This window comes from Miscanthus floridulus, unplaced genomic scaffold (assembly GCF_019320115.1).
Source record: "Miscanthus floridulus cultivar M001 unplaced genomic scaffold, ASM1932011v1 os_1181_2_3, whole genome shotgun sequence".
In the NCBI taxonomy this organism is placed as follows: Eukaryota; Viridiplantae; Streptophyta; class Magnoliopsida; order Poales; family Poaceae; genus Miscanthus; species Miscanthus floridulus.
Genome location: NW_027097569.1, coordinates 50508 through 122596, shown reverse-complemented (window position 1 = coordinate 122596; position 72089 = coordinate 50508). Strand labels below are relative to the sequence as shown.

General features: G+C 47.4%; 2 protein-coding genes and 3 pseudogenes across 2 annotated transcripts; 4 read left to right on the top strand and 1 right to left on the bottom strand.

The window, feature by feature from the left end:
• Positions 1 to 4642: 4642 nt before the first annotated feature.
• Positions 4643 to 6932, top strand: LOC136533771 (bisdemethoxycurcumin synthase-like; annotated as a pseudogene).
• Positions 6933 to 11958: 5026 nt separating this feature from the next.
• LOC136533772 (bisdemethoxycurcumin synthase-like) lies at positions 11959 to 13155 on the top strand. The gene has a single exon (XM_066526311.1). The coding sequence runs from the start codon at positions 11959 to 11961 to the stop codon at positions 13153 to 13155; it is 1197 nt and encodes a 398-aa protein (XP_066382408.1).
• A 447-nt stretch (positions 13156 to 13602) lies between these two features.
• LOC136533770 (uncharacterized) lies at positions 13603 to 24096 on the bottom strand. Its single transcript, XM_066526310.1, has 15 exons — positions 23640 to 24096; positions 22989 to 23177; positions 22452 to 22622; positions 22031 to 22225; positions 21568 to 21575; positions 21441 to 21462; positions 21188 to 21351; positions 20764 to 20773; positions 20461 to 20495; positions 14838 to 14931; positions 14607 to 14657; positions 14328 to 14390; positions 14167 to 14226; positions 14001 to 14063; positions 13603 to 13833 (listed from the first exon to the last, which is right to left on the bottom strand). The coding sequence occupies exons 1-15, from the start codon at positions 24054 to 24056 to the stop codon at positions 13747 to 13749; spliced, it is 1629 nt and encodes a 542-aa protein (XP_066382407.1). The 5' UTR covers positions 24057 to 24096; the 3' UTR covers positions 13603 to 13746.
• Positions 24097 to 42951: 18855 nt separating this feature from the next.
• LOC136533769 (bisdemethoxycurcumin synthase-like) lies at positions 42952 to 45845 on the top strand (annotated as a pseudogene).
• A 19897-nt stretch (positions 45846 to 65742) lies between these two features.
• LOC136533768 (bisdemethoxycurcumin synthase-like) lies at positions 65743 to 68032 on the top strand (annotated as a pseudogene).
• Positions 68033 to 72089: the final 4057 nt, after the last annotated feature.

Sequence of the window (72089 nt, the reverse complement as noted above, 5' to 3'; positions counted from 1 at the left end):
CGAGTTTGTAGAACTTTGGAGCAGCCTGGGCGCCGAAGATAGCGAACTGATTTGCTGCTATGGGGGCCCTAGGGAGGGAGGCGTCCACCCCCCTAGAGAGGACCTGCGGCACTATTGATGATGGCATGGGCGCGGCGGCTGCTTGGGTGATGGTGGTGGCGTTGGTGTAGACCGAAGGAGCGACCGAGCCCAGCGCCCATGATGGAATTGGGGACGGCAAGGCCGGCCAGCAAAGAAGGTTGAGCGGCACTCCAGGGCCCGAGACCGGCATCCCGTAAGGGAAACTTGAGGGTGGAAGCAGCGACTGGGAGCTCATAGAGGGAACCCCCGTGGACAGCGGCGGCGGTGAGAACGGTGGGGGGGAGGGCTGCTGGATGAGTCCCGCCCAAGCTACCTGCATGGACACGATGTTGCGGTTGATGTTGATGATCGCAGCCGCCAAGGACTCGAGCGTGAGCGGTGCAGCAGACATCATCGAGCCTTCCGAGACCTCGGAGGCCGCAGATTGGAGCGGCGCGGTGGAGGTAGATGGTGGTAGTGGGAAGGAGGAGGTCGGCTGAGATTGCGACATCGTTCCTGAGTAGTCTGATACCAGGCTGATAGGATTTTGGATCCTACCACATAGATCACGGAGTCTGTAGGGGTGAGAGGGAGGTGGAGCAGGCTTAGGGCCTTGCTACCGGTGGCTGGCCACCATGGTGGAGGATGGGCATGAGGAGCAGGGAGGAGGCGGCGGCTAGGGCTAATCTCCCAGCTCCCTAAGGAAGCCGAAAACAAATATATTGTTTCTGCTTAATTATCCAAATGTCTTACAAGCCATATATATAGCTCTCACAAATAAGGGATATATCTAATAAATAGGCTAAATAATAGATAATATGGGCTGTTAGCCCCCCTAATGCTGGTGCACAGGCTCAGCCACTAATGGGCCTCCGCCTGGTATATGTGACGCCGGTCATAACAATGTGATTCAGGATCTAGGTGACTCACCTCCTAAACCAATAATACAGTCAAGCTATATATGTACACATGTGAATGGTGATGGTGTGGCTGTGCACATACCTAGAAATATTGTTCTACATGAATTGGTTGCTGCTCTGGCTCAGCTGTAGTTGTTGTTGCCCTCTTGGTTTTCTTAACAGCTGGTTGTCCTGCCTTCTTTGTTGCACTTGTAGCTGAGTTATGACCAGGTTTTCTACAGTGTCTGCAGTGCATGATTACTCCATGTTTGGTTAGCCTTGGACCATTTACACCTTGCACTTCATGTGTTGCCCTACTTCTTGCCTTAGGGGGCCTTCCTACCTTCTTCTCATATTTAGGTGGCTGCACTTCTGGACCTCCAAAATTTTCCCAGGAAGACTTATTAGAGCATGAAAAAATGGTGCAACTATATGCATTTTTGAATGCTTCAATGGAGTAAGAGGCTGGTAGAGCCGAATCTTCTGGGATTCTTTTATTCCTGAGGCATGAAATTGCATGGCTGCATGGTATGCCTGTCAGGTCCCACCGTCAGCATTCACAATGCCTATCATTAAGATCAACAACATAATTCCATTCTCGGTCATGAACTTCAAAAATTCCATTCCCACTTGGTAATGCATAGCATGTGTTGGACATCTCTACATGCCTAGCTAACTTTTTCCTGATCTTTGGGCATATAACCATGTCTCCCCATTTGTCAGCCAGGTCTTTCTATTTATTGTAATGCCTGCTCATTAGTTGGGACTTGATCTTCTGTAGCATGCTCAAGATAGGTAGTTCTCTAGCTTCCAAGATATACTTGTTGAATACTTCACAAGTGTTGTTCAACAGGATACCACACTTCGGGTACTCACTGAAAAAAGCCCTGACCCATGTGTTTGGTGGCATCTTCTCTAACCAGGCATATGCATCCTTGTTCAGCACTTTCATTTTCTCCTTCTCTTGGTTCCACCTTGTTATTGTACTTGCTCTAGCACAAGCCCACAGTTGATTCTACAAGTTCTCCCCTTTGAAGTGGCCTTGGAAGTTTTAGTAGAGATGCCTAACATAGAACCTATGTTCTGAGTTAGGGAAAACTTGTTGAACCGCAGGGATAAGTCCTTTTTGTTTATCTATCATTATGGTCCAAGGAGTGGTGTTTTCTATGCCAAGACCCTATTTCAGTGTCTCTAGGAACCACTTCCATGATGCTAGGGACTCTACTTCTACCACTGCCATGGCTATAGGAAAGATACAATCATTTGGGTCTATGCCAACAGCAGTTAGTAGTTGTCCCCCAAATTTAGTCTTGATGTGGCAGCCATCTAGACATATCACAGGCCTGCAACCAATGAGGAAACCCCTCTTGCATGCATCCAAAGATACATATAGTGAACTGAAGTACCCATCAAGCAAGTTCATGACTATAATTCCATAGTTGATTGAACTGTTCCACTTTATCTCCCTAAATGACGTTCCATGCCAGCCTCCATGCCCTACACAGCTTCATCCTAGATGGGTTCAAGTTCAACTCCAACTGAACAGTCCTACCAAAATGGGTCAGGGTCATTTTCTCATCAGCTCTAAACTAGTCCAAGTACTTGTTAGCTAGCCATGCTACAGTACACTTCTTGAGTACCCATTTTTTCTAACAATGGTGATCCCCAACATAAGACTTGATCAAGAAACACTTCATCCTTGTGTCAAAAGAAGTAGACAAGTACCAAGGACAACCTGCATCATAATGTGCTTTGATTCTGGTCCTGTCATTCTTTGGCATCTTTATCTCCACCCTTTGTTTGATATTGTACTCTGTAATAGCCATTCTAAGCAATTCTACTAATGCAAACTTCATTCCAATTTTGAAAATAGGGTTTTGCATGTCCTTTGGCGTGAAGGTCCTCAAATTCCTCCCAACCTGACCCTCTTCATCAGAATCTGGTAACTCCAACTCACCCTCATCAGATGACGGATCATCCCATTCCCTATCTGTTGCCATGTTCTGTTTGCCAGATGGTGCATTTCTCTTCTTCCCTTTGCTGAGTACCATGCCCTTGGTTGCACCCTCATCAACCACCCTATCATCAACATTGTCATAAAATAGGTCATCATCGTCATCATCAACTTCATAGTCACTGTCTACAAATTCCCCATCTGTACTGCCATCCTTATCACTGCCTTCGCTGCCCACATCATCATCTCTTTCAGGTGCCACCTTCCTAAGACTTAACACTTTGGGTAGTGTACCAACTGGATTCAACACAATGTCTTCCCAGGCGTTGTCATCAAGTGAATTGTACTGATCAAAGTATAGCACAAAGTTTTTAACCTTATATGCAACTTGCTTCATGATGATTGTTTCTCTATCGGAGTCTACAATTCACAAACCAGTAGCCAAATCCATCACAAGCAACAACCAGTGAACGTTGACATTCTCAAGTCCATAATCTAGCATCAACTTGATCTCATCAATTCCAGAAAAACGCCAGTACTGCACTTTGATATGGTCAAACCAATCCACCTTGCCATCTAGATAAACCCGATTGCTACCAGCCCCACAGAAAAATCCCCCATGATGTACTTCCACAGAGAACTCATCATCATCAGGCCCTAAACATTCAACAAAAACCTAAAGTTTAGTGCTTTGCCCTAACAACCGAATTTGTACATCAAATCCATGTACTACGACACCAGAATCAACTATCACAAACTACATTGACCATAGGTAGGGCTTCGAGGCACTTACCATAATCAGGTGCTAGTTCCTCTTGCAGTCGACACCGACCGGCCATGGTGCCGCGCCGCGCCACACCGCACTAGATGCGGTAGGGCAAAACCCCCGGTGGACCTCACCCCCCCCCCCCCCCCTCAATGCGGCGGCGCAGGGACACGGTGGACCTCTGAGGTGGTGGCGAGCTTTGGGGAGGCAGGCGGCAGCTCAGCGCTTGAGCAGAGAGAGACAGGGGAGAGAGACGACGGGAGAGTGAATGAGGAGAGAGGCCAGGTTCGGCGGAGGGGTTTCAGCAAAATGGTCGTGCCCTTCATCCAGGGTGGTTTGTCCACGTCGGCTGCTGGGGCTCGCGTGGCACGTTTTGGACCGTTGGGAACTGCGAAATATAGATCCAGGACCCAGATGGTATCTTTTTTAGTTAGAGGACCTATCTGGGAATCGACCAATAGTTTAAGGACCTACGGTGTAATTTATTCATTAATTTATAATTAATTATCCTTTTGTATACTAGATATATGCCCGTGCGTTACACGGGACCATGATTTTTTGTCCACATCTATTGCGGCCAAGAGATATTTTTCATGAGCACCCATTAACCTATGTTGTTGCAGAACCAGAGCGACAAGCATTGCTCCTTACTGAAAACACGACACAACTCACCATGGTCCCGCTTATCAGCCACATAGTAGGATTTGTCTACGGGCAATGAAGCATTGATGATAGGCCGTTTCATTGTGGCCGTGTCCAGAACCAGGGCGCGAACCTTCCTAGAAAATTAGATATTTGGCACCGCTATTGTTTTCGCAAAAATAGCCACTCAGTACGTGTGTCACTCGTATTCCTGCCATTGCACCCTTTTTTTCCTTTTTTCTATTTTTTTCTATTTTCCTCTTTTTGCATACGGGGCTAGAGCTGGAAAGGTCGCGCCTCTTCGTCTGTACGCAATGGGCGATGCTTCCTCTTTCGTACGTGATGATGGTGCCTGACGCCCCGCCGCCGCCAGATGCGCGGTTGCCTATCGGCACGGCGCTACAGGTCGACGCGCTGCCGCCTCTCGACACGGCGTCGCCGCCCGACGCGATCGTCCTTGTGAGAACCATGAAGCCTGTGCGATGTACACGGCGAGTTCGAGCCCATTGCAGCTGGTCACACGGCACAAGCACCTCTCAGGCTCTGCTTCCATGTCTAGGATGACGTAGTCGACGCGGACTCTACAGACATGGGCGGAGGCGAGCAGACGATCTTAACGCAAACTTTGTAGACAGGGGCGGACTGGAGATTGAATTTGCAAGCGACAATAACTCTTTACCTTTTGGGACTATACGTGATTGCTTTGTTTTTTAATTAACTAACACTTAGCCCGTACGTGATTGCTTTGTTTTGGTGCCTGTACGTGATTGCTTTGGGCGAGTTGGCTACGCTCGTTTAAATAATTATATATAGCCTAATTTTACCTTAAATCATCATCAATTTCCGCAACGCGCGGGTAATAGGTGAAACCAGCTTAGCTGCAGCAAAATTGGACCACTAACCTCACATAGCAGTTGGGCGGAATACACGTCCTTGTTTGTGACTCGCCATACAGACCGGAAAAAATTGCATTATTGCTTGCAGTAGGAACGAGAACAACGTCCCAGCCAATCTTCTTTGCGAAAAAAACCTGGATGGAATGTCCTCTTTTTTTATTATTATTATTATTATATATTATATTACGGTAGCTAAATATAGCTGGTGTTGTTATCAACGCTGCACTTCTTCCACATCCACTGTAAATCTACGAAGTTTTGAACATTTACTAATTTACATGATCCCATTATGTAACTTTGACCATAACTTTTTATTTATGAACATTGTAATAGAAGTTTGTATTATTACTTCATCATTTATGGAATATACTGTTGACGACATATACAAACGGCACTATATTTCCGTATGATCAACCTAAATAACTTTAGTCCTTTGCATGCATATGCATGGTTGACCAGTTCAAGTCAGTCCCCGGCAGCATCGGCGACCACAGTTACGTACCTGCAGGGCACACTGGTATAGGAATTCGCCATGCCCCGGCCCGCTCGAGGAGACCATCACGTCACGTACGTACAGGATTACTGTATAAATAAGACCACGAAGACACGAACAACCCAAGAACAAACACATCCCGGAGCTGGCCGCGTCCGCGGCGGCCAAGGCCATCGCCGAGTGGGGCCGCCCAGCCACCGACATCACCCACCTCATCTTCAGCACCTACTCCGGCGCGCGCGCCCCGAGCGCCGACCGCCGCCTCGCATCGCTGCTGGGCCTCAGCCCCACGGTCTCCCGCACCATACTCAACCTCCACGGCTGCTACGGCGGGGGCAGGTCGCTCCAGCTCGCCAAAGAGCTCGCGGAGAACAACCGCGGCGCGCGCGTCCTCGTGGCGTGCTCCGAGATCACGCTCATCGCCTTCTATGGGCCGGAAGACGGCTGCCCCGACAACATCCTTGGCCAGGCTCTGTTCGGCGACGGCGCCGGTGCCGTCATCGTCGGCGCCGACCCCGTCAGCCCCTGGAGCGCCCGCTGTTCGAGATGGCTTTCGCCTCGCTGACCACCATACCGGAAACCGAGGATGCCATCTCCATGCAGATCAACAAGGGTGGCATGGAGTACCACATCTCTAACCAGGTTCCCCGGTTGCTGGGGTGCAACGTGGAACGCTGCTTGGTCGACGCGTTTGGTGCGCTTAGCATCCATAATGCCGATTGGAACGACCTCTTCTGGGCGACGATCCATCCTGGCGGCCGTGCCATCCTAGACCACATCGAGGGAGTGCTCGGCCAGGACGACGGGAAGCTTGCGGCCAGTCGCCACGTTCTCAGCGAGTTCGGCAACATGAGCGGCACAACGGTGATATTCGTGCTCGATGAGCTGCGCCGCCGTCGGGTTCGGGCGGCCAACCAGGAGGAAGGCCAAGCGCCGGAGTGGGGAGTCATGATGGCATTCGGACCAGGAATCACAATCGAGACCATGGTGCTGCATGCCCCCGCCACTCTGGAGGGAAATTAGAAATTCAAATTTAAATGCAGTACAACCCGATGCGCAAAGGTTAAGTAATTAGATCGATCAAATAAGTAAGACGGACCTACAGTAATGAACCTTAATAAGGCGCTGGAGTGCGAAATTAGTAGTCCCTTAATTATCAGCTTGATATATATTGTTTTTTTATTGAATTTGTTTAACAATAATGGGTCAGGTGTTGGATCTACCAATGTTCTGAACTTTATATTTGTGGGCATACTTTTTTTTTGCTTTGATTAAATAACGGTTTTACGCTTCGATGGTGAAAGTGGGTGGTGATGCTCATCTTCATCACCAGCGCCCTTGGTTTGTCCACGTCCTCGTTGCCCTTCCCCGTCTTCAGCGTCTCGAGCATGCGGAGCGGCCAGGCCCTTTTGTTTCCACGACGTTGTCAGTCCCACCGACACACAAATTCACTACACATGGCACCATAGGGCTGCCCCCGCCGACACGTAGATTCACTACACGTGGCACCCTAGGGCCTCGTCGCTCCGTCTCTCCATCGCCAAAAGTTTGCCACCTTGCGTATGCCTGAAGTCTGTTGAGCCTGCCGAGGGGGCTGTCCTTGTGCTAAGGGGGGCGCCCATGCCAGGGGGCGCCTTGCCAGGCGACCGCCATGCGACGAGGGTCTGTCGTGTCGAGGGGCGGTACAGTCGCACAAGTTGCGCTATGCCAGGAGGTGGAGTACCGTGCCAAGAAAGGTGGCGCCGCCAAGGGGGCATAGTGTGCTGGGAGCAAATGGGGAGGGAGGGAGATAGAGGAAGAGGATTAAGACAGATAGCCCAAGAGAGGGAGACAAAGAGGATAAGGTAAAGGAGAGGAAGAGCCTAAGAGGGACAAGCATTACAAAGAGTTGAGCCAAACCATAATGGAACTATATGAAGGAGTCTAACTTCTTGCCTAAACGGATTTTTTTTCTGACCACATTTGGAATCTTGTTGTCAAAGATGGACATGTTTCGCTATTTCCAAATGCACAAAGCAACAATAATATAAAGCTCCATGAAGAAAGGTTTCGACTTTTCGCTTGTTGCAGCATAACAAATGGAGAGATATACTTGTACTGCATTGGAAGAAGAGATGAAAACAAGTCTCTTCTAAGTCATCATTGCATAGGACACATTGATACTATGACTCCAGTGAAGGGTCCAGTGAGCGCAATCAAAGAAAGGTGCTGAATTGGATGTCTAAAACAAACTTTAAAAGTCTAGAGCTTAAATTAAACTACCACTAGAAAAACCATAAACTAGTCCATCAAGATGTGCACTTAAGATTTTTCTAATGTGTTCTAACTTACCCTTTAACTCACAAAGAGTTTTACAACCTGGAGTCAAACCTATTAACTTGCCTAAAGCTAATTTAGGAAGGTAAAGGCTACATAAGCAAAGTAGTGTTGAACCAATAAAAGCAGTAAGTAAAAAATCTAAGGGTAGAAAGGGCAAACTCCTGGAGATACGACGATATGTCACATGGTGTTGCTAAGTCGCTACCCTTACTCCACGTTGGAGCTTCATCGAGGTACGCTCCTAGCCACCAAGTTTCTCCCAGTCACGGTATTGGATTTGCCACACAAGGCCTCTACCAACCAAAGGCTAGTGCGTGAGTCACACAGTTTCACCACTGCTACCCGGCTCTTCCCACCACCTATGATGTTGTGTCCACTACAAAGATTCTCCACACGAGGAACAAGGTCTGCTCATCCACTGGACACTGACTAGAGACCGCTCCACACCAAGAACGGAGGGTGCCGCCTCGAAGGCCACCACGCCTTTACTAGAAGGTCACAAAGATCTCAAGCACTCCACACACCACCAAGATACAAGGGCAACACAACCCAATCACTCAAAGCTCTCAAGCTCTAAGGTTTAAACTCACAAGGATGCACTATATATAGTGTTTATCCTAGCCTTGGATGTGATCTTGAATGACTTGAGAGGGTGGATGAAGTCTAGAAATACTTGCTCTAACTTGTATCAGCCTTGGGCACTCCAACACACTGAAGCAAGTGAGGTAACCTCATGTCCTCATATATATAGCCTCATCCCCTCAACTAGTCATTGTAAAAAGTTGCCAGAAAACTGTGAGCATCGGATAATCCGCTGCCTTCACTACATTCATCTCCAAATCATGTGGTTCTACTAGCCATAGCAATTTTCCTACCATTGGATTGTCTGGCACTGTCTTTTCTTCTTCCGTTAGATCGTCCGGTGCATATAATCTTCTCTAGCCACCTCTTTGATGCACACCGAACAATACTCCATTGTACGTGCACTTCCTATCACTGGTTCGTCCGGTGCATGCCTTTGCATAGTGTCGCACAGTGGCCAACTCCCTGGACATTGTCGGATGATCCATTGGTCTCCTGCCTTCACACTAGAACGTTTGATAAGTGTTCCAGCCCATATTCCCGTGTGGAATACTCCCTAGCCCGCCTCTGTCTTCAGTTCTCCGACAGTATGTTCTTCCCCTGGCCAGATTGTCTGGTCCATTGATCAATATATTACCTCTGTATTGAGTCTGGCCAGATACATCCAACTTTCTGGTGCATCTTCTACCGGTGATAAGAGAAAGTATCCACTGAGTGCATCTTCTACTTTTAAGGGAGGAAAGTAGAAATAGGATAGAGGGGGGGGGGGAGGAGAAAAGAGATAAAAAAAAAGGACATCATAAACATTTCAACCCTTTTATCTATACCATGACAAGCTATTTTACTAAACGTTCTTCTATTAAAAAAAACTACTCTAACTGAGGAGCTAGAGCTAGATCAAACGTACCCCTTAGTCCTTTGGACGCATATGCATGGTTTAGTAGTTGAAGCCAGTCCCAAGCAGTGGTCCAAATAAAAAGGGAAATTTTGCTACCGGGCATGCCAAGTGACCACTCTTTGCTAGCGGGCATGCAAAATTTGACGATTTGCTGGTGGACACTCTGGTTCCTTACAAATTTGCTGGTGGACACCAAACCGAATAAAATATTCATTTCTGGGCTTTCGAGGAGAGAGAAGCATGGGAAATGTCGTTTCTGCCCCTGGCTGTTTCTTCTACCTTGGTCTCCTTCCTCTGGCCGCGACGCAGGGCCACCTTCAGCGAGAGCCGCCAGTGCCTGTGGCCGACGGACCACCTCCAGCAGCTCCGCCGTGGCCTCGCGGACGCACGCGAGCAGCCGCTCCGCCACGGCCTCGCCGGCGCGCGCGACCAGCCGGTCCGTCGCGGCCTCGCGGGCACGCGCGCGAGTAGCAGCTCCGCCGCGTCCTCGCGGGCGCACGAGCAACAGCTCCGCCGTGGCCTCGTGGGCAGGCACGCGAGCAGCAGCTCCGCCGCGGCCTCGCCGGCACGGGCGAGCAGCCGGTCCGCATGGCCTCATGGGCACGCGTGCGAGCTGCGGCTCCGCCATGGCCTCGCCGGCACGCGCGAGCAGCAGCTCCGCTCACTGCCTCTCGGGCGGCGCGCGAGCAGACGCTCCGCCATGGCCTCGCGGAGCGCGCTAGCAGCAGCTCCGCTGGCCATCGCGGCGCTGCATCGAGCCCGACGCTCTGCCATGCCTCGTGGGTGCTCGCGAACAACGTCCGCTCGCCCTCGCCTCGCGCTCCGCGCGATCCTTTCCTCCCGCCCATTGCTGTGGCCCGCGCCCGAGCACCGCTCCCCATGGCCTATCCTGAAGCGCTGCGAGCAGTCGCGCTCTGCGCGCGCCGGGGCGAGCATGCGAGACAGCGCGAGAGCGCCGCTCCGCCACGGCACTCGCCGCGCGCGCGAGAAGAAGCAGCTCTGCCGCGCCTCGTGGGGGCGCGCAAACAGCCGCTCCGCACACGGCCTCGCCGGCGCGCGCGAGCAGTCGGTCCGCATGGCCTCGTGGGCACGCGCCCGAGCTGCGGTTCCGCCATGGCCTCGCCGGAGCGCGCGAGCAGCAGCTCTGCCGCGGCCTCGCGGGCGAGCATGCGAGCAGCGCGAGAGCAGCCGCTCCGCCACGGCCTCGCCGGCGCGCGAGAGCAGCAGCTTTGCCGCGGCCTCGTGGGGGCGCGCGAACAGCCGCTCCGCCACGGCCTCGTCGGCGCGCGCGAGCAGCCGGTCCGCACGGCCTCGTGGGCACGTGCCCGAGCTGCGGTTCCGCCATGGCCTCGCCGGCGCGCGCGAGCAGCAGCTCCGCCACGGCGCGGGCATGTGTGCGCCACCGCGGCCGGGAAGCCTCCTCCGACCGGGAACAGCGGCGGCCGCGGCTCGCTGACGAGGACCGCGTCGCGGCCAGAGGAAGGAGACCAAGGTAGAAGAAACAGCCAGGGGCAGAAAGGACATTTCCCGTGCTTCTCTCTCCTCGAAAGCCTGGAAATGAATATTTTATTCGGTCCAGTGTTCACCAGCAAATTTGTAAGGAACCAGAGTGTCCACCAGCAAATCGTCAAATTTTGCATGCCCGCTAGCAAAGAGCGGTCACTTGGCATGTCCGGTAGCAAAATTTCCCAAATAAAAATGATTCAGATAGTTTCTTTGGCTTGTTCCATTACAATGTCCTCCCTCGGCTCCATGTCTTCTCAGTAGATTGCACGAATGGTGTTAATTTGACCCCTGTATTTCCTTGACCATGGCAGAATAGTCTTAGTAAGTATTAATAAATATTATAGTGTATCTAAACACCTACTCCCTCTATCTTAAAATATTTGACCATTCAAATTTTGTCCTAAAATAGTTATCATTCTCACTTTCAAATGCATCTTTCTCTTCCCTTAATACATCTTTTTATTTTCCCAATACATCTCTATCTCTACTTTTTTTTAATTTTTTGAGAGGTATTTGCTCTTTTGTCTTCTGCATTGTCTCCTGTATAGCGAATAGGCCCGAGCAGCCGTGCCCCTCCTGTGTATGTGACATGTCAAACTCCTGATGCGCGGTTGACCGGGTTAAGTCATTTCCCCACAGCAGTGGCGGGCAGTGCCATCCGTGGTATAAGATCGTCGTCATCTGTAGCCCGGCCGAACGCACGTCGCAATAAATGGAACGCTACGAGGAGACCAACAGGCCCACAAGTACTTACTAGTAGTAGTATAAATAGAGGGCACATCCAGCCTCTCTGAAGCAGCGAGCCACAGCGAGACGCAAATTTCGATTCCTAGCAGAGCAGGAGCAGTACTCGCTGAAGGTAGCTAGTAGCTAGAGCCCACCGGCGAGCTAACTGGTTAACTGCTCGGACGCTCGGTGTCTTCCCTTCGACAACTTCCATTCCATGGGCAGCGCACCCGCCACGGTCCGCGAGATGAGGCGTGCCCAGCGCGCCGATGGGCCGGCAGCCGTGCTAGGCATCGGCACGGCGAACCCGCCGACGTGCTTGGCCCAGGACGAGTACCCCGACTACTACTTCCGCGTCACAAACAGCGAGCACCTCACCGACCTCAAGGGCAAGCTCACCAGGATATGTAACAAGTCGGGCATCAAGCAGCGCTTCATCCACCTGGACGAGGAGCTCCTCGCCGCGAACCCGGACTTCAAGGACCGCACGCTGCCGTCCCTGGACGCCCGTGTGGAGATCGCCTCCACCGCCGTCCCGGAGCTGGCCGCGTCCGCGGCGGCCAAGGCCATCGCCGAGTGGGGCCGCCCAGCCACCGACATCACCCACCTCATCTTCAGCACCTACTCCGGCGCGCGGGCCCCGAGCGCCGACCGCCGCCTCGCGTCGCTGCTGGGCCTCAGCCCCACGGTCTCCCGCACCATACTCAACCTCCACGGCTGCTACGGCGGGGGCAGGTCGCTCCAGCTCGCCAAGGAGCTCGCGGAGAACAACCGTGGCGCGCGCGTCCTCGTGGCGTGCTCCGAGATCACGCTCATCGCCTTCTACGGGCCGGAAGGCGGCTGCCCCGACAACATCCTTGGCCAGGCTCTGTTCGGCGACGGCGCCGGTGCCGTCATCGTCGGCGCCGACCCCGTCAGCCCCGTGGAGCGCCCGCTGTTCGAGATGGCCTTCGCCTCGCAGACCACGATACCGGAAACCGAGGATGCCATCTCCATGCAGATCAACAAGGGCGGCATGGAGTACCACATCTCCAACCAGGTTCCCCGGTTGCTGGGATGCAACGTCGAACGCTGCCTGGTCGATGCGTTTGGCGCGCTTGGCATCCATAATGCCAATTGGAACAACCTCTTCTGGGCGATCCATCCTGGCGGCCGTGCCATCCTGGACCACATCGAGGGAGTGCTCGGCCTGGACGACGGCAAGCTGGCGGCCAGTCGCCATGTGCTCAGCGAGTTCGGCAACATGAGTGGCACAACGGTGATCTTCGTGCTCGATGAGCTGCGCCGACGTCTGGGTCAGGCGGCCAACCAGGAGGAAGGCCAAGCGCCGGAGTGGGGAGTCATGATGGCGTTTGGACCGGGAATCACCATCGAGACCATGGTGCTGCATGCCCCTGCCGCGGAAGGAAATTAGAAATTCAAATTTAAATGCACTACAACCCGATGCGCAAAGGCATTACAAGTCATTAGATGATCCATAAATAAGACGGACCTAAAGTAATGAACCGTAGTAAGGTGGTGGAGTGCTAAATTAGTAGTCCCTTAATTATCAGCTTGATATGTATTGTTTTTTCATTGAATTTATTTAACAATAATGGGTCATGTGTTGCGTCTAGAACTTTATATGTGTGTTATGTTTTTTTTTCATTTGCTTAAATAACAGTTTATAGTGTAATGTTTCTTATTTCATCATGAATAATAAACATAATGGAGTCCATATAATTTGGAATGAATGGAGTACAAGGTTAGCCAGTGCCTAGCCAATACCACTGCCAAGGCCCAAGAGAAGCAAACACTCTTGGTGTCACAGCAATACAGCATGTACTTCAGGAATATGGCTAAGCACTGAAAATAGATATGATCGGAGCTGTCAGACAACCCTGATGTATCCAGTACACAACACTACAATAGAGTGGACACTACTACATTCATAGTATGGACAGCATGTACATAAACATATAAGGTGTATGGCTTTATGGTTCTAGCACGAATTCCATCGACCAAGTCAGAGCGCTTTGTACTTTTCGATAAGATTTGATGCGTGCAAGCGAGTCGGAGTGATGGTGCACCCCAGGTTTCGAAGGTATGATATCTGGAGGACAAACAGGGACGAATTCTGTTTAGTATTCTGATAGAGAGCAACATGGGCTTCAAAAACAACAGGCAGAATCATAAAGAGCACAGATGCACAGCAATGCAATTCCGACAAACTAACAGGCTGATGCAACGAGATGAACAAGGAGTTCTGAGATAGCTGACCTGCTTGGCTGTGGGTCCTGACGAACCCATAGAGTTCTCAATCCTCTGCTTTTGGAAATGTTCCTGAAATAAAACCACAAAAAGATCACAAAAGGGTCTACCGAAGGACAGATAAATAGTTCCATTTTCTATAGTGCAAGATATTTGTAATGGCCCGAGATCTCACCTGCCTTTCTCTCGTCAAATGGCTCCGCTTCTCTATTGGAATCTGTTCCCACTTGATAACCTGAAGTTCACATTATTGAATTATTATTTTATTTAGTAAGGAAAACTAACAAGATTGTCAGGTGTGATACCGAGAAATATAACAACAATAATTAAACTCACATATTGTGCGTAGCCCAATGCTTCATCACCGCTTAGGAACGACTTCAGCTTTCGCAAGACATCCTAGATAAGAAACTTGCCATCAGTTTTTTTCCAGGTTAAGCTCTTGAATACAAGAGAACTTTTGTCATTGTTCCTTCGCCCTTTCAAAGTACAGATGATGACAAATAACATTGCCAGCGAGATAACGACAAACAACCATGAAGAACAGATATAAACTGATAGGAGAATCAATAAGTCCAGTGATGCTTTGATATGGGAAAGAGGAAAAGGGGTCACCTTGCGCTTGTATCCTTTACCACGTAGGCGTTCGTCAATCACAAAACTGATCTGAAAATTCAAGCATACATCTAACGTGAAATAGGCATAGAAGGGCACTGGCAATCCCAAAGTTTTAGTGGTAAATGTCACAAACGCGTGGTCACTGCGATAGTGGAAGGCATCAGAGTATCCTAGCCTGGTGGTATCCAGATTCCAGAGTGTTCAGTGTTCACGTACTGTGTTCAGTACCTTTTCAAGTAATCTCTTTCGATTTTGAAATGCCTGCTTCTTGCCCCAATGATGAAATATATGTGAGACTACCGATCTATCATCAATGTCGAACCTATAAAATGCATAAGAAATCAAGTTAAGCGAGAGGGCAAAATGTAAACCAAATAACATAGCAAAGCAAAGCTTTGCATGAATATGATGAATCTGTTCTTCAGAAACTGAAATGATTATGCAAAGGAGAAATAATGTTTTTTCACCACTAGAAAACTCCAAATATACACAAGAAGCAAAGTTAAAAATGAAACATCAGATCATACAAAGATGATTTACTTTCTCAAGAAATCATTAGCAAGGCATCCTTGAGCCAGTTCTGGATAAGGTGAAGCTTCGTTCTGTCCCATAATTGGCTTTCCAATTGATATATTCCCTTCAGAGTCATCAAAAGGACACCTGAAGGCTGTTCAGGCATTTTTCTCAGAGTCTCTTCCTCCGCTGCTCTGCTGGGAGCGGCTCTGCTCTGCGGCCGTCCGTTCAAGTGCTCTGTTTTTCTGCTTTGCTGCTGCTGTTTTTCTGCTTTTCTGAAGAACGAAAGATGGCATCTCCTCCTGTTCCTCCCTCTGGAGGCGCTCAAATCCCGCGTTGTCCAGTGATTTTCGATGGCACCAATTATCATGACTGGGTTCCACATATGCGGTGGCATATGCGTGGTCTCCGACTCTGGGAGTTTCTTAGTGGTGAGCTACCTTGTCCAGCATTGCCTGATCGTCCAGTGCAGCCAGTGATTCCTCAGAAAAATCTGAAGAGGAACAAAAGAAGTTGCGCGAAGCTTATGATGATGATATGGCCTCTTACATGTCTCATTTTCGGGCTTATCGGACTTGGTTGGATGAAGATGCTCGTGCTGGGGCTGTTCTTGTTGCTAGTATGGAAAAGCATCTGGCAGGAGAGGTTATTCAGCTTGATCATGCTGCTCAGATGTGGGTTGTTCTTCGTCAGCGCTATGAGCCCTCTGGTCAGTCCACTTATATTGCCGCCCTACGTCAAGAACAACTGTTGCAGCAGGGTGATAGTTCAGTTGAGGATTTCTTTCGACAGCTATCTGCAATATGGCGTGAGCTTGACACTCTTAGTCCTCAGTTGTCCCCGGACACTTGTGACTCCTGCGGGGAGCAATAGAGCCACCTCGAGCTTCGTCGCACCTATGACTTCCTGACTCGTCTGCATGCTGAGTTTGAGCCCCTTCGTGCTCAATTACTTGCTCGTGAGCCGTGCGTGTCTTTGATGGAGGCTCTTGCTCCTATTCGTAATGAGGAGACTCGCCTTCGTTCTGCTGGTCTACTTCAGTCGACGTCCTCCTCAATTCTGGCTACTCGGTCTGGAATTCTTGGTTCTCCTCCCAAAGTGCCTGCTTCAGCAGCCTCTGGCGACTCGGGGACTCGCAACTAAGGTGGCCTTCATTGTAAGCACTGTGGCAGAGATGGACATGATGAGGATCATTGTTACAAGAAGAAGAGGCAGGCTCAGTCTCAGTCTCGCCGAGGTGGGCGTTCCTCACATGCTCAGTCTCAGCATCCTGATGCACAGCAGGAGATACTCATGTTACTTCGTCGTCTTGCTGTTCCTCCACCTACTGGAGCTTCTGGTTCTATCACTACTGGAGCTGTTGGTTCTGTCACTCCTGCCCCAGTACTCTCTGCTGCTACTTCTCAGTCTTTTATTGAGAGACCACCATCCACTTCAGGTATCTTGCCATGGATTCTTGATTCTAGTGCTTCTTTTCATATGACACCTGATAGTACCTCTCTTTCTTCTATTTGCTCCCCTTCCATTCCTCTCACTGTTCAAACTGCTGATGGCTCATCTCTTTCGGTTGTTGGTCGTGGCACTCTTTCTTCTTCTTCATTTCATGTTCCTAATGTTTCTTATGTTCCTGATTTGACCATGCAACTTATTTCTGCTGGCCAGCTCACTGATCATGGTTGTCGTGTTTTTTTTTATTCTGACTCTTGCCGTGTTCAGGATCTCAGCACGGGTCTCCTAGTTGGTACTGGCCCTCGCCGCCGTGATTCTCCGCATCTCTGGGAACTCGATTGGCTTCGTCTTCCTTCCGCTGCCTCTGCCGGTCTTGTGAGCTCTGCTTCTCCTGCATCAGCTTCTTCCTCTTTTGCTCAGTGGCATCATCGCCTGGGACATCTATGTGGTTCCCGCTTATCCGCTCTTGTCCGTCGTGGTGTTCTAGAAAATGTCTCTGGTGATGTTTCTTTAGATCAGTGTCAGGGCTGTAAGCTTGGCAAACAGATCCAGCTTCCATATCCCTCTAGTGGGTCTGTGTCACAGCGTCCTTTTGATCTTGTTCATTCAGATGTATGGGGTCCTGCACCTTTTGTTTCAAAAGGGGGTCATCAATATTATGTCATATTTATCGATGATTTCTCTCGCTTCACATGGGTGTATTTCATGAAACATCGTAATGAGGTGTTATCCATATATAAAACTTTTGCTCGGATGATTCGCACTCATTTTGATGCTCCTATTCGTGTTTTTCGGGCTGACTCTGCCGGGGAATATCTTTCGGGTGCTCTTCGCCAATTTCTTTCTGAGCAAGGGACTCTTTCACAATTTTCTTGTCCTGGTGCGCACGCTCAGAATGGTGTTGCTGAGCGTAAACATCGTCACCTTCTTGAAACTGCTCGTGCTCTTATGATTGCTTCCTCGGTCCCACCTCATTTCTGGGCTGAAGCAATCTCCACCGCCACCTATTTAACTAACATTCAACCCTCATCTGCTCTTAAAGGTGGCATCCCATATGAGCGCCTTTTTGAACATCCACCTGATTACTCTAGTCTTCGCCTTTTTAGATGTTTGTGCTATGTTCTTCTTGCTCCTCGTGAACGCACTAAACTCACCCATCAATCTGTTGAGTGTGTTTTCTTAGGCTATAGTGCTGAGCACAAGGGCTATCGTTGTTGGGACCCAACTGCTCGTCGTATGCGGATCTCTCGGGACGTTACTTTTGATGAGTCTCGTTCCTTCTATCCTCGGCCCTCCTCTGATGTTTCTCCTCAGGCCGTTGTTGAGCCTCTGTCCTTCTTGACTTTTCCTAATACACCTATCTCCACTGTGCTTCTTCCTCCGTCACCATCTCCACCTCCAAAACCATCTTCACCTCCTCCACCTTCTTCTCCGCTGCCCTCTGAGTCGTCTTCACATGCTCCTCGGTCCATTTATGATTCCAAACCTCCCGTGATTCACACCTACAGCCGTCGGCTCCTAGATTCCTCGCCTCCTGTTGAGTTGCCTTCTGATGTCTCCTCTCCTGCTGAGCCATCTTCGGTTGACGATTCTTTATCTCAGCCCTCCTCTCATTATAATCTTCGCGATCGTAGCTCGCTGAAGCCTCTTGATAGGTATGGTTTTGCTGGCACTGTCTTTTTTGAGCCGGCCACATACCATGATGCCATTTGTCATCCTGAATGGCAACTAGCCATGGCTGAGGAGATTGCTGCTCTTGAGCGCACTGGCACTTGGGACCTTGTCCCTCTTCCTTCTCATGCTCGTCCCATCACATGCAAGTGGGTTTATAAGATCAAGACTCGCTCTGATGGCTCTCTCGAGCGTTATAAGGCTCGTCTTGTTGCTCGTGGTTTTCAACAAGAGTATGGTCGTGATTATGATGAGACATTTGCTCCTGTGGCTCACATGACCACTGTTCGCACTCTCCTTGTTGTGGCCTCTGTTAGTGCTTGGTCCATTTCTCAACTTGATGTCAAAAATGCCTTCCTTAATGGTGAACTCTGTGAGGAGGTCTACATGCGACCACCTCCTGGGTATCTTGTTCCTGATGGCATGGTTTGTCGTCTCCGTCGCTCTCTTTATGGTCTGAAACAAGCTCCTCGTGCTTGGTTTCAGCGCTTTGCCTCTGTGATCATTGCTGCTGGTTTTTCCCCAAGCAATCATGACCCTGCCTTGTTTATTCACACATCCCCTCGTGGTCGCACTCTTCTTCTTCTTTATGTTGATGATATGATTATCACTGGTGATGATTCTGAGTATATTGCCTTTGTCAAGGCACGCCTCAGCGAGCAGTTTCTTAAGTCTGATCTTGGTCCTCTTCGTTATTTCCTTGGGATTGAGGTCTCTTCCACCTCTGATGGCATTTACTTATCCCAAGAAAAATACATTCAGGATCTTCTTGCTCGCTCTTGCCTCACTGATCATCGCACTGTTGAGACTCCCATCGAGCTTAATCTTCAGCTCCGTGCTACTGATGGTAAACCTCTCACCGATCCCACTCGGTATCGTCATATTGTTGGGAGTCTTGTCTATTTAGCTGTGACCCATCCTGATATCTCATATGCTGTGCACATTCTTAGTCAATTTGTTTCTTCTCCCACCCATGTCCATTATAGCCATCTTCGTGTCTTGCGTTATCTTCGTGGGACCATTACTCGTCGTCTGTTCTTCCCGCGTTCTAGCTCTTTTCAACTCCAAGCCTACTCTGATGCTACTTGGGCTAGTGACTTTGATCGTCACTCTCTTTCTGCCTATTGTATTTTTCTTGGTGGCTCTCTCATTGCTTGGAAGACAAAGAAGCAGACCGCGGTCTCTTGTTCGAGTGCAGAGGCCGAGTTGCGAGCTATAGCTCTTGCGATAGCAGAGGTTACTTGGCTTCGATGGTTACTTGAGGATTTCGGTGTTTCAGTTTCTATGCCCACTCCTCTTCTGTCTGACAGTACCAGTGCTATCAATATAGCTCGTGATCCTGTGAAGCATGAGCTCACCAAGCATATTGGAGTTGATGCATATTACACTCGGGCTCAGGTGCAGGATGATGTCATTGCTCTTCGCTATGTGCCCTCCGAGCTCCAGGTGGCTGATTTCTTCACCAAGGCGCAGACGCGAGTTCAACATCGTTTCTTTCTCTCCAAACTCAGTGTTTGTGATTCACCCTGAGTTTGAGGGGGGGGTTAGATATATATGGTGTATAGCATATTTTCCTCTTTGTGTAAGGGCTTAGATGCATATATGCCCAACTCATGTACATGTTTGTGTTGTTGCCCCCAGGAAGTGTGTGAGCTTCATTCCTTCCAACAGGGTCAACTAGTATTAATGCAACTTGTGACATAAAAGAAGAGCTTTCAGATCTACTCCCAAGATGTTTGTGCATAGTTTTAGACATAGTTCAGAGATATCTCCAAGATTACTCCAATTCTATTGCAAATAATTTTGCAACTTCACCTTATATCTTAATTAGAACTCAATCACTTATGTACTTTATATTGGGATCTTGGATTACTTATTTTTCTGAGAAACTTGGAGTAATCCATTCTACATTTGGCTTTATATGCCTCCAGATTCCAGAAGACCATGACAATATCTTGGATGCACGGTAAAGCTGTTCCTTTAATATTTTGTGATATGCATTTGTGGCAGGAAGGTCGGACCAGTGGGAATTGGCAGATACAGTCTATAAAAAAAACATATAGACCATTTTAGGCAGATACAATCTTGCTGTGCAATTTCAGAAAAATAACAGTAACGAAATGTGAGTGTGACTGCCTGGAATCCTTGTAAAACTCCTATGGATCAGCGCAAAGAGGTCACTGAAAGCAAATATTTCTTCATCAAAAGTAGAAGGCACCTGTGTAATAAATTTCTGCCACTTTTTAGCTTTGTCTTTGAAAGAATTTTTTATGTCCCCATCATACTGTTTAGTTGTATCTCCAACACCATTATTTTTGTCATTTTCCAATAGACGCTCTGCCTCAATAACCGCCCTTCGTTGTTGTCCATGTCCATAGATTATGAATTCACATGTGCGGCCTAGCCTTCAAATGATTATAAAGAGGAAATAAAAAATATTAAATAAATGTCTACATATCCAAGCCTTCAAGTATCTGCAACAGCGAGTACGCTTGATAAACTTTGCGTTAAAAAAAAGTACGCTTGATAAACTGTAAGAAACAGCAAGGTGTTAAAAAGAGAGCATAAAGATGAAACAAGACGGTAACATTAGATAGTGTGATATACTGATTTATGATTGTATATATTTTGGCTTTGCCAGATATTGAATTGCAGTTATATATTATAAGTAATTTCATAAAGCTTAAAAGTGATCATGATCAATATGCATCTAGGACTATTAATTGCTTGTTGTCACAGCTGAAAATAATCTAAGTAAATATTGATAACATGAATTTACATTGAACATGATTTTTTGCACAGGCTCTTCATCCTATAACTTTCATATTTTCTTCATAGCTTAAAAGTCAGTGATTTTGTTAATATGCGGCAACTTAGTTGTGGAGCAGAAGCATACAGAAATCCACTGCACCTAAGTATAATCGACCAACAGGGAAAAAACATACTTTTCAGCATGTGTTCTGCAAAGCTGCAAGCAGAATGAGTGAAATGTGCTTATTGCAATCTCCTTGGCAACTGCCTTTCCCACCACTGTCCCTATCCGTTCTCTCATTTCTGAGGCAGCAGCCGTGGTGAATGTCATAGCAAGAATGTTTGATGGTGGAATTCCCTAGTCATTAGGAGATGTGTGACTATGTGAGCTTCAAATGTTATTAGATACCACTTTATATAGTGATTATACCAAACATAAAACCATACCTCTTTGAGAAGTGTGAGCACCCTACCAACCATTGTGGAAATCTCCGGATCATGCCAGTTACAGGGGGGGAGTCAGTATATTCAAAAGCATGGTACTCACAAGACAATAGAACAATAAAGCTCAGACCATAATGCCTGTGAAATCACACACAGATATACAAGAGATGCAACCATTTTGGGCACATCAAAATAAAGTTTCATTTTCATATCATAAAAACTAATATTAAAAAATTCTTAAACGAAAAAAGAGAGAGACAGAGACAGAACACAAAACATGGTGTTCAGTTCTTCTGCAGCCTCCTTATTGTTTGCAACAATAAAGCCCTGGCAATGTACTTTGCTTTTTAGTATGATTGGTCACGGTGAATCGCATCATTTGGGTTCCATAACATTTGGAGTCAGTATTTATTTGTAGCAGCCACAAGAACGAAAGGTATGGACTTTTTAGATGTTCACGTATTATTATTCTTGACTTGATACGTTAAAATGATTTCCACAAATATTTCAATCCAAGGCTTCATCAGAGTGAAACAACAAAATCAGGTTGACCACGGTTGACCTTCTGACGATAAAAGGACAAGTATGTATACCTTTCCACTTCCTGGACCAGCAACAATCATTAGTGGAACAGCCACATCATTACATGCAGCCTCCTTCTGCCTATCATTCAAGGAGTGCAAATATTCATAGTACTTCTTTGGAGCACACGCTTCATCTTCCTCCTTTTCTAGTTCCATATCTTGCTGCTCCTCCTGGCCCTTAGCAGCAGAGATATCAGCATGCCCCTAGTGGATGGAGGCATCAACCTCCTCAACGAGTGCATCGACAAGCTAAATATGTCCCAAGAGAAAAGGAATCAAATGGACTCAGTTAGAAACTTCATTCCAGACCAAAACCACTCAGTGCAAATTTCCATTTTGTACTGATCCTTATTTCTAGACACAGGAAACAAGAACTGCCCGACATCCTACAGCTATTAGGCATTCCATTGTCTGAAGAAAAAAGCTATACCTCTCCGTCCCCCTTTGCAATGGAAATTTCTGGGGAAACTGAAGGATCACCGCACAATGCTACCAATCCATCTTTCTCCTCCATCCCCTTGAGCCCCTCCTGATACTTGGCATGAGCTTTGGTGTTGTGCTCCTCACTAACGGCATTGATCTTCCAGAATGCATCTTCAAACTAAATTCATCTCAAAAGAAATTCAACAGAGATTAAACACAATAAATTTCTCCTACAAATCAGGCACATCAACACAGTAGAATTTCAAGTTTTCAAGAAACAATGAATCCCAAGTTGTCCATGTTCATTTCCTATCTTCACCACACACAATAAACATGAATTTGCTATGTTTCACAGACAAACACCTTTTTCAGTTCATGAAAAAACAAATAGAGAGAAGTTACTCTGAAGCACTCTCCTAACTTTAGGATTCTCCCCCAATCTATAACAATCCCATGCACCATACTCCATACAAGAACTTCTCAATTTCCTCCTCTGATTCATGGAATCAGAAACCAGCATCATGAACCTAAAATATTCACATACCTCCACACCCTCCGCTGTGATGGAAATAGCAGGGGGGAGTGAAGCATCACCGCAGGACAGCACCAAGCTCTCCTCCTCCTCCTCCTCCTCCTCTTCTTCTTCCTTCGTCCCCTCCTGGCTCTTGGCAGCAGGCTGGGCATCACACTCCTCACAGATGGCACTCACCTCCTCCCAGAAAGCATCGTCAAGCTAATTTCCGTCCAAATGAGAGAGCAATAATATGAGTTCCTTTTTCAAAAATTGACACTAGCAGGCGTCCCCACTTCAAAGCAAACCCCAGTTAAACAAACAATGGGCCTGTTTGGTACAGCTTATAAGCTGCTTATGGCCAAAATAAGCTGAAATCAACAGTCAAACGCCACGCTTTTCAGCAGCTTATTCTGGCCACGCTTATTCTCACAGCTCCTATTTGTACTAGAAAGCAGAAGCTGGATCAGACCAGCTTATTTTGACCGCCGCTTTTACTCTATTTGTGCAGCTTATCTAGGAAACGCTTCCCAAATAAGCTGTACCAAACAGGGCCAATAATGTCCTCCATGCCTTAGCTCTCCATATTTCCTTAGAATCTGAATATCCAGCATTTGTAAATGAAATACACCCGCAGGATTCCTAACCCCATTTCCAGGCACTTCAATGAAACAAGAACCGTACCGTTGCTATCTCTGTTCCGGCGGCGTCAATCGTACCCGCTGCCGCCGCGAGCGGCCCTTCGCCCGTCCCCTTATGCTCCTCTGCTGGCTTCTTCTCCTTCTCCTCCTCCTTGGCCGTGGACCGCGCGTGCTCCTCGCAGATGGCGTCCACCTCCCGCAAGAATGCCTCGTTCATGTCATCTTCGTCGTCGTGCAGAAGGAACCCGCAGGGCCTGGAAGCCTTCGGGAGGGGAGTTGTATACCCGTACCCGCCCCGCCGCTCCAGCGCGTTGCCAGTGATGTCGACGAGCGGCCGGCGCGGCGGTGGGCATGGGGATGGGGATTGCAGCGGGCGCTTGCAGGGGAGGAGATGGGAGGGTTTGGAGGCGCCGCTCGGGTAGAGCGGGAGAGGTGAGGCATTCTCCTTCCAGCGCGACATGGCCGCCCGCCGTCGGCGAGGGTTTGGTTGCAGTGGCGGATGGGCGGGCACGCGGCGTTTTCGGCCTTTTGAAAGTGGTTTCACGTGGACTGGGTTGGAAAGTCTGGAGATTTTTTGGCGTTCATGTAAAAAATTTGCTCAAGCGTAGGCATAACGAGCCGGCTCGACTCGGCTCATTATCCTAACAAGCCAGAAAGCCAGCTCGGCTTGGCTCATTAAAAGCTCGAGCTGGCTCATTAAGCTCGCGAGCCAAGTATAAAAAATACACAAAATATAATATTTACTTTTATCTAAAGTTTGAGAATAATAATAATATAAAAGAAATGAATCTAACAACCTTAAATCGAATAAAAAAATTAATATGCGCTAATATATATACAAGTATAATAAAATATTATAGTATTCATGCATCTAACTACCTTAAATAATACTTTTTTTTAAAAACTTGGCTCGTTTAGCTCGCGAGCTGGCTCGAGTTGGCTTGTTATAGTTAACGAGCTAAAATCTTTGGCTCGGCTCGGCTCGTTATCTTAACGAGTCGAGCCGAGCCGAGTCGAGCAAGCCACGAGCCGAGCGAGCTAACGAGCTTTGAGTTTTTCGTCCAACCTTAAGCGTATTTGTATCAAATTTTGTATTGAGTCCTACAACAATCGAAAATATTACGCTTGGGCATCTGTCCGTCTGGACGGATTAATCTGCTCGCACCACTCGCCCGTATCACACGCAAAGCGCCTTCGCCTCACGCCCTCAATGTGTGTCCTTGCTCGTTCCATCAAATCCACTCCGTAGCGAGAGATCCAATAGTCGTGGGACTGTGGCGCTGGCTGCACAAGCCTAGGATACCAGAGGCCACGAAGGGGTCTCCGCTAGCCTCATGGTAGGCCGAGTCAATCTATAGCCTGTTCGCTTGCTCGTAAACGGTCGTAAATTTCCAGCCGGGAATAGTGTTTTTCTCTCACACCAAACCAGCCAGCAGTAAATAATCCACGATACGATACGGCCTCCCAAACAGGCTGCTAGTCGATGGCGGCACTGGTCAATGGTGGTGACGGCGCGGCTATCTTCTGTGAACTCCACATGTCGGCGAGCCTCTATTTCGTATGCAACAAATAGATTTTACGCTTGAAAGCGAATATTGCAAGCGTCTGCTCGAAGTGTTATAGATGTTTTAAAAGTATGTTGTAAGTGTTTCATATGAATGTTGTAAAAATAAATCAGGATGTTGCACATGTTGCAATGGTTGTACGTGTATGTTGCAAACATCTGTTCCCAATGTTTCATCTTTTTTTAGATGTATGTTACCAGAGTGTTTATGTGGATGTTGCATATGTTTTACACATATATTGCAAGTGTTTTAATCTGAATATTTGCGTATGTTTGCAATGGTTTCAAGAATTTTTTTCAACTGTTTTGGCAAATGTTTCAGACGCATATTTTAAGTGTTTCATCTGTCTTTATATGTATGCTGCAAGTGTTGCATCTGGATATTTCAAAAGTAGATTAGATGTTGCATCTCCCTTCTCGTCTTTTGCTGCCTTGCATCCTTCTCAGACTGCGGAGGGGTGCAATGAAGGCTTGTGGAGGGGGCGCACCGGAGGATGGTGGCGCAAACGCGAGGGCACGCTCTCCCCTTCCCTGTTACGCGGGTAGGGCAGGGATACCGCGACATTGATCAGACTCTCGTTGGTGGGCCATAACACCAACCACGATTGGTGGAATCGTTTAACTGTTGGCTGGTGGGAGCTGCGTCTGGACACGTCCTAGGTGCCGGATGTCCGAGCGCTAGCATCTCCATAAAACAATTGGTGGTCAAATTATTAATACTAGCAAATATGTCCATGCGTTGCAACGGGAGAAAAAAATGGGCTGAGATTTTTTTCTCACGTTACAAAGCACATAAATATTTTCATACCATCTATATGCATTGATATAGTCAAATATTGATTTCTATGACTTTCTTTGTGGGCCCATAATCAAGAACCGATATATCCCATGATGATTATGATGAGAGATCTTTTAAGTTTTCCACGTGTAATCTTTGTTGGAGATTGCACTCAGTTTAGAGACAAACTTATTTAGATCAGGGCCTTGTTTAGATTGTAAATTTTTGTAATATGGACACTGTAGCATGTTTCGTTTGTATTTGACAAACTTTGTCTGATCATGGACTAACTAGGCTCAAAAGATTCGTCTCGTGATTTACAACCAAACTGTGTAATTAGTTATTTTTTTTACCTACATTTAATGCTCCATGCATGCGTCTAAAAATTAATGTGATGGAGAGAGAGTGAAAAAACTTAGAATTTTGATGGGATCTAAACAAGGCCTAGATGGAACAACAAACTGGTCAATATTTCAGTTTAAAGTTTGATTAGTTAGATCACTAGTTTAACCGGTTATAATAAAATAATTATTTTACTAATAAAACTGCATTAACATCTTGGTAGTTGGAATCTTCTTCTTAATTAAAAGAGGGTCAAGAGTTAAAAGATCCATATTATTATATTTATATTTTTTAAAATCTTATGGAAACAATATAGAAAATCAAACGAAGAAAAAGACTCGGGAGTCAACATTCGGAGACCGTAAGTGACAACAGAAAAAGGTAAAAATGAAGTAGAACGTGGAAAAAACGGACAGGAAAAAATAAAGGAACAAAACATGAAAAAAGGAAACTTAAACCCACAGGACATCGGACATAATACCTAACTTGAAAAATCTGGAAACTGTATTGAATAAAAACCAGACATCCTCCATGATAAAAAATAGAAAAAAAAAACCAAAACTAAGAAACTCTTTGTGTTATATTAGGTGTTATATTAGAATCGGACTCCGTATCAATCGCTAGACGCGTGTTGTTCTAATACATATGAGCACGGATCAAATATGTTTTGGAATCGGACTCCATATCACGTTAGACAAGAGCTATTCTAATTCTTATGAGCACGAGTTATATATATATAATTCCGAGCATAAGAAACTCTACATTGTCCGATAGTTGGAGGGAGACGGACCAAAAAAATGGATGGACGAAAAAAATAGATTGAAATTTTACCTCTTTATTATTACTAGCAAATATGCCCGTGCGTTGTAACGGGAGAAAAAAAATTAAACATTCATACAAAATGATAACGTGAATGGTACATATGTACTTATATTTTATGTTTTTATAATTTATTTTGTGATGACCGTCACATCTGACAATAAATAACAATGTCCTATTAAACATGTATCAAATTAAAATACACAATTGTATATTTTACCTTCTGTTACAAAGTGCATAATTATTTAGATATAAATATATCATAACTTTAATACTGCCCATGTTTCTATGACTAAATGTCGCCCTTTGTAGCTTTTTTGACGCATCATATCAATCTCAACCTTTTTTATCGATGTGTAAAGGATTGGTCTGTCCGCCAATGATTATGACAGGTCACCTCCGCGTATTCCAAGTTTGGCACGTTCTCGGTCATCGCCGAACATATATGCATGCAACATATACAAAGATGATTTAACACATCTATAGACAAAAGCATAACCTAACAAGATTGATAACATCTATGAATAGATCACATTTTTATGAAGCTAAGAAAACTGGTTTGGCATTTTTCTGATTTTTCTATGATTTTTGACGAATTTTGCAAGATCTCAGTTTTTATATAAAAAGAGAAAAGGAAAAAGGCTTGTATGGGCCTGGTCTAGCCCACAACAAAGCCGGCCCAACTACAAGGATTCAGCCCAGCTCAAAAAAGAAGCCCACCAGGAGAGGCTCACTCGAATCTAGACATTTTGCATCAGAAACCTTATCTATTTTGAAAACTATTAAGGCCCTCCCACCTTTTATTTCTCTCTGACATCTTTACATCTGGAACCCCGTATTTCTTTCTATTCTTTTCTCCACTCCTAATCTCAGTTTACAACGTTAAATCGACAGACACGGACACTGAGCATCTCCGAGACCGAGACGGTGACGGAGGTAGGATTGGACGAAAATATTTTGATGGTAGAAATTTAACTTCTTTAGTATTAGGTATAGATATGTAATTAACATTATTTTTTATAAATATGTAATTAATATTGTTCGTGCCACTTGGGTACAAATGATACCTCACTTCTTGAAAAAAATGAATTGACAGTTTGTTCGTTTGGTTGTGGCTTGTTGTAAACGATTGTAAATTTCCAGTCAGAACAGTATTTTTCTCTCACATAAACCAGCCAGCAGTACTTCTTCATGAACCAACAACGATACGAACCAGCCAACCGAACAGACTGTGAGATTTTACCGTTCTTAAACTTGGCACTTGGGCAACTATGGAATTTATGCAATTAGGTTTCTATCAATTCCTACACAACCTAATGCACATTCATACATCACATAATTCCTACACCATTTGGCCCTGTTTGTTTCTCTTGAACTACTTCAGCAGTACTTTTAAACAAGTAAATAGTATTTTCCTCTCACAACAAATCAGCATAAGTATCAGTGTTGGTGCGAAAAGTGACCAACACGTAAATCAGCATAAGCATCATTGTCGGTGCAAAAAGTGACCAACACAGGGTTTATACTGGTTCAGACAACGTGCTCTACATCCAGTTTGAGTCGATCGATGACTTTATTCATGAGCCCAGGTGCTCGATGTTTAATAGGGGTTACAAACGAGTGGAAGTAAGATGGAGGGTATCAGAGGTCCAATCGAACTCTGGACCGAAGGACCAAAAGTGACGAGAGCTCCAATGTGCGCTAAGTGTTCGAACGTATGCTCTGTCTGGCTTTAGAGAGTCTAAAGCTAGCAGAGAACGAGTCGGAATAATCCACGTAGTGTCTATTGTTCGTCGAATCGATCTCCTTTTGGGAGAGGGCGTATTCCCTTTTATAGATGAAGGGGACAGCCTTACAAGTGAGAGAAAGAGAGTGTGTATACTACCTAGTCTTGTTGCCCACACCGTCGGGTACAAGACGTTTTGTCAGCGCCCATAATATTGTTGATGCTCAGGTGCCTATGACAGGCTCCATCGTGTTCTTCTGGTATGGCAAATGTTGGCGCCTACCTTACTGTATGGCAAATGTCGACGCCCACAATACTGTTCATGTTCTGATATGTCTAGAAGGTTATAAAGTAACCTTCTGATATGACCTGACAGTACTGTCCTATAGGCGTGCAGAGTACGGTCCTCGGTATTGCGGTTGACTTGAGCGTCCCGCCTTACTTGCTCTATCAGTTTCCTAAGTCTTCACCGAGCGGGCATCCTCGGTCGATCGTTCCCTAATCGGCTCTAGCCTCTCGGTCAGAGAAGAGCTATAAGTAGAGGTTTGGTGTATTCCCGGTCAGAGAAACAGGTCCGAGTCAGAAGCGAGTGTCGCCCTTCTTGGCTAGGCCTCCCGGTCGGAGAAGCAGATTGGAGTAAGAAGCGAGCGTCGCCCTCCCTGGCCAGGCCTTCCGGTCGAAGAGTGGGTTAGAGTCAGAAGCAAGCACCGTCTCTTCTTGGCCAAGCCTTTCGGTCGGAGAAGCAGGGCAGAGTCAAAAGCGAGCACCATCCCTTCTCAGCCAGGCCTCCCGATCAAAGACTATATCGCTCTTCTAGAATGTCGTTAGGCACTTGGACCAGCCTAGGAGTTGCGCATCGTTCACAACATCATCTGCTGGGCTAGGCTTTTGCTGGGAAGTAGGTTCATTATGGACCCGGGTTTATGAACCCGTCAGGAGCCCCTGAGCCCTCAGGCGATTCGGGTAGAATCGTTAGAGGGATTTTTTGTTTTGGCAGCGGGTGCGTGCTAGCGCACCCGTGGGTGTAGCTCCCGAGCCCTCGGGCGATTCAGGTAGAATCATCTGGGGGTTTTCATTTTGCCAGCAGGGGAATTTTTTGTTTTGACATTGGGTGCGCACGAGCACACCCGCAGGTTTCCTGGGGCCATAGACTGTTGTTGGTCTAGTTTTGTACGTTACCCCATTCACGGATTCCTAGGGCCGTAGACTGCTGTTGGTCTAGTTTTGTGTGTTACCATGTCTGTGGTTTCCACAACCGGAGGGCTGAGCTAATGTTGCTTGCCTCGATGGCTCGAGCGACGCACTCGGTGAGCTTGCTAACGGGTACGTTCAAGTGGAATCCGGGTTCGTCGTTGAAAGCTCTAGTTTGGTTTTGGTGAATTGATGAAACCCTAAGTGCTAACCTAGTTTCTCAAGTGATTATGAGATAGGTAGCATATTCCAAGTGGTAAAGCAAATGAAGATCATGACATAAAGATGGCGACGCCATGGTGATGATCAAGTGCTTGGACTTGGAAAGAAGAAAGAGAAAAACAAAAAGCTCAAGGCAAAGGTATAAATTGTAGGAGCTATTTTATTTTGGTGATCAAGACACTTAGAGAGTGTGATCATATTTAGGTTTGATAGCCATACTATTAAGAGGGGTGAAACTCGTATCAAAATATGGTTATCAAAGTACCACTAGATGCTCTAACTCATTGCATATGCATTTAGGATCTAGTGGAATGTTAACACCCTTGAAAATGTTTGTGAAAATATGCTAACACATGTGCACAAGGTGTTACACTTGGTGGTTGGTATATTTGAGCAAGGGTGAAGAAGTTAGAGGTGAAAATGAGTTAGTCTCGCTGGTCACAAGGTGACCGGACGCTGGTCTCTGAGGAACCGGCGTGTCTGGTCAGTTGTAACAGCGAAGACGCTAGCGTCGGTCAATCGACTAGACATTGGGTCATGGACTGACCGGACGCTGAGGTCTAGGGTCTAGTCCTATTGTCGAGCAGCGCACAAAAGCTAGGGTCTCTGACCGGACGCTGGCAGGGTCCGGTCGTGCATGACCGGGCGCGTTTGGTGGGCAAAATGCACTTCTGGAACCTTACTGGAAACAACCAGACGCTGGTGGCTTAGTGTCCGGTCAGTTATAGCGCAGCGTCTGGTCAACTCAAGTGACCGTTGAGATCAGAACACGTGGCTGTCATTGGGCGACCGAACGCTGAGGTCCAGCGTCTAGTCAACATGACCGGAGCGTCCGGTCAGCCCGTGTTGTGCCCAGTGAAGGGGTACAATGGCTTTATTTCATGGGGGCTTCTATTTAAGCCCCATGGCCAGTTCAAGCTTACTCTCTTGGCCATTTACATTGACATAGCAATCTTGTGAGCTTAGCCAAAGCCCTCCCACTCATCTCCATCATTGATTCATTATCTTTGTGAGATTAGGAGAGAATCCAAGTGCATTGCTTGAGTGATTGTATCTAGAGGCACTTGGTGTTCATGTTTCGCTGTGGGATTTGCTTGTTACTCTTAGTGGTTGCCGCCATCTAGATGGCTTGGAGCAGCGAGGATCGTCGAGCGAAGGTTGGTGATTGTCTCCGGCTCCGATTGTAGTGATTGTGAGGGGTTCTTGACATTTTCCCGGTGGAGAGCCAAAAGGTACTCTAGTGGATTGCTCGTGGCTTGTGTGATCATCATCTTGTGTTGGTTGTATGGCACCCTATTGAGGGTTTGGCGTGTGAACCTCCAAGTGAGTGAATCGCCACAATGAGGACTAGCTTGACGGCAAGCAAGTGAACCTCGATAAAAAATCATTGTGTTTATCATTGAATTTGAGGTGATTGGTCTTCATTGTTATTCATCATTGTGATTGATTGGTTCCTTTATCTATACGGTGGTATAACCTTCTTGATCACTCTCTTTATATTACCGCAAACTAGTTGTCAAGCTCTTTAGTGTAGCTAGTTATGAGAGCTTGTTTGCTTAGTTGGTGTGGCTCTTTAGTTAGCCTTTGAGAGCACACTAATATAGGGTAGTGTCATAGCTATTGTGTGAATAGATATCATCTAAACTAGAATTGTGGTAGGTGGCTTCTATTTTGAGTAGGCTAGCGCAACACTTGCTTCACCTCATAATTATCTAACCATTTTGTTAAGTGTTGTTGTAGAAATTTTATTAGGATATTCACCCCCCTCTAGCCATTAGGACCTTTCAAATGGTATCGGAGCCGAGGTCACCGTGATTTGAGGCTTAATAACCTTCGGTGTAAAAATGGCTCAAATCAACAACACCAAGAAGCCACCCCAATTTGATGGCTCAAACTATTCCTATTAGAAGGCTAAGATGACAACATATATCAAGTCAATCAATAAAAAGGTTTGGAAGGTGGTGGAGACTAAGATTGAGATTGAAGATGAAGAGGCTCCAACCGTTGCTGAAGAAATGCTACTCCAAAACAATAACATTGCTCTTAGTGCCATCCATGATGCTTTGGATGAGAGAACCTTTGAGCAAATCAAGAACATTGAGAGAGCTCATGAGGCATGGAAGAAATTGGAGGAATCATTTGAGGGCACTCAAGCCATGAAGGGTGAAAAGGCATACATCCTCAAAGAAAAATTTGTAAGCTTCGAGATGAAGGAAGATGAGAGTGTGCCGGAGATGTTTCATAGGCTTCAAGTGCTTGTCAATGATCCCAAAGCACTTGGAGAAGAGGTGAAGGACAAGAACTTCTCCCATAAGTTTTTGAGATGTCTATCTTCAAGATTTGGTACATTGGTCACTATTCTAGTAAGGAGTGGTTTGGACACCATGACACCAAACCAAGTATTGGGGGATATAATGACTGACGATACATAGAGATGATGATGAGAAGAAAGAAAAAAAGGAGAAGAAAGATGAGAAGAAGGATGACAAGAAGAAGAGCATGGCATTCAAAGCCACATCATCCAAGGGCAAAGCTAAGCAAGAAACATCAAGTGAAGATGATGATTCATGGGATGATGATGATGATAAGAAGATGGCTCTCTTTGTCAAGAGATTTGGCAAGTTTATGGTGAAGAAGGGCTATCATGCTAGGAGAAAGAAGTATTCATCTAAGAACAGAGAAGAGTCAAGAAGATGCTTCAAGTGTGGAAGCAAAGATCATCTTGTTGCTCAATGTCTATTCAATAGCGACAATGATAATGATAACAAGAAGAACAAGAAGAAGAACAAGAAGAAAAAAATAGAAGGACAAGATGGCCTTCAAGAAGAAGAAGGGTGGTTCATATGTAGTCACTTAGGATAGCGATGCTTCATCAAGTGATGATGATGATGATAGTGATGATGTCAAGACCACCAAGAAGAAGGTTCTTACAAGCATTGCTATCAATGAGAAGCCTTCTCTCTTTGAATCTTCATCATGCTTCATAGCTAAGGCCACTAAGATACAATCTTGTGATGATAAAAGTAATGAAGAACATGATGATGAAAATGAACATAAAAATAATAGTGATAGTGATGATAATGAGCTTACCAAAGATGAATTGTTTGACATGCTAGAAGATGCTAAAGAACATTTTAACATTAAGAGAAGAAAATGCAAGAGCTTGAATAAGGAGGTAAAAGCCCTTAAGCAAGCCCTTGATAAGCTCAAAGCAACTCATGAGAGGCTAGAAGAAGCCTATGAGAAGCTTGGAAAGGCTCACAAGAAGCTTGAAAAAGCTCATTCCTCTTTGCTTAATGAACAAAATAAAAAGAAGCATGTTGAAACTTGCAATGTAGGCTTAACTTGTGATATTATTGATGAATCATTATCTATGCCTATCATTATTGCTCCCACTAACCCATCTTGTAGTACTTCTACTTTCATCCCATTCAGTAGTGATGGTCTCACTTGTGATACCTCACTAATGGTTGAGAATAAGAACCTTAAGAAGGAGGTCAATAAGCTCACTCACACCTTAGCTAAAGCTTATGGTGGTGAGGACCGCTTGCTTATGTGCTTGGATAGCCAAAGAGCTTCTCTCTATAAAGAGGGATAGGGCTATACCCCCAAGAAAGGCAAGACGGTCTTTGCTCCTCACAAGATTAGTTTTATGAAGAACAATGATCGGTTTTATGCTAGTTGTAAGCAAGTGGGTCATAAAGAGCAAGAATGCAATAACAAGAGCAAAAATGCTAATGTATCCTTCATAAAGCTTGATTCATGCTATATGTTTATCAAGGGTACAAATGGTGTAAAGGCTAAGTTCATTGGTAAACCATAGATGGGCTCGAAGAAGAAAGTCATTTGGGTACCAAAGAGCTTAGTGACTAACCTTCAAGGACCCAAGCAAGTTTGGATACCTAAAAAGAATTGATCTTCTTTTATAGGTTAATTACAAAGCCAGAGGAAGGTATTGGGTTTTTGATAGTGGGTGCACTCAACACATAATCGGTGATGCAAGAATGTTCAACTCAATCAACACCAATGGCAATGATGGTTATGATAGTATCACATTTGGTGATAATGGTAAATGCAAGGTCAAATGGCTTGGTAAGATTGCAATATCCAATAACATGAGCATATCCAATGTGTTGCTAGTAGAAAGCTTGAACTTCAATTTGCTATCCGTGGCTCAATTGTGTGATCTTAGATTCAAATGCATATTTAGGGTAGATGATGTAGAGATCATAAGTGTAGATGGCTCTAACTTAATCTTCAAAGGCTTTAGATATGAGAATCTATACTTGGTTGATTTCAATGTTAGTGAAGCTAGATTATCAACATACTTGTTTACTAAGTCTAGCATGGGTTGGTTATGGCATAGAAGGCTTAGTCGTGTTGGAATGAAATAATTGAATAGATTGGTTAAGCATGACTTGGTTAGAGGCTTGAAAGATATTGTGTTTCAAAATAATAAGCTTTGTAGCTCTTGTCAAGCCAGCAAACAAGTTGGAAACACTCATCCTAAGAAAAGAATGATGAGCACAAGCAAAGCATTTGAGTTATTACACATGGATTTGTTTGGGCCAACATAATATACTAGTATAGGTGGAAACAAATATGGATTTATGATAGTGAATGACTACACTAGATACACATGGATATTCTTTCTAGTAGACAAAAGTGATGTATTTGCAACATTCAAATCATTTATCAAAGGCATTCACAATGAGTTTGAAACAACCATCAAGAGAGTTAGAAGTGACAATGGTAGTGAGTTCAAGAACACTAGAATTGATGAATTATGTGATGAATTTAGAATTAGACATCAATTCTCGACCAAGTACACTCCATGATCAAATGGCCTTGTTGAGAGGAAGAATAGAACACTCATTGATATGGCAAGGTCTATGCTTAGTGAGTACAATGTGAGTCAATCTTTTTGGACCAAAGCTATCAACACGGATTGCTATTGTAGCAACTACCTCTATTGTCACCCATTGAAAGAGAAGACACCATATGAGCTCTTGAATGGTAGAAAGCCCAATATTGCATATTTTTGGGTCTTTGGTTGCAAATGCTATATCTTGAAGAAAGACACTAGATTGAGCAAGTTTGACAAGAAATATGGTGAAGGATTCTTACTTGGTTATTCCACTACAAGTAAAGCATGTAGAGTTTGAAATTTGGAAAGTGGTACTCTTGAGGAAGTTCATGATGTTGAATTTGATAAAACCAATGGTTCACAAGTAGAGAATAAGAACTTAGAAAATGTTAGAGGCATTCAACTTTCAAATGCCATGAAGAACATGGATGTTGGTGAATTGAAACCTATGCAAGTGAATGATGATGAAGATGATCAAGTGCAAGTGCTCTCTAACTCAAATGTGCAAGATGATACAAATCAAGTAAGTATAAGTGGCTCTCATGATAATGAATAGGATCAAGTGGCTAGTACATTATCTCAACCCAATGATCAAGCAAGTACAAGCAATCAAGTTCTAATCTTCGAACCAACCAATATTGTAAGAGATCATCCATTGGACACTATCATTGGTGATATTTCAAGAGGTGTGCAAACTAGATCAAGATTGGCTTCATTTTGTGAGCATTTCTTATTTATATCATCCATTGAACCAAAGAAGATAGATGAAACATTGAAGGATGTTGATTGGATGAATGCTATGTATGAAGAGTTAAATAACTTCACAAGAAATCAAGTATGGAAGTTGGTAGAAAGACCAAAGGGACATAATGTGATTGGAACCAAATAAGTCTTTAGAAATAAGCAAGATCAAGATGGGATAGTAGTAAGGAACAAAGCAAGATTGATAGCACAAGGCTATACACAAGTTAAAGGTCTTAACTTTAGAGAAACAAATGCCCCGGTTGCTATATTGGAAGCAATTAGAATCTTGCTAGCTTATGCTTGTGCCCACAACATTAAGCTCTATCAAATGGATGTTAAGAGTGTATTTCTAAATGGCTACATCAATGAAGAAGTATATGTTGAGCAACCTCCTGGTTTTGAAGATAATAAGAAGCCCAACCATATATACAAGTTGAAGAAGGCTTTGTATGGATTGAAACAAGCACCTAGAGCATGGTATGAGAGATTGAGGGACTTCCTACTCTTTAAAGGGTTCATAATGGGCAAGGTTGACACCACTCTTTTCATCAAGAAGATTAGAAAAGATCTATTTGTGTTGCAAATATATGTTGATGACATCATATTTGGATCAACCAATCAAGATTTTTGTGATGAGTTTAGAAAGATGATAACTAATGAGTTTGAGATGTTCATGATTGGAGAATTGAGTTACTTCCTTGGTCTTCAAATCAAGCAATTGAAGAATGGTACATTTGTGAGTCAAGGCAAGTATATTAAGGACATAATCAAGAAGTTTGGTATGAGTGATAGTAAAGTCATTAGTACACCTATGGGAACCAATGGCAACTTGGATAGTGATGCAAGAGGAAATATGGTGGATCAAAAGTTGTATCAGTCTATGATTAGAAGCCTACTCTATGTGACCGCATCAAGGCCGGATGTCATATTTAGTGTATGCATGTGTGCAAGATTTTAAGACTCACCAAGAGAAAGTCATTTGAAGGATACAAAGAGAATATTGAGGTACTTAAAGCATACACTAAATATTGGTTTGTGGTATCCCAAAGGAGCAAAGTTTGAGCTAGTTGGTTACTCCAACTTGGATTATGTGGAATGCAAGGTTGAAAGGAAGAGCATCTTGGGCACATGTCAATTGTTGGGAAAATCACTTGTTTCATGGTCATCAAAGAAGCAAAATAGTGTTGTATTATCAACCGCCGAAGCCGAATACATATCCGTCGGTAGTTGTTGTACACCAATACTTTGGATGAAGGCCACTTTGAGTGATTTTGGAATCAAGTTCAAGAAGGTGCCATTGCTATGTGACAATGAGAATGCAATCAAGTTGACCAATAATCCGGTTCAACATGCAAGAACAAAGCACATTGATGTCTGCCATTATTTCATAAGAGATCACCAACAAAAAAGAGACATTTACATTGAGAGTGTAGGCACCGAAGATCAACTTACTGATATATTCACCAAGCCATTGGATGAGAAAAGGTTTTGCAAGCTAAGGAATGAGTTGAACATATTAGATTTCTCAAATATGAGTTGATGCACCCCCTACTCATATGACATGCCTCTCCTTCGAGCAATCTAAGGTAAAAGTTGATTGGCATGACATACATCTTTGCTAAGGACATGATTAGTGCATCTAGTCATATTTTCAATTTTATTAGGACCTTTCAAGTGGTTCAATTTTATTAGGCTCATTCATGAAAATCAAATGAATTTGATGTTTATATGGTATCACTATTGCTTCTATACTTGACTTGATCTAGTGGTAGCATATGATATGTTTATGGGCTTGTAAACCTAGTGTTTAATCTAGAAAATGAGCTCTAAGTGTTTAACTCAACATGGTACAAGATAACCCTTATTTGGAGGTGTGAAGAAGCTTGTCCTTAGATCAAACCGAGTTAAATATCTTTGGCAAACATTCTAGTTTGAACCACATTTGGAATATGATCCTCACCCTATTGATTGACATTGATAATCTTGACCCTACAAATGGTGTTATCTATATTTTGAACCTTTATGGTCATTGATGACAAAGAAGGAGAAATTAGTACAAAGATAGAAGAGATAAGTGAAAAGGGGGGAGAGAAATATGACAAAGGACATGGGGGAGAAATATGACAAAGGAAATGGATCGATTAAAATCTTGAGCATACAAGTAGGGGGAGCAAGCTCATGAACTTGTATGGTGCATTTGAATGTGCATTTCATATGTTTGCTTGCATGGCATAAGTTTTAAAATTCAAAATATACATGCTTGTGTGATGTATGCTAGTTGTAAGATTAAATGATGAAATGAAATCACTAGATAACTTTCATTTTCAAAGTAAGTCTTTACAAGTGGTATCTTTTCAAAGTATGTTTACAAGTGGTATAGAACTAACCATGGTGCTAAGGATGGTATAATGGTGCACTCCGATTGGTATCACGCTTCAAAGGTCCATCTTTTATACCTTAGCATTATTTGATAGACATTGTCTCCTATATTTCCTATCTAAGCATATGTGCAAGCTACAATCCAAACTCTTAGCACATATGTAGGGGAAACAATTGCTACCATATGGAGTTCATGAAACTTGTCCATATCCTTTTACAAATGATAAATATGCTTGGGCAAGCAACATGGATTCAATTGAATTTTAATTCATATCTTTATATAAGTGTTGTCATCAATTACCAAAAAGGGAGAGATTGAAAGCTCTAGTTTGGTTTTAGTGAATTGATGAAACCCTAAGTGCTAACCTAGTTTATCAAGTGATCATGAGATAGGTAGCATATTCCAAGTGGTAAAACAAATGAAGATCATGACATAAAGATGGCGACGCTATGTTGATGATTAAGTGCTTGGACTTGGAAAGAAGAAAGAGAAAAACAAAAAGCTCAAGGCAAAGGTATAAATTATAGGAGCTATTTTATTTTGGTGATCAAGACACTTAGAGAGTGTGATCACATTTAGGTTTGATAGCCGTACTATTAAGAGAGGTGAAACTCGTATCGAAATGCGGTTATTAAAGTGCCACTAGATGCTCTAACTCATTGCATATGTATTTAGGATCTAGTGGAATGTTAACACCCTTGAAAATATTTGTGAAAATATGCTAACACATGTGCATAAGGTGTTACACTTGGTGGTTGGCATATTTGAGCAAGGGTGATGAAGTTAGAGGTGAAAAGAAGTTAGTCTCGCTGGTCACAAGGTGACCGGACGCTGGTCTCTGAGGAACCGACGTGTCTAGTCAGTTGTAACAGCGAAGACGCTGGCATCGGTCAATCGACCGGATGCTGGGTCATGGACTGATCGGACGCTGAGGTCTAGGGTCTGGTCCTGTTGTCGGGCAACGCACAGTAGCTAGGGTCTCTGATCGGACGCTGGCAGGGTCCAGTGGGCAAAATGCGTTTCTAGAACCTTACTGGAAATGACCGGACACTAGTGGCTTAGCGTCCGGTCAGTTATAGCGCAGCGTCCAGTCAACTCAAGTAACTGTTGAGATCGGAACACGTGGCTGTCGTCGGGCGACTGGACGCTGAGGTCCAGTGTCCGGTCAACATGACCGGAGCGTCCGGTCAGCCTGTGTTGTGCCTAGTGAAGGGGTACAACGGCTCTATTTCATGGGGGCTTCTATTTAAGCTCCATGGCTGGTTCAAGCTCACTCTCTTGGCTATTTACATTGACATAGCAATCTTGTGAGCTTAGCTAAATCCCTCCCACTCATCTCCGTCATTGATTCATCATCTTTGTGAGATTGGAAGAGAATCCAAGTGTATTGCTTGAGTGATTGCATCTAGAGGCACTTGATGTTCGTGTTTCGCTATGGGATTTGCTTGTTACTCTTGGTGGTTGCCACCACCTAGACAGCTTGGAGCAGCGAGGATCGTCGAGCGGAGGTTGGTGATTGTCTCCGGCTTTGATCGTGGTGATTGTGAGGGGTTCTTGACCTTCCCCGATGGAGAGCCAAAAGGTACTCTAGTGGATTGCTCGTGGCTTGTGTGATCCTCATATTATGTTGGTTGTGCGGCACCCTATTGAGGGTTTAGCGTGTGAAGCCAATTAGCGCGTGAACCTCCAAGTTAGTGAATCGCCACAACGAGAACTAGCTTGCCGACAAGCAAGTGAACCTCGGTAAAAAATCATTGTGTTCATCATTGATTCTGAGGTGATTGGTCTTCATTGTTATTCATCATTGTGATTGATTGGTTCCTTCATCTACACGGCGGTATAACCTTCTTGATCATTCTTTTTATATTACCGTAAACTAGTTGTCAAGCTCTTTAGTGTAGCTAGTTGTGAGAGCTTGTTTGCTTGGTTGGTGTGGCTCTTTAGTTAGCCTTTGAGAGCACACTAACATAGGGTAGTGTCATAGCTATTGTGTGAATAGATACCATCTAAACTAGAATTGTGGTAGGTGGCTTGCATTTTGAGTAGGCTAACGCAACACTTGCTTCGCCTCATAATTGTCTAACCATTTTGTTAAGTATTGTTGTAGAAATGTTATTAGGCTATTCGCCCCCCCTCTAGCCATTAGGACTTTTCAGTCGTTCGTGATGGGGTCAGCATAGCCCTCATGTGGCATGCCATTGCTCCTTAACCCATGTCCTGACAGATGCCTGGGTCATTCCAAAGACCGACTCAAGTGGCCCCCTGGCCTCCCCTCGATGGAGATTCTATGGGCATGGCTCGAGGTTAGGATCGAATGAGAAGGTTGAGATGACCCTATCTGCTTCTAAGCAGATTGGGCAAGGGCCGATGGGGCTTATCTATGTTTTCTCCCCTGGCTCTGTTTGACGCAAGGCAGCCTCGAGCCCTTCGCGGGCCGACCTTCGGACCCCAGTGAGTCGTTGCTCATGTCGAATGAGGCAACTACTGCTTCGTGACACAACACGGAGTGTTGTGATGCATTTAACTGCATATGCGATGCTTCAGATGTATGGGATGAATTTATGACTGTATGAATGAATGTGTGAATGTGTGTATGAGTATGGATTAATGAATGATCATGTATCAGAAAAATAAAGTAAGGGATTGGTAGAGTTACCTTGATGACTCGAGTGATAGGCTTTGAGGAGTTTTTATCGGATATGTCCAAATAGGATCCGCTTTCGTTGTTCATGATAGAGTTGGCATGGCCCACATGGGGCGTCCCTCTGCTCCTTACCTATCTCTTAGCATTCACCTGAGCCATCTGATTGACTCAGGAAGCCTGTTGGTTTCTCCTTGGCGGAGATCCCATTGTTGGGCCCTTTCCAAGCCCTGCCTAGGAAGATGGAGGGCTGCCTATGTGCGGTTGCCCTTTCCAAGCCCTTTCTTGTGCCGGCGTGTGGTAGTGGTGGGCGGATGGAGCGATTCATCTGGTGCGTCCTTGCTCCCATGGTGGGGAGAGAGGCCACGAGTCGATGTCGTGACGTGGAGCTCTCCGCCTATTGAACGGCGGTGGTTTCCACTAGCGCCCAGAGGTTCTGGTAGACCGCTTGCTCGTAGGGGTCGACAGGCTCTAGAAGGCCACGTAGGAGCATCGCCGCGACGACGATGTTCTAGCCAGCTCGAGCAAACTATGGAGGATCATTCCCCTCATCCATGATGTTGCACTAGACCTAGAAGGTGACCTCGGGCGCCGCTCGTTGGGTTACTAGCATGGGGCGCAGTGTGCTGCGACGAGCGTGCCGACGCAGGTGGCGGCTGGTTCTACCACCTTTGTCGTAGCTCCTCGCCGTGCTCCTATGCACACGTAAGGGCCTCCACGCGAGGGTCCAGAGGGGTGTGGGTCTGTAGAGACTCCGTTACCACCGGTGGCTGTTCCAGAGTGTTCGCCATAGCGTACTCCTAGGACAGAGGGTGGCTAGGTGCCACAATGTTGCCAATGCTGGAGTCATCGCTCTCAACCTCGTTATTCATGAGGTCGTGGAAAGAGATGGGAGCGTAGCCCACCATCCCCACGAATTCGAATGTGAGAGGGGCGACGTCAGCATCTTTTAGAGCCCCCATGCGTATGTGTCCGTGGGGGACGCGAGGCCATAAGGGAACCGGTTGCATGGCGGTTGCGGCAGGGACAATGGGGTCCCTCCGGAGAATCGGCGGAAGATAGTAAATAGTGAGCAAATAACAATGTGTACGTTACTCACAGCGGGGTTTGAGTCCAGCGTGGGCTCGGAGCGAAGTGTAGGTGCCTCGTCATTGAAGTCACCGGGTGTCCCGAAGCCGACGTAGGGCGCTCCTCCTTCGACGGGCGTCGGGACAAGTTCCTCCTCACGGAGGTGAAGCACGCCGAGCCGGTCGACGATGAAGTCCAGGCTTCCAAAGAAGGTCTGGGACGGCTTGAAGACGGGAGGAACCCACATCCCAACAGGTGGGAGCGCGGGAAACTCCAGCGAGGTGAAGCGAGTCGTATCGCTTGAGCCTGCCATACCAAAGATGGTGGAAAGGTGGGCCATCCGATGACCAAAAACATGAACGTATGGCGTCCTCCCCATGAACGGCGCCAACTGTCGGTGTGAAAAGTGACCAACACGTAAATATTTATCGTTTTGCCGTATATTGTGATCGGATGTGGCCTAGCACTCAATGACATAGGGTTTATACTAGTTCAGGCAACGTACCCTACGTCTAGTTTGAGTCAGTCGATGACTTTATTCCTAAGCCCAGGTGCTCGAAGTTTGCTGGGGGTTACAAATGAGTGGGAGTAAGATGGGGGCATCGGAGGTCCGGTCGGACTCCGGACCGAAGGGCCAAGAGTGACGGGAGCTCTAACGTGCGCTAAGTGTTCGAACGTATGCTCTGTCTGGCTTTAGAGAGTCTAAAGCTAGCAGACAACGAGTCAGAATGATCCGCGCGGTGTCTATTGTTCGAGATGGCTTTCGCCTCGCAGACCACCATATCGGAAACCAAGGATGCCATCTCCATGCAGATCAACAAGGGTGGCACCGCTATTGTTTTCACAAAATAGCCACTCAGTACATGTGTCATTCGTATTCCTGCCATTGCGCCCTTTTTTTCCTTTTTTCTATTTTTTCTATTTTCCTCTTTTTGCATACGGGGCTAGAGCTGGAAAGGTTGCGTCTCTTCGTCTGTACGTGATGCGCGATGCTTCCTCTTTTGTATGCGATGATGGTGCCTGACGCGTCGCCGCCGCCAGATGCGTTGCTGCCTATCGGCACGGCGCTACAGGTCGACGCGTTGCCGCCTCCCGATGCGGCGCTGCCGCCCGACGCGATCGTCCTTGTGAGAACCATGAAGCCTGTGTGATGTACACGGCGAGTTCGAGCCCATTGCAGCTGGCCACGAGATAGTAGTTGGCAATGTACCGGCATCAAACGGCATAAGCACCTCTCAGGCTCTGCTTCCATGTCTAGGAGGACGTAGTCGACGTGGACTCTACAGACGTGGACGGAGGCGAGCAGACGATCTTAACGCAAACTTTGTAGATAGGGGCGGACAGGAGATTGAATTTGCAAGCGACAATAACTCTTTACCTTTTGGGACTATACGTGATTGCTTTGTTTTTGAATTAACTAACACTTAGCCCGAACGTGATTGCTTTGTTTTGGTGCCTGTACGTGATTGCTTTGGGCGAGTTGGCTACGTTCATTTAAATAATTATATATAGTCTAATTTTACCCTAAATCATCATCAATTTCCGCAACGCGCGGGTAATAGGTGAAACCAGCTTAGCTGCAGCAAAATTGGACCACTAACCTCACATAGCAGTTGGGCGGAATACACGTCCTTGTTTGTGACTCGCCATACAGACCGGAAAAAATTGCATTATTGCTTGCAATAGGAACGAGAACAACGTCCCAGCCAATCTTCTTTGCGAGAAAAAAAAACTGAATGGAATGTCCTCTTTATTATTATTATTATTATTATTATTATTATTATTATTATTATTATTATTATTATTATTATTATTATTATTATTATTATTATTATTATTATTATTATTATTATTATTATTGTTATTGTTATTATTATTGTTATTATTATTGTTATTATTATTGTTATTGTTGTTGTTGTTGTTGTTATTGTTATTGTTATTGTTATTGTTATTGTTATTGTTATTGTTATTATTATTGTTATTGTTATTATTATTGTTGTTGTTATTGTTGTTATTATTATTGTTATTATTATTATTGTTTTTGTTATTATTATTGTTATTATTATTATTGTTGTTATTATTATTATTATTGTTGTTGTTGTTGTTGTTGTTGTTATTGTTATTATTGTTGTTATTGTTATTGTTGTTATTGTTATTATTATTGTTATTGTTGTTATTGTTATTATTGTTGTTATTATTGTTATTATTGTTGTATTTATTATTATTATTATTATTATTAGGTGTTATTATCAACGCTGCACTTCTTCCACATCCACTCTAAATCTACGAAGTTTTGAACATGTACTAATTTACATGATCCCATTATGTAACTTTGACCATAACTTTTTTATTTATGAACATTGTAATAGAAGTTTGTATACTTACTTCATCATTTATGGAATATACTGTTGACGACATGGCCCCGTTCGCTGGGAGGAATTCTGGAGAAATCTGGATGAATTTGGAGAAATTTGTGAGAAAAAAAATACTGTTTTGGATGAAAAAAGAAGCGAATCAAGCCAGGTTTAAGGGCAAGCGAACGCGGCACTATATTTCCGTATGATCAATAACTTTAGTCCTTTGCATGCATATGCATGGTTGACCAGTTCAAGTCAGTCCCCGGCAGCATCGGCGACCACAGTTACGTACCTGCAGGGCACACTGGTATAGGAATTCGCCATGCCCCGGGCCGCTCGAGGAGACCATCACGTCACGTACGTACAGGATTACTGTATAAATAGAACGCACTTCCTGCTTGTCCAGACCACGAAGACACGAACAACCCAAGAACAAACACATCCCGGAGCTGGCCGCGTCCGCGGCGGCCAAGGCCATCGCCGAGTGGGGTCGCCCAGCCACCGACATCACCCACCTCATCTTCAGCACCTACTCCGGCGCGCCCGCCCCGAGCGCCGACCGCCGCCTCGCATCGCTGCTGGGCCTCAGCCCCACGGTCTCCTGCACCATACTCAACCTCCACGGCTGCTACGGCGGGGGCAGGTCGCTCCAGCTCGCCAAAGAGCTCGCGGAGAACAACCGCGGCGCGCGCGTCCTCGTGGCGTGCTCCGAGATCACGCTCATCGCCTTCTATGGGCCGGAAGACGGCTGCCCCGACAACATCCTTGGCCAGGCTCTGTTCGGCGACGGCGCCGGTGCCGTCATCGTCGGCGCCGACCCCGTCAGCCCCTGGAGCGCCCGCTGTTCGAGATGGCTTTCGCCTCGCAGACCACCATACCGGAAACCAAGGATGCCATCTCCATGCAGATCAACAAGGGTGGCATGGAGTACCACATCTCTAACCAGGTTCCCCGGTTGCTGGGGTGCAACGTGGAACGCTGCTTGGTCGACGCGTTTGGTGCGCTTAGCATCCATAATGCCGATTGGAACGACCTCTTCTGGGCGACGATCCATCCTGGCGGTCGTGCCATCCTAGACCACATCGAGGGAGTGCTCGGCCAGGACGACGGGAAGCTTGCGGCCAGTCGCCACGTTCTCAGCGAGTTCGGCAACATGAGCGGCACAACGGTGATCTTCGTGCTCGATGAGCTACGCCGCCGTCGGGTTCGGGCGGCCAACCAGGAGGAAGGCCAAGCGCCGGAGTGGGGAGTCATGATGGTGCTGCATGCCCCCGCCACTCTGGAGGGAAATTAGAAATTCAAATTTAAATGCAGTACAACCCGATGCGCAAAGGTTAAGTAATTAGATCGATCAAATAAGTAAGACGGACCTACAGTAATGAACCTTAATAAGGCGCTGGAGTGTGAAATTAGTAGTCCCTTAATTATCAGCTTGATATGTATTGTTTTTTTATTGAATTTGTTTAACAATAATGGGTCAGGTGTTGGATCTACCAATGTTCTGAACTTTATATTTGTGGGCATACTTTTTTTTTGCTTTGATTAAATAACGGTTTTACGCTTCGATGGTGAAACTGGGTGGTGATGCTCATCACCATCCATTTCAAACTAGTGGTAAAAATCAATTAAAAAATACTTTGTCGTGATCTCCCCTGCACCACCCTTGGTTTGTCCACGTCCTCGTTGCCATGCCCGCGTCTTCAGAGCAGGCGGGGCGGCCAGGCCCTTTCGTTTCCACGACGTTGTCAGTCCCACCGACACACAAATTAACTACACATGGCACCATAGTGCTGCCGCCGCCGACACGTAGATTCACTGCACGTGGCACCCTAGGGCCTCGTCGCTCCGTCTCTCCATCGCCAAAAGTTTGCCACCTTGCGTATGCCTGAAGTCCGCTGAGCCTGCCGAGGGGGCTGTCCTTGTGCTAAGGGCGGCGCCCATGCCAGGGGGCGCCTTGCTAGGCAACCGCCATGCGACGAGGGTCTGTCGTGTCGAGGGGCGGTACAGTCGCACAAGTTGCGCTATGCCAGGAGGTGGAGCACCGTGCCAAGAAAGGTGGCACCACCAAGGGGGCATAGTGTGCTGGGAGCAAATGGGGAGGGAGGGAGATAGAGGAAGAGGATAAGACAGATAGCCCAAGAGAGGGAGACAAAGAGGATAAGGTAAAGGAGAGGAAGAGCCTAAGAGGGACAAGCATTACAAAGAGTTGAGCCAAACCATAATGGAACTATACAAAGGAGTCTAACTTCTTGCCTAAACGGATTTTTTTTCTGACCACATTTGGAATCTTGTTGTCAAAGATGGACATGTTTCGCTATTTCCAAATGCACAAAGCAACAATAATATAAAGCTCCATGAAGAAAGGTTTCGACTTTTCGCTTGTTGCAGCATAACAAATGGAGAGATATACTTGTACTGCATTGGAAGAAGAGATGAAAACAGGTCTCTTCTAAGTCATCATTGCATAGGACACATTGATACTATGACTCTAGTGAAAGGTCCAGTGAGCGCAATCAAGAGAGGTGCTGAATTGGATGTCTAAAACAAACTTTAAAAGTCTAGAGCGTAAATTAAACTACCACTAGAAAACCCATAAACTAGTCCATCAAGATGTGCACTTAAGATTTTTCTAATGTGTTCTAACTTACCCTTTAACTCACAAAGAGTTTTACAACCTGGAGTCAAACCTATTAACTTGCCTAAAGCTAATCTAGGAAGGTAAAGGCCACATAAGCAAAGTAGTGTTGAACCAATAAAAGCAGTAAGTAAAAAATCTAAGGGTAGAAAGGGCAAACTCCTGGAGATACGACGATATGTCACATGGTGTTGCTAAGTCGCTACCCTTACTCCACGTTGGAGCTTCATCGAGGTACGCTCCTGGCCACCAAGTTTCTCCCAGTCACAGTATTGGATTTGCCACACAAGGCCTCTACCAACCAAAGGCTAGTGCGTGAGTCACACAGTCTCACCACTGCTACCCGTCTCTTCCCACCACCTATGATGTTGTGTCCACTACAAAGATTCTCCACACGAGGAACAAGGTCTGCTCATCCACTGGACACTGACTAGAGACCGCTCCACACCAAGAACGGAGGGTGCCGCCTCGAAGGCCACCACGCCTTTACTAGGTCACAAAGATCTCAAGCACTCCACACACCACCAAGATACAAGGGCAACACAACCCAATCACTCAAAGCTCTCAAGCTCTAAGGTTGAAACTCACAAGGATGCACTATATATAGTGTTTATCCTAGCCTTGGATGTGATCTTGAATGACTTGAGAGGGTGGATGAAGTCTAGGCCTTGTTTAGTTGGGTGAAGTTTGGGATTTTGGCTACGGTAGCACTTTCATTTTTATTTGGCAATTAGTATTCAATCATAGACTAATTAGGCTCAAAACGTTCACCTCGCGATTTCCAACCAAACTGTGCAATTAGTTTTTTTTCGTCTACATTTAATGCTCCATGCACGTATCGCAAGATTCGATGTGATGGCTACTGTAGCACTTTTTGGAAAAAGTTTTTGGAACTAAACATGGCCCTAGAAATACTTGCTCTAACTTGTATCAGCCTTGGGCACTCCAACACACTGAAGCAAGTGAGGTAACCTCATGTCTCATATATATAGCCTCATCCCCTCAACTAGTCATCGTAAAAAGTTGCCAGAAAACTGTGAGCATCGGATAATCCGCTGCCTTCACTACATTCATCTCCAAATCATGTGGTTCTACTAGCCATAGCAATTTTCCTACCATTGGATTGTCTGGCACTGTCTTCTTGCGCGAGGCCTCATTCTCCATGTTGCTCGAGGCCGGCTTGTCCGCGGTCCGTCGCCCCCCGCCTCGGTCGACCCTCCCGACAGCACGTCATGTCTCATTAATACTTTCAACCACTCCCGCAATCTCAGCCGGACAGCGGCTCAATGTCACAGAATGGCCGACGCGACCCGAAGTCGCATCAACGCCGTACCGGCTAGGACAGGGCACGATGGGGGTTACCGGCCACTGTGTCCTAGGACTGTGTCCACGATCAGCGCCTAGGACAGGGTATGACGGCTAGGACAGGGCACGGCGGGGGTTACCAGCAACTGTGTCCCAGCACTGTGTCCACGATCAGCGCCTGGGACAGGGTATGACGGGGGTTACCAGCCACTGTGTCCTAGGACTGTGTCCACGACCCGCCACCCGCCCAAGGCCTCGGCACTGTACACCGAGGCCTTGGCAATCTTGGGGTTTGTGCCTATCGAGACCCCCCACCATAGTACAAGCCTCGACACCGACCAGGCCTCAGCCTTGCGCACAATCTGTCCACCGGGGCTTGCACGTTCGCCGCCATGTCTGCTCCGAGACATTCCTAGGGCTTCCACGATGCACAGGACCTGATGGGACAACCACGCTGCTCCAGTACTCTAAGGACGGATCGCTCCTACGACTACGCCGCCATCGGAACGGGCCACAGGGTTCGGACGTGCCACTCCTATTGGCACGACGTCACATAGTGATACATGTACTGCCCTCGTCCTCCCTTCAACTATAAAAGGAGAGGACTTGGGCCACTTAGAGAGAGGAGAGAAAGACCAGATAACACATACACACACGCACACATTCCAGCCGCTTGAGAGCAACGTCTCAGACGACCCACTCACACCCTGCCGAGACCTAGGACTAGTTCCCTCTCTCCCTTAGCTTGTAACCCCCTACTATGAGCACTTCGGTGCAAGGAATACAAGTTCTATCCCTCAGACTGGACGTAGGGCGCCGATTGCCCAAACCAGTATAAACCTTGTGTCTCTTTGCATCACCATCCAAAATCGGGAGCACGCAGAACAAATTCACTAGTCGGTCGAGGACTCCCCGGTCCGAAACACCGACACTTACCATGTTTATACAACCTAAGGTATAATTGCTCATCTTCCGTTAATGACCTAGCACCTACACCTAAGCATATTCTCAAGTTAGGCTAACCCCTAAACAATCAATGAGAACATTGCACAAGCATACACTCAAGCATTTGTATTACAACCAAATAGAGACTATGTATCGGTACAGTAACTAGCCATAACTAGAGATTTATAAATCCAAATGATATGCAACAAGACAATCTGGAAAGCTTATAAAATTGTCTACAATACATTTTTAGACCTCAAAGCATGATTCAAACCTTTACCAGGTCAAACTCATAAATCAACAGAACTCTGTCCTCACAAGGCAGAGAATAAGCAAAGACTGGAACCTAACTTTAAACAGCTATAGTTTCTAAACTACTGGGCCAAATGCCCTCAAATTTTGACATGAGCTAGATACATAAATTATCTACAACTCTTGTATTCATTACAATCACAGAAAACCAAAATATCGTGGGGAGCTTTCTAAAGTCCCTAGATCTGTCCAGAGGGACATAATGCAAACGAAATACTTAGTAACTCATGAGGTAAACATATAATTGGATGACACTAAATCTACTCACATGTCACACATATAACAAGAACACCAGAAAGTAGGGCGTTCATTCCCAAAACATTTCCTCTAATACTTTTCTTAATTTATTTAATTAATTAGAGGAAATAGTAAACATATATGAAAGCTACACCATTAAATCTACAAAAATTACAGTAGACCCTACATGCCCTAAGTAGACTACCATAAAAATTTCACACCATCTGAGTAAGTATAACAACCTACACAAAAATGGTAAGGCAGAATGGCTTAAAATGGCATAATTAGGAAACCTTAGTGGAAAGTGTCAAGCAATAGATTTCATATTTTTCCTAGCATCTATAAGGTACCAAGATACTACCTACCAAGTTTCATGGCCATAGGATCATAGATAATTTACAAAAATTCACACAAGTATCTCCTAATGATAAAAGGAAATTCTATAACTCAAAAACTACACATGCAATGACTCTCAAATTTCAACTAGAGCTTCTACTATACAAGACTAGCTTACCCACAAAATTTCATAATTTTTGGATCACAGAAACTCAAGATATGATTTAAACAAGTTTGCATGCATTCAAAAACACTTTTCAAGTTCCTATTTAATTCATCCAACATTTCTACATAATGTGCTCAAGACATATTTTTCTTAAATACTAGACCTAACAGTGAGTCTAACAAAATTGGAACCATCCAATTTGGATCTACAAAATAGGAGATACAAAAATATCAAATCAGCATTCAAAACTGCATTTTTGAACTAGCCCTATGAACTACACAGTCACTGACGTGTGGGACCCAGCTGTCAGCCGGACCCACTGGTCAGCGACAGCGAAGCAGGGGAGGCGGCTGCGACGCGCGGAAGACGGCGTAGCTCACCGGTGGCTACTTCACCGGCGATGCGGAGGGTACCTCCGTGCTCGCTATGACCTACCGCGTCAAATGACCTACTAACCCTAAGCTCTAGCAGACTCGAGGTAGGGCGACCATGGCGCGCGGCTGCTCGGTGGAGCTCCGGTGGTTCGGCTCAACGGCGAGACGGCGACGACGATTGGATTAGCACAATCACGGGCTATGCCGAGTTTCCCCATCCCAAGGTGAATCTAGTGCACACCACCCTAAGGACCCGCGATGGTCGGAGATGGGCCGGCCACGGTGACGGGCTGCGGCGGCGACATTCCGACGAGGCTACGCGCGGCGGGAAAGCTTACTGAGCGCGGCTAGCAAGCAACCATGGGTGTGATGCGATGGTGGATATGCGGAGGAGCTAAGGCAGTGGCGAATGGGCGACGAGGCGTGAGCTTGCTCGACGAGGGCGGAGCTGATCGGCGGCAATGGTGGAGCTGCGCTCCTCTGTTGCTGTGCTCGGTGGAGGCGATAGAGGAGCAGAGCGCGCGCGGGCGAGCAGGCAGGCAGCAGTGCATTTCCCATTTCAAGACGGCTAGCGCACGGCGCGGTCAGGGTGAGCCGAGCGCGTGGTGGACACGCGGCGGCCGGTCTCTGTTGCTGGTCGGCCATGATCGGCATGGTTAGAACGGCCATCAGACCTGATGAAGCCGACTGACAGCGAGTTTTCAACGCGTTCAAACTCAAAATCGGTGGCGAGTTAGCAAAACATCCCTAAATCAAAGTTGAAGCCCTATGTTCTAGCTACAAAACTCATTTAGAGACCAAAGTCTAATTCGCAAAGGATGGAGAGTAAAATCATACCCAAGTTGGCTCAATCAAACTAAAATGGCAGTTAAGACTTAGCAAATTTTTCAAGTGTTGACTCCACCTTCAAATCTGACTTGTGGGACATTTTTGAGCATGTTGTGCACATTTTCATGACTTGGCTTCTAAACAAAGTTTGTTCCTTATTAAATTTGCTACAACTTTGCTTTAGGTTGGTCAGACATGCAAACATCCTAAGCCACACTTTTTAAACAGTCAAACAAAAGGGTTCAGGGTTCAAATTTGGTCAAACCATGACTTGGAAACCTAATTAGGCAAAATGATCCACATGAACATTGTTCCTAATGACATTCTAGGTGTAACTAAGTTACTTAGGATGATTATTAACCACACCACACATTGGTCACACAAGAATCAAGCATCACATGTATTGAAACAATGAAAACACAAGAAATGTTGCAAATGTTTCATAGTCATGTTTCACATGTTTCATGATCTTGTTGCATAGTATTAACTAATCTTGTTTCACTAAGTGAGTGGCACATGTTGCACTCAAGTGTTGCACACTTTACATTTCATAAAAGAGACAATACACATGAAATATACAGCATGTTGCAATGTTTCGAAATCATGTTTCATGTGATATAAGTTCACGAAGGGATGCATGATGCTCATGTTCATGAAATGCAGTGCAAATGTGGAAGCTAAACACCAGGGGTGTTACAATAATAGCAGTGCACCACCCTAGGAGTGGCGGTGCTCATGGCGGTACCTAGCTCGGTTAGCCCCTCTCTAGAAAATTATGGTGGTGGCACCTGAAGGGTCGAGATGGCGACTAGAGGGGGGTGAATAGTCTTTTCTAAAACTTAATTGCGTCGGCTAACCGATACAAATGCGGAATTAAAACTATCAGTCTAGCCAAGACTATACCCCACTATATATGTTCACTAGCACCTTGCAAAGATAACAATTATGCAACTAAGGTGCCAGGCTAGCTAGAGCTCTCCTAAACAATTCTAGGAGCAAGGTCACATAAACCTATGCCACTAGTACTTTAAACAACAAGGGAGCTCCTACACATGCTAGTAAGCAAAAGCACAAAGCTAACTAAGCTCACTAGCAATGCTCAATAACAAGGCAACCAATGCCTAATTAGAGAGCATAAATACTTAGCTACACAAACTAAGCAATGTGACTAACAAGGTTACTAAAACCAAATTAGCCACGCAAGGGAGCTACTTCTATGCTACACAAGCAAGAAGGTAATTAGCAAGCTACACAAGCTATCTAATTACAAGAGCAACTACACAAGCTTAATATGTATAAAAGTAATTGCAAGCTTGTGTAACGGGGATGCAAACCAACAGGAAGAATAAGGTTGACACGATGATTTTTCTCCCGAGGTTCACGTGTTTGCCAACACGCTAGTCCCCGTTGTGTCGACCGCTCACTTGGTGGTTCGGCGGCTAATTAGCATCACCCGCTAAGCCCGCACATCGAGCGCCGCAAGAACCTACGCCTTGAGTGAGGGTAGCTCAATGACACGCTTTACTAGAGTTGCTCTTCGTGGCTCCTGCGGGGCGAGCACAATGCCCCTCACAAGCACTTCTCCGGAGCGCCGCATAAGCTTCTTGCGCGCTTCGACGGAGACCACCACCAAGCCGTCTAGGAGGTGGCAACCTCCAAGAGTAACAAGCACCACCGGCTTGCAACTCGATCACCTAGTGCCACTTGATGCAACCTCACGATGTAATCGCACTAGAATCGCTCACTCACACAATCGAATGATCACTATCAAGTATATGTGTGATGGAGGGCTCCCAAGCACTCTCAAGCATGGACACAAAGTCCCCCAAGGTGCTCCACACCAGCCATGGCCGAGGGCCACTTCTATTTATAGCCCCAAGGGCTAAACTAGCCGTTACCCCTTCACTGGGCAACGGTCGGGCCGACCGGACGCTCCGGTCGTGTTGACCGGACGCTGGACCTCAGCGTCCGGTCGCCCACAGACGACCACGTGTCCCGGTTCTAATGGTCACTTGACCTGACCGGATGCTCCAGCTTCAACTGACCGGACGCTGGACCCTTAGTGTCCGGTCATTTCCAGTAAGCTCCTGAGCATGACCGGACGCGTTCGGTCGAACACGATCGGACACAGCCAGCGTTCGGTCACATTCCAGCTACTGCTACACTCCACGTCAGTGCGACCGGACGCAGCCTGCCAGCGTCCGGTGCATTCAGATCCAGCGTCCGGTCAGTTGACCGACGCCAGCATCTTCTCCATTCTCTTCACCCTTGCTCAAGTGTGCTAACCACAAGAATTTGCATCCGGCACAATAGAAAATAGGCATTCCATTTTCCCAAAAGCGCCGAACACCACCTCCTTTGTAAATGTGCCAACACCACCAAGTGTACACCACCATGTGTATGTGTGTTAGCATTTTCACAATCATTTCCCAAAGGATGTTAGCCACTCAACTTGCCACGCCACTTGATCCTAGCGACAATGCAAAGTTAGATCACTCAAGTGGCACTAGATGACCGATATGCAAACAAGTTTGCCCCTCTTGATAGTACGGCCATCTATCCTAAACCCGGTCATAAACTTCTCTACACACCTATGATCGGTGAAATGAAATGCCCTAGGTTATACCTTTGCCTTGCGCATTCCATTCTATCTCCTTCAATGTCGATGCAACACATGCACCAACACGATCAACAATGATATGATCCACTTCATATCATCACATGATCATATTGGTTCATTGATCTTGACTCTACTTGCTCTTCACCGTTGCCATCGTCCATCGGCGCCAAGTCTTGCTCAAGCTTCATCGCCACGCGGTCCATCACTCCAAAGCCTTTGACTTACCCTTCACGCTTGCAACTGGTCCATCAAGCCAAGTCTTGTCTTGATCTTCTCCACCTTGATCACATGACTCAATGTCATGTCTCATGTGCAATAAGCTCCTTCATCATCACATGTGTGAGCTTTGCAACATCTCCAAGCTATTTTCACCTTCAAGGCATATGTTGCTCACACACATGTACCTGTGGACTAATCACCTGTGTATCTCACATAAACACAATTAGTCCACCTAAGTTGTCACTCAATTACCAAAACCAAACAAGGACCTTTCAGCACCGCCCTGCCAGCGGCGGTGACCGGGCGGTGCACCGCCCTCACCGAGGCGGTGCACACTAGACACGCCGGTGCCACCCCTCACCATGCCTCTTCTCGGCCTAGTCCAAGTGGGCACCACCCTAGGGGTGGCGGTGCCACTAGATAGGGTGGTGGTGCCCCACTAGAGCACCTCCCTCTTAGCCTCCTCAGCCGGTCACCACCACAGGGGTGGCAGTGCACCAGACTTGGCATGGCGGTGCCCTCAGAACAGCATCCGGAGCCCAGTTTCGCCTTCACTTCTTTGCCAATTTCACCACCTTTGCAAATGTGCTAACACTCCAAGTGTCTCACCATCATGTGCAAGTGTGTTAGCATTTTCACAGTTATTTTTCAAAGGTTAATCACTTTCTCACCGATTGTGCACTAGGCCTAAAATGCAATGCAAGTTTTCCAACACCTAGTGGCACTAGATGATCAAGTTGTCCGATAAGAGCTCCCCTCTTAATAGTATGACCATCTATCCTAAATGTGATCACACTCTCTATAGTGTCTTGATCACCAAAAACAAAATGGCCCTACAATTATACCTTTGCCTTGAGCCCATTTTGTTTTTCTCTTTCTTCTTTAATAAATTCAGAGCTTGATCATCATCACATGTCAACACCACCACCATGGACTTCATTTCATACGGCCATCTCCATCCATGAGTGCCACCTAGCTCCTTCACTTGGGTTGGCCCAACCTATCTCAAATCCATAAGCTTAGGGTTAGTCCAAATAGGTTTCATCAATTAACCAAAACCAAACTAGGGCTTTCAGCACTAGGCTGCTGCTTGTGCTGTGCCCTAAATGCAGCGAGGATATCTTGGAGCTCGTCTTTGCACCCAGATCTAAGGTCCCTGGGGCCATCTTCTTCAAATGCCGCCTTCATGAAAGAGATGTGAGTTCATAGTTCACTTGCTTGATTTAGGGTTTGCTATAGTTGTCATGTAATTTGGTGACCAAATCCCAATTGCAGGTGCTAGGAACTTGCCCATGGTACTTGTTTGTGGACAAGTATGAGAGACTGCTCATTCAAAGGTGACTGATTGAAGGCACCAGAGTGGACAACGCCTAAGCAGTGCCTGCAATTTTTGATGAACTTGGAGGCTTGCAGGGAGCAGAACATGATGTGGAGGCACTAGAGACTAGGATTGCTGGCTTGGATGCAAAGTTGAAGAAGCTAGTAGACCTAGGGAAAATTGGAGTTGCTTGTTCTGTTGTTGTTGCAATGTTTATGGCTGTTGGTGTCATTAGCATGTTGTTGAAGTAGGATTAGGAATTCTAATGTAAAATAGTTTTAGTTAATGTAGTACTTGTTTCATGACAATGGGTTTCAGTGAATTCCAATGTGTTTCACTGATGCAAATTAGTCACCTTCATTTGTGATGCAATTTTTTATTCATTCAATATAATTGACAGATATGTGATACAATTGACAGGATTTTTTTACAACAATTGACAGCAATGTGGCTGAGTCAATACAAAATAGACAACAATATTTGAGATAACATCAGTGACATATATTCACTGAAATAGCATCTATTACCATAGTTGTGGTCATTACATCCAGTGTTTGGTCATCCAACCAAGAATAGCATCCATTACCATAGTTTTGGTGCTTGCATTACATATCCTAAGAAAACAGCAAGTTGTTGCATATGATCTATACCTATATGATCAATGCACAAAAGGCAACTCTAGTTGCTGCACAAAAGACAACTCAAGTTGCTGCACAAAAGCCAATTGTAGTTGATAAACAAAAGCCAACTATAGTTCCTACACAAAAGACTAGTATCTGGACCTATACAAAATAATAGGCTCACACTCTATGGCCTTTCCTACTCTCCAGATTGACCTTTCTTGGCCTTCACTGCTTTTTTACTAGGGGCAGCAGTGTTCTTCTTCACTGTCTTCTGTCTGGGGGCAGCAGTGTTCTTCCTTGAGGACCTTCCAGCCTTTGTTGTTGTTGTAAGTGTAGTATGCCTTGTTGGTGGGAGGTTGGAAATGATGTAGGAAGAGTTTGGCAAGGGTTGACTGGTTGGAGTTTGCCTTAGATTCTGTGAAGCCTGAGTACAATTGGTTGTCAGTTTTGTAATATGGCACAAATGTAATGATTATAGTCAAGTTTTTTTGGTACCTCTTCTAGTAGTTGTGACACCATGGGGTTCTCCATTTGGGACAGCAGTGTATGTGTGATAGGATTATGGATCCTACCGCGTAGATCACGGAGTCTGTAGGGGTGAGAGGGAGGTGGAGCAGGCTTGGGGCCTTGCTGTCGGTGGCTGGCCGCCGTGGTGGAGGATGGACGTGAGGAGCAGGGAGGAGGCGGTGGCTAGGGCTAATCTCCCGGCTCCCTAAGGAAGCTGGAAACAAATATATTGTTTCTGCTTAATTATCCAAATGTCTTACAAGCCATATATATAGCTCTCACAAATAAGGGATATATCTAATAAATAGGCTAAATAATAGATAATATGGGCTATTAGCCCCCCTAATGCCGGCGCATAGGCTCAGCCACTAATGGGCCTCTGCCTGGTATATGTGACGCCGGTCATAACATCTCTCCCCGCCTACGCAAACATCTCGTCCTCGAGCTAGAAGTCGGGGAAGTGGTCGCGGAACTCGTTGAGGGTTTCCCACGTAGCGTCGTCTTCAGGGAGGCCGTGCCACTAGATCAACACCTGCCACACACCACGGCGCTGAAGCACACGGAGAGCCCGCGCTGGAGCAGGAAGCAGCTGGCCATCCATGGCTGAAGGGAGACTGGTCGGGGTCGCTGGAGGGTCACCGCGATGAGGCTTCAGGAGACCAACGTGGAAGATGTCATGGATGCGGGCGTTCTTAGGCAGCTGGAGGCGGTACGTGACATGGCCAATGCGTTCCAGCACCTGGAACGGACCAGCATAGTGAGGACCCAACTTGCGCTTAGCCCACGGGTCGAGGGACTGTGCGGTGCGGTGGAGGAGGTGCAGCCACACCCAGTCGCCCACCTAGAACTCCACATCACGGTGGCCTACATCGTAGTACTTCTTGGACAGCTGCTGCGCCTAGAGGAGTCGTTGGTGCACCTCTACCAGCAACTCATCGCGGTCGCGGAGAAGGCTATCGACGGCGTCGGTCCTCACCGTCCCCTGCCTATATGACAGAATAGGCGGAGGAGGGCAGCCATACACCACCTCAAAGGGAGTCATCCAAAGGGCCATGTGGAAGGAGGTATTGTAGCAATACTCCACCCACGATAGCCAGTCCACCCATGCCCTTGGTCGGTCACCTGTAACACAACGGAGATACATGGCAATCACCTTGTTGACCACCTCCGACTGGCCGTCGGTCCGAGGATGAAAGGCGGTGCTCATGCGAAGCTTGACGCCCGCCATCTAAAAGAGATCCCGCCAGACATGGCTAGTGAACACGGGGTCCCAATCACTAACGATCGACGAAGGGAATCCGTGGAGCCGGCGACGTTGTCGAAGAAGGCGCAAGCGACGGTCTAGACTTGGTCAGGCACCTCCAGCGGCTGGAGCAGGCCGGCTGGCTAGAATGCCTCCGTCTTGTTATGCTGGCACGTCGCGCAAGTGCGCACCTAGTCCTAGACTAGGGACCGATCCCCTAGGATGTAGAAGTCGGCGCAGAGGTGGTTGAGAGTCTTATGTACCCCCTCATGTCCAACCGCATGGGCCAGCTACAGGACTTGGTGGCGCAGGTCACCGACGTTGGGTACAAAGATACACCGGCCATGCAGCAGCAACCCAGCATCTGCGCGCCACGATGCCGCCAAGTCGCCCACGTGCAGGCGGTGCAGCAGCTGCTGCGCGTCCTGGGCGGTGGCTGTAGCGCTACGGACCGCATCCAAGAAGGCAAAGGTCAGCCTAGAGATGGCCCTGGCCACGCCCGCACCTGCTGCAGTGTCCACAGCCTCGGCGTCACACCGGGACAGCATGTCGACCACGGTGTTGAGGCGGCCCGGGCGATATTCCACCGCGAAGTCAAAGCCAAAAAGCTTGCTGAGCCACTGATGCTGGGGAACTATGGACAAGCACTGGTCAAGCAAAAATTTAAGGCTATAATGATTGGTACAGACCAAAAAGTGATGCCCCCACAAATACGGTCGCCAATGATGAACGGCTTGCACCAGCCCGATGAGTTCGCGCTCATAAGCCACAAGCTTGAGATGGCGGACAATGAAAGACCGGTTGCAGTAGGCGAGGGGTCCAGTGCCCTGGTGAAGGACGGCACCGAACCCCACACCCAACGCATCGCAATCCACGATGAAAAGCCTGTCGAAGTCAGGCATCTACAGGACTGGCCCCATAGTGAGGGCGGTCTTGAGTGCCTCAAACGCCGTGGTCGCGTTGTCATCCCAAGCAAACGCGTCTCGCCACAAGAGACGTGTCAGCGAGGCAGCGATGATGCTGAAATCCTTAATGAACTTCCTGTAGTAGCCTGCAAGGCCTAGGAAGCCTCGGAGACCACAGGCGGAGCATGGGGTCGGCCACGCATGAACCGCCGTGACCTTGTCTACGTCCATGGCCACTCCATCCTTAGAGATAACATGGCCTAAATAAGCCACGGATGCAGCGCCAAAGGAGCACTTGGAGCGCTTGAGGTGGAGGTTGTGCACTCGCAGGGCGTGGAGGACGATGTTGACATGTTGCAGGTGTTCGGCCTAGGAGGCACTGTAGATCAGGATGTCATCAAAAAATACCAGCACAGACCTGCGCAAGTACGGCCGGAGGACATCATTCATCAACACCTGAAAGGTAGTTGGAGCGTTGGAGAGGCCAAACAACATCACCAAAAACTCGTAGTGGCCATCGTGCGTGCGGAACGCCATTTTAGCGATGTCGTCGGGGTGCATGCGCACCTGGTGATAACCAGAGCACAAATCCAGCTTGGTGAAGAACCGCGCACCATGGAGCTCATCAAGCAGCTCATCAACCACTGGAATCGGAAACTTGTCCTTAGCGGTCTTGGCGTTGAGGGCACGATAGTCGATGCAAAAACGCCAGGACTTGTCTTGTTTCCACACCAAGAGAATGGGCGCGGAGAACGGCGAGGTGCTCGATCGAATGATGCCTTGCGCGAGCATCTCCGCACACTGATGTTCTAGCTCATCCTTCTGGAGCTGGGGGTAGCGGTAAGGGCGCACCGCCATCGGCGCGGTACCGGGCAACAGGTGAATGCGGTGGTCATAGGGGCGCGCTAGAGGGAGCCCACGGGGCACGTTGAAGATGGTGCCGTGCTGCTGAAGGAGGCTGTCCAGTAGGGGTAGCGCTGGGTCAGCGGTGACCGCGACCATGGTCGAGCGCTGCTGGGCGGTAGGCGTGGCCAAGCCACCCATGCCATGCCAAGTGACGCGCCGACCGTTGCGCCAGAACGCCATGGTGAGGGCGGTGCAGTTCCACAAGATGGGTCCCAGTGTCTGAAGGAAGTCGAACCCACCGAGGTCTAGACCAACGCACGTAATGATGAAGTCCTCGTCAGCGATGCAGATGGGGATGGTGCGAGCGATCCCCGCGCAGGCTAGGCGGTCACCATTAGCGACTGTGACGCAAAGATCCTCGCCACCGGAGGGAGAGAGCCCTAGGCGGCGCATGGCAGCACCCTAGAGGAAGTTGTGCGTGGACCCAGTGTCGAGGAGGGTGAGGAAGCGCTCTCCCTTGATGGTGGCCGGCACAAGCATGGAGTTTGCCGGCCTAATCCCTGCAACAACATGAAGAGAGACGACGAAAGCATTAGCCCCAACGAGCTCTAGGGCCACCGGTTCGTCCAAGTGGACGGCAATCACAGCAGCATCATCAGCCGCGATGTCATCAATGAAGTCATCGCACTCCATGTAGAACAGGCGCTGGCAGATGTGGCCACGAACATAAGGCTCATCACAATTAAAACAGAGCCCTTGTCGGTGGCGCTCAACCATCTCCGCCGGGGTGAGGCGGCGGAATAGACACACAGCTGGCACGTTGGCAGCTGCTGGCCCAACTGCTGGAGGGGGCAGCGCATGGGAGGGGCGGTAGCCCCTAGCGTTGAGGAGGACGGTTGCCCCGCTAAGGGGCAGGGGGCGCTGGAACAGCCATGCAGCGCTTGAACGCCCGAGCCAAGTACATGGCAGATTGGAGGTCCCGCGGCGTGCGCATCTCCACATGCACTTTGATCTGGTCCGGTAGCCCGCCCACATACAACTCCGCCTTTTGGCGAGGGGAGAGGTCACGAGCATGGCATAGGACGGCGTTGTAGCGCTCTGAGTAGTCTTGCATGGTGGAGAGGAACGGCAGGCGTGCCAACTTGGCCAAGCGAGTGCCCTATACAGCCGGCCCAAAGCGGAGGGAGCAGAGTTCCCAGAAGCGCTCCCAGGGTGGCATGCCCTCGTCTTGTTCTAGGGCGTAGTACCATGTCTGTGTAGCACCCTTCATGTGATAGGACGCGAGCTAGGTGCGCTGCGAAGCCATCGTCTGCTGTCCTCAGAAGAATTGCTCACATTGGTTCAACCAATTGAGCGGGTTGACAGAGCCGTCATACGTGGGGAACTCGAGTTTGTAGAACTTTGGAGCAGCCTGGGCGCCGAAGATAGCGAACTGATTTGCTGCTATGGGGGCCCTAGGGAGGGAGGCGTCCACCCCCCTAGAGAGGACCTGCGGCACTATTGATGATGGCATGGGCGCGGCGGCTGCTTGGGTGATGGTGGTGGCGTTGGTGTAGACCGAAGGAGCGACCGAGCCCAGCGCCCATGATGGAATTGGGGACGGCAAGGCCGGCCAGCAAAGAAGGTTGAGCGGCACTCCAGGGCCCGAGACCGGCATCCCGTAAGGGAAACTTGAGGGTGGAAGCAGCGACTGGGAGCTCATAGAGGGAACCCCCGTGGACAGCGGCGGCGGTGAGAACGGTGGGGGGGAGGGCTGCTGGATGAGTCCCGCCCAAGCTACCTGCATGGACACGATGTTGCGGTTGATGTTGATGATCGCAGCCGCCAAGGACTCGAGCGTGAGCGGTGCAGCAGACATCATCGAGCCTTCCGAGACCTCGGAGGCCGCAGATTGGAGCGGCGCGGTGGAGGTAGATGGTGGTAGTGGGAAGGAGGAGGTCGGCTGAGATTGCGACATCGTTCCTGAGTAGTCTGATACCAGGCTGATAGGATTTTGGATCCTACCACATAGATCACGGAGTCTGTAGGGGTGAGAGGGAGGTGGAGCAGGCTTAGGGCCTTGCTACCGGTGGCTGGCCACCATGGTGGAGGATGGGCATGAGGAGCAGGGAGGAGGCGGCGGCTAGGGCTAATCTCCCAGCTCCCTAAGGAAGCCGAAAACAAATATATTGTTTCTGCTTAATTATCCAAATGTCTTACAAGCCATATATATAGCTCTCACAAATAAGGGATATATCTAATAAATAGGCTAAATAATAGATAATATGGGCTGTTAGCCCCCCTAATGCTGGTGCACAGGCTCAGCCACTAATGGGCCTCCGCCTGGTATATGTGACGCCGGTCATAACAATGTGATTCAGGATCTAGGTGACTCACCTCCTAAACCAATAATACAGTCAAGCTATATATGTACACATGTGAATGGTGATGGTGTGGCTGTGCACATACCTAGAAATATTGTTCTACATGAATTGGTTGCTGCTCTGGCTCAGCTGTAGTTGTTGTTGCCCTCTTGGTTTTCTTAACAGCTGGTTGTCCTGCCTTCTTTGTTGCACTTGTAGCTGAGTTATGACCAGGTTTTCTACAGTGTCTGCAGTGCATGATTACTCCATGTTTGGTTAGCCTTGGACCATTTACACCTTGCACTTCATGTGTTGCCCTACTTCTTGCCTTAGGGGGCCTTCCTACCTTCTTCTCATATTTAGGTGGCTGCACTTCTGGACCTCCAAAATTTTCCCAGGAAGACTTATTAGAGCATGAAAAAATGGTGCAACTATATGCATTTTTGAATGCTTCAATGGAGTAAGAGGCTGGTAGAGCCGAATCTTCTGGGATTCTTTTATTCCTGAGGCATGAAATTGCATGGCTGCATGGTATGCCTGTCAGGTCCCACCGTCAGCATTCACAATGCCTATCATTAAGATCAACAACATAATTCCATTCTCGGTCATGAACTTCAAAAATTCCATTCCCACTTGGTAATGCATAGCATGTGTTGGACATCTCTACATGCCTAGCTAACTTTTTCCTGATCTTTGGGCATATAACCATGTCTCCCCATTTGTCAGCCAGGTCTTTCTATTTATTGTAATGCCTGCTCATTAGTTGGGACTTGATCTTCTGTAGCATGCTCAAGATAGGTAGTTCTCTAGCTTCCAAGATATACTTGTTGAATACTTCACAAGTGTTGTTCAACAGGATACCACACTTCGGGTACTCACTGAAAAAAGCCCTGACCCATGTGTTTGGTGGCATCTTCTCTAACCAGGCATATGCATCCTTGTTCAGCACTTTCATTTTCTCCTTCTCTTGGTTCCACCTTGTTATTGTACTTGCTCTAGCACAAGCCCACAGTTGATTCTACAAGTTCTCCCCTTTGAAGTGGCCTTGGAAGTTTTAGTAGAGATGCCTAACATAGAACCTATGTTCTGAGTTAGGGAAAACTTGTTGAACCGCAGGGATAAGTCCTTTTTGTTTATCTATCATTATGGTCCAAGGAGTGGTGTTTTCTATGCCAAGACCCTATTTCAGTGTCTCTAGGAACCACTTCCATGATGCTAGGGACTCTACTTCTACCACTGCCATGGCTATAGGAAAGATACAATCATTTGGGTCTATGCCAACAGCAGTTAGTAGTTGTCCCCCAAATTTAGTCTTGATGTGGCAGCCATCTAGACATATCACAGGCCTGCAACCAATGAGGAAACCCCTCTTGCATGCATCCAAAGATACATATAGTGAACTGAAGTACCCATCAAGCAAGTTCATGACTATAATTCCATAGTTGATTGAACTGTTCCACTTTATCTCCCTAAATGACGTTCCATGCCAGCCTCCATGCCCTACACAGCTTCATCCTAGATGGGTTCAAGTTCAACTCCAACTGAACAGTCCTACCAAAATGGGTCAGGGTCATTTTCTCATCAGCTCTAAACTAGTCCAAGTACTTGTTAGCTAGCCATGCTACAGTACACTTCTTGAGTACCCATTTTTTCTAACAATGGTGATCCCCAACATAAGACTTGATCAAGAAACACTTCATCCTTGTGTCAAAAGAAGTAGACAAGTACCAAGGACAACCTGCATCATAATGTGCTTTGATTCTGGTCCTGTCATTCTTTGGCATCTTTATCTCCACCCTTTGTTTGATATTGTACTCTGTAATAGCCATTCTAAGCAATTCTACTAATGCAAACTTCATTCCAATTTTGAAAATAGGGTTTTGCATGTCCTTTGGCGTGAAGGTCCTCAAATTCCTCCCAACCTGACCCTCTTCATCAGAATCTGGTAACTCCAACTCACCCTCATCAGATGACGGATCATCCCATTCCCTATCTGTTGCCATGTTCTGTTTGCCAGATGGTGCATTTCTCTTCTTCCCTTTGCTGAGTACCATGCCCTTGGTTGCACCCTCATCAACCACCCTATCATCAACATTGTCATAAAATAGGTCATCATCGTCATCATCAACTTCATAGTCACTGTCTACAAATTCCCCATCTGTACTGCCATCCTTATCACTGCCTTCGCTGCCCACATCATCATCTCTTTCAGGTGCCACCTTCCTAAGACTTAACACTTTGGGTAGTGTACCAACTGGATTCAACACAATGTCTTCCCAGGCGTTGTCATCAAGTGAATTGTACTGATCAAAGTATAGCACAAAGTTTTTAACCTTATATGCAACTTGCTTCATGATGATTGTTTCTCTATCGGAGTCTACAATTCACAAACCAGTAGCCAAATCCATCACAAGCAACAACCAGTGAACGTTGACATTCTCAAGTCCATAATCTAGCATCAACTTGATCTCATCAATTCCAGAAAAACGCCAGTACTGCACTTTGATATGGTCAAACCAATCCACCTTGCCATCTAGATAAACCCGATTGCTACCAGCCCCACAGAAAAATCCCCCATGATGTACTTCCACAGAGAACTCATCATCATCAGGCCCTAAACATTCAACAAAAACCTAAAGTTTAGTGCTTTGCCCTAACAACCGAATTTGTACATCAAATCCATGTACTACGACACCAGAATCAACTATCACAAACTACATTGACCATAGGTAGGGCTTCGAGGCACTTACCATAATCAGGTGCTAGTTCCTCTTGCAGTCGACACCGACCGGCCATGGTGCCGCGCCGCGCCACACCGCACTAGATGCGGTAGGGCAAAACCCCCGGTGGACCTCACCCCCCCCCCCCCCCCTCAATGCGGCGGCGCAGGGACACGGTGGACCTCTGAGGTGGTGGCGAGCTTTGGGGAGGCAGGCGGCAGCTCAGCGCTTGAGCAGAGAGAGACAGGGGAGAGAGACGACGGGAGAGTGAATGAGGAGAGAGGCCAGGTTCGGCGGAGGGGTTTCAGCAAAATGGTCGTGCCCTTCATCCAGGGTGGTTTGTCCACGTCGGCTGCTGGGGCTCGCGTGGCACGTTTTGGACCGTTGGGAACTGCGAAATATAGATCCAGGACCCAGATGGTATCTTTTTTAGTTAGAGGACCTATCTGGGAATCGACCAATAGTTTAAGGACCTACGGTGTAATTTATTCATTAATTTATAATTAATTATCCTTTTGTATACTAGATATATGCCCGTGCGTTACACGGGACCATGATTTTTTGTCCACATCTATTGCGGCCAAGAGATATTTTTCATGAGCACCCATTAACCTATGTTGTTGCAGAACCAGAGCGACAAGCATTGCTCCTTACTGAAAACACGACACAACTCACCATGGTCCCGCTTATCAGCCACATAGTAGGATTTGTCTACGGGCAATGAAGCATTGATGATAGGCCGTTTCATTGTGGCCGTGTCCAGAACCAGGGCGCGAACCTTCCTAGAAAATTAGATATTTGGCACCGCTATTGTTTTCGCAAAAATAGCCACTCAGTACGTGTGTCACTCGTATTCCTGCCATTGCACCCTTTTTTTCCTTTTTTCTATTTTTTTCTATTTTCCTCTTTTTGCATACGGGGCTAGAGCTGGAAAGGTCGCGCCTCTTCGTCTGTACGCAATGGGCGATGCTTCCTCTTTCGTACGTGATGATGGTGCCTGACGCCCCGCCGCCGCCAGATGCGCGGTTGCCTATCGGCACGGCGCTACAGGTCGACGCGCTGCCGCCTCTCGACACGGCGTCGCCGCCCGACGCGATCGTCCTTGTGAGAACCATGAAGCCTGTGCGATGTACACGGCGAGTTCGAGCCCATTGCAGCTGGTCACACGGCACAAGCACCTCTCAGGCTCTGCTTCCATGTCTAGGATGACGTAGTCGACGCGGACTCTACAGACATGGGCGGAGGCGAGCAGACGATCTTAACGCAAACTTTGTAGACAGGGGCGGACTGGAGATTGAATTTGCAAGCGACAATAACTCTTTACCTTTTGGGACTATACGTGATTGCTTTGTTTTTTAATTAACTAACACTTAGCCCGTACGTGATTGCTTTGTTTTGGTGCCTGTACGTGATTGCTTTGGGCGAGTTGGCTACGCTCGTTTAAATAATTATATATAGCCTAATTTTACCTTAAATCATCATCAATTTCCGCAACGCGCGGGTAATAGGTGAAACCAGCTTAGCTGCAGCAAAATTGGACCACTAACCTCACATAGCAGTTGGGCGGAATACACGTCCTTGTTTGTGACTCGCCATACAGACCGGAAAAAATTGCATTATTGCTTGCAGTAGGAACGAGAACAACGTCCCAGCCAATCTTCTTTGCGAAAAAAACCTGGATGGAATGTCCTCTTTTTTTATTATTATTATTATTATATATTATATTACGGTAGCTAAATATAGCTGGTGTTGTTATCAACGCTGCACTTCTTCCACATCCACTGTAAATCTACGAAGTTTTGAACATTTACTAATTTACATGATCCCATTATGTAACTTTGACCATAACTTTTTATTTATGAACATTGTAATAGAAGTTTGTATTATTACTTCATCATTTATGGAATATACTGTTGACGACATATACAAACGGCACTATATTTCCGTATGATCAACCTAAATAACTTTAGTCCTTTGCATGCATATGCATGGTTGACCAGTTCAAGTCAGTCCCCGGCAGCATCGGCGACCACAGTTACGTACCTGCAGGGCACACTGGTATAGGAATTCGCCATGCCCCGGCCCGCTCGAGGAGACCATCACGTCACGTACGTACAGGATTACTGTATAAATAAGACCACGAAGACACGAACAACCCAAGAACAAACACATCCCGGAGCTGGCCGCGTCCGCGGCGGCCAAGGCCATCGCCGAGTGGGGCCGCCCAGCCACCGACATCACCCACCTCATCTTCAGCACCTACTCCGGCGCGCGCGCCCCGAGCGCCGACCGCCGCCTCGCATCGCTGCTGGGCCTCAGCCCCACGGTCTCCCGCACCATACTCAACCTCCACGGCTGCTACGGCGGGGGCAGGTCGCTCCAGCTCGCCAAAGAGCTCGCGGAGAACAACCGCGGCGCGCGCGTCCTCGTGGCGTGCTCCGAGATCACGCTCATCGCCTTCTATGGGCCGGAAGACGGCTGCCCCGACAACATCCTTGGCCAGGCTCTGTTCGGCGACGGCGCCGGTGCCGTCATCGTCGGCGCCGACCCCGTCAGCCCCTGGAGCGCCCGCTGTTCGAGATGGCTTTCGCCTCGCTGACCACCATACCGGAAACCGAGGATGCCATCTCCATGCAGATCAACAAGGGTGGCATGGAGTACCACATCTCTAACCAGGTTCCCCGGTTGCTGGGGTGCAACGTGGAACGCTGCTTGGTCGACGCGTTTGGTGCGCTTAGCATCCATAATGCCGATTGGAACGACCTCTTCTGGGCGACGATCCATCCTGGCGGCCGTGCCATCCTAGACCACATCGAGGGAGTGCTCGGCCAGGACGACGGGAAGCTTGCGGCCAGTCGCCACGTTCTCAGCGAGTTCGGCAACATGAGCGGCACAACGGTGATATTCGTGCTCGATGAGCTGCGCCGCCGTCGGGTTCGGGCGGCCAACCAGGAGGAAGGCCAAGCGCCGGAGTGGGGAGTCATGATGGCATTCGGACCAGGAATCACAATCGAGACCATGGTGCTGCATGCCCCCGCCACTCTGGAGGGAAATTAGAAATTCAAATTTAAATGCAGTACAACCCGATGCGCAAAGGTTAAGTAATTAGATCGATCAAATAAGTAAGACGGACCTACAGTAATGAACCTTAATAAGGCGCTGGAGTGCGAAATTAGTAGTCCCTTAATTATCAGCTTGATATATATTGTTTTTTTATTGAATTTGTTTAACAATAATGGGTCAGGTGTTGGATCTACCAATGTTCTGAACTTTATATTTGTGGGCATACTTTTTTTTTGCTTTGATTAAATAACGGTTTTACGCTTCGATGGTGAAAGTGGGTGGTGATGCTCATCTTCATCACCAGCGCCCTTGGTTTGTCCACGTCCTCGTTGCCCTTCCCCGTCTTCAGCGTCTCGAGCATGCGGAGCGGCCAGGCCCTTTTGTTTCCACGACGTTGTCAGTCCCACCGACACACAAATTCACTACACATGGCACCATAGGGCTGCCCCCGCCGACACGTAGATTCACTACACGTGGCACCCTAGGGCCTCGTCGCTCCGTCTCTCCATCGCCAAAAGTTTGCCACCTTGCGTATGCCTGAAGTCTGTTGAGCCTGCCGAGGGGGCTGTCCTTGTGCTAAGGGGGGCGCCCATGCCAGGGGGCGCCTTGCCAGGCGACCGCCATGCGACGAGGGTCTGTCGTGTCGAGGGGCGGTACAGTCGCACAAGTTGCGCTATGCCAGGAGGTGGAGTACCGTGCCAAGAAAGGTGGCGCCGCCAAGGGGGCATAGTGTGCTGGGAGCAAATGGGGAGGGAGGGAGATAGAGGAAGAGGATTAAGACAGATAGCCCAAGAGAGGGAGACAAAGAGGATAAGGTAAAGGAGAGGAAGAGCCTAAGAGGGACAAGCATTACAAAGAGTTGAGCCAAACCATAATGGAACTATATGAAGGAGTCTAACTTCTTGCCTAAACGGATTTTTTTTCTGACCACATTTGGAATCTTGTTGTCAAAGATGGACATGTTTCGCTATTTCCAAATGCACAAAGCAACAATAATATAAAGCTCCATGAAGAAAGGTTTCGACTTTTCGCTTGTTGCAGCATAACAAATGGAGAGATATACTTGTACTGCATTGGAAGAAGAGATGAAAACAAGTCTCTTCTAAGTCATCATTGCATAGGACACATTGATACTATGACTCCAGTGAAGGGTCCAGTGAGCGCAATCAAAGAAAGGTGCTGAATTGGATGTCTAAAACAAACTTTAAAAGTCTAGAGCTTAAATTAAACTACCACTAGAAAAACCATAAACTAGTCCATCAAGATGTGCACTTAAGATTTTTCTAATGTGTTCTAACTTACCCTTTAACTCACAAAGAGTTTTACAACCTGGAGTCAAACCTATTAACTTGCCTAAAGCTAATTTAGGAAGGTAAAGGCTACATAAGCAAAGTAGTGTTGAACCAATAAAAGCAGTAAGTAAAAAATCTAAGGGTAGAAAGGGCAAACTCCTGGAGATACGACGATATGTCACATGGTGTTGCTAAGTCGCTACCCTTACTCCACGTTGGAGCTTCATCGAGGTACGCTCCTAGCCACCAAGTTTCTCCCAGTCACGGTATTGGATTTGCCACACAAGGCCTCTACCAACCAAAGGCTAGTGCGTGAGTCACACAGTTTCACCACTGCTACCCGGCTCTTCCCACCACCTATGATGTTGTGTCCACTACAAAGATTCTCCACACGAGGAACAAGGTCTGCTCATCCACTGGACACTGACTAGAGACCGCTCCACACCAAGAACGGAGGGTGCCGCCTCGAAGGCCACCACGCCTTTACTAGAAGGTCACAAAGATCTCAAGCACTCCACACACCACCAAGATACAAGGGCAACACAACCCAATCACTCAAAGCTCTCAAGCTCTAAGGTTTAAACTCACAAGGATGCACTATATATAGTGTTTATCCTAGCCTTGGATGTGATCTTGAATGACTTGAGAGGGTGGATGAAGTCTAGAAATACTTGCTCTAACTTGTATCAGCCTTGGGCACTCCAACACACTGAAGCAAGTGAGGTAACCTCATGTCCTCATATATATAGCCTCATCCCCTCAACTAGTCATTGTAAAAAGTTGCCAGAAAACTGTGAGCATCGGATAATCCGCTGCCTTCACTACATTCATCTCCAAATCATGTGGTTCTACTAGCCATAGCAATTTTCCTACCATTGGATTGTCTGGCACTGTCTTTTCTTCTTCCGTTAGATCGTCCGGTGCATATAATCTTCTCTAGCCACCTCTTTGATGCACACCGAACAATACTCCATTGTACGTGCACTTCCTATCACTGGTTCGTCCGGTGCATGCCTTTGCATAGTGTCGCACAGTGGCCAACTCCCTGGACATTGTCGGATGATCCATTGGTCTCCTGCCTTCACACTAGAACGTTTGATAAGTGTTCCAGCCCATATTCCCGTGTGGAATACTCCCTAGCCCGCCTCTGTCTTCAGTTCTCCGACAGTATGTTCTTCCCCTGGCCAGATTGTCTGGTCCATTGATCAATATATTACCTCTGTATTGAGTCTGGCCAGATACATCCAACTTTCTGGTGCATCTTCTACCGGTGATAAGAGAAAGTATCCACTGAGTGCATCTTCTACTTTTAAGGGAGGAAAGTAGAAATAGGATAGAGGGGGGGGGGGAGGAGAAAAGAGATAAAAAAAAAGGACATCATAAACATTTCAACCCTTTTATCTATACCATGACAAGCTATTTTACTAAACGTTCTTCTATTAAAAAAAACTACTCTAACTGAGGAGCTAGAGCTAGATCAAACGTACCCCTTAGTCCTTTGGACGCATATGCATGGTTTAGTAGTTGAAGCCAGTCCCAAGCAGTGGTCCAAATAAAAAGGGAAATTTTGCTACCGGGCATGCCAAGTGACCACTCTTTGCTAGCGGGCATGCAAAATTTGACGATTTGCTGGTGGACACTCTGGTTCCTTACAAATTTGCTGGTGGACACCAAACCGAATAAAATATTCATTTCTGGGCTTTCGAGGAGAGAGAAGCATGGGAAATGTCGTTTCTGCCCCTGGCTGTTTCTTCTACCTTGGTCTCCTTCCTCTGGCCGCGACGCAGGGCCACCTTCAGCGAGAGCCGCCAGTGCCTGTGGCCGACGGACCACCTCCAGCAGCTCCGCCGTGGCCTCGCGGACGCACGCGAGCAGCCGCTCCGCCACGGCCTCGCCGGCGCGCGCGACCAGCCGGTCCGTCGCGGCCTCGCGGGCACGCGCGCGAGTAGCAGCTCCGCCGCGTCCTCGCGGGCGCACGAGCAACAGCTCCGCCGTGGCCTCGTGGGCAGGCACGCGAGCAGCAGCTCCGCCGCGGCCTCGCCGGCACGGGCGAGCAGCCGGTCCGCATGGCCTCATGGGCACGCGTGCGAGCTGCGGCTCCGCCATGGCCTCGCCGGCACGCGCGAGCAGCAGCTCCGCTCACTGCCTCTCGGGCGGCGCGCGAGCAGACGCTCCGCCATGGCCTCGCGGAGCGCGCTAGCAGCAGCTCCGCTGGCCATCGCGGCGCTGCATCGAGCCCGACGCTCTGCCATGCCTCGTGGGTGCTCGCGAACAACGTCCGCTCGCCCTCGCCTCGCGCTCCGCGCGATCCTTTCCTCCCGCCCATTGCTGTGGCCCGCGCCCGAGCACCGCTCCCCATGGCCTATCCTGAAGCGCTGCGAGCAGTCGCGCTCTGCGCGCGCCGGGGCGAGCATGCGAGACAGCGCGAGAGCGCCGCTCCGCCACGGCACTCGCCGCGCGCGCGAGAAGAAGCAGCTCTGCCGCGCCTCGTGGGGGCGCGCAAACAGCCGCTCCGCACACGGCCTCGCCGGCGCGCGCGAGCAGTCGGTCCGCATGGCCTCGTGGGCACGCGCCCGAGCTGCGGTTCCGCCATGGCCTCGCCGGAGCGCGCGAGCAGCAGCTCTGCCGCGGCCTCGCGGGCGAGCATGCGAGCAGCGCGAGAGCAGCCGCTCCGCCACGGCCTCGCCGGCGCGCGAGAGCAGCAGCTTTGCCGCGGCCTCGTGGGGGCGCGCGAACAGCCGCTCCGCCACGGCCTCGTCGGCGCGCGCGAGCAGCCGGTCCGCACGGCCTCGTGGGCACGTGCCCGAGCTGCGGTTCCGCCATGGCCTCGCCGGCGCGCGCGAGCAGCAGCTCCGCCACGGCGCGGGCATGTGTGCGCCACCGCGGCCGGGAAGCCTCCTCCGACCGGGAACAGCGGCGGCCGCGGCTCGCTGACGAGGACCGCGTCGCGGCCAGAGG

Bases quoted from the DNA above. Each gene is read 5' to 3' on its own strand.
- LOC136533772 (XM_066526311.1), top strand. From the start codon at position 11,959: ATGGGCAGCGCACCCGCCACGGTCCGCGAGATGAGGCGTGCCCAGCGC.
- LOC136533770 (XM_066526310.1), bottom strand. From the start codon at position 24,056: ATGTCGCGCTGGAAGGAGAATGCCTCACCTCTCCCGCTCTACCCGAGC. The intron at 22,226-22,451 runs GTATAGCTTTTT...TCCATCCACTAG, and splicing joins TTGCAAAGGGGGACGGAGAG to GGGCATGCTGATATCTCTGC. The intron at 14,391-14,606 runs GTGACCCCTTTT...TTTCTTATCTAG, and splicing joins GTAAAGGATACAAGCGCAAG to GATGTCTTGCGAAAGCTGAA.